The sequence below is a fragment of the Olea europaea genome, chromosome 18, assembly GCF_002742605.1.
Source record: "Olea europaea var. sylvestris chromosome 18, O_europaea_v1, whole genome shotgun sequence".
In the NCBI taxonomy this organism is placed as follows: Eukaryota; Viridiplantae; Streptophyta; class Magnoliopsida; order Lamiales; family Oleaceae; genus Olea; species Olea europaea.
In genome coordinates this window covers 14,769,827-14,841,915 of record NC_036254.1, presented here as the reverse complement: position 1 = coordinate 14,841,915, position 72,089 = coordinate 14,769,827, and the positions used below count along the sequence as shown (strand labels likewise).

At 33.6% G+C, this 72,089-nt stretch overlaps 3 protein-coding genes across 4 annotated transcripts; 1 reads left to right on the top strand and 2 right to left on the bottom strand.

Moving 5' to 3' along the window:
* The first annotated feature begins 28,901 nt into the window (after positions 1-28,901).
* LOC111367580 (L-ascorbate oxidase homolog) lies at positions 28,902-35,726 on the top strand. The gene is made up of 8 exons (XM_022988531.1): positions 28,902-29,179; positions 29,382-29,491; positions 32,786-33,056; positions 33,764-33,866; positions 33,997-34,342; positions 34,450-34,815; positions 34,926-35,004; positions 35,222-35,726. Exons 1-8 carry the CDS (start codon positions 29,057-29,059, stop codon positions 35,432-35,434), a joined length of 1,611 nt encoding a protein of 536 aa, XP_022844299.1. The 5' UTR covers positions 28,902-29,056; the 3' UTR covers positions 35,435-35,726.
* A 7,380-nt stretch (positions 35,727-43,106) lies between these two features.
* LOC111367579 (F-box/kelch-repeat protein At5g42350-like) lies at positions 43,107-45,825 on the bottom strand. Of its 2 annotated transcripts, XM_022988530.1 has the most exons (3): positions 45,782-45,810; positions 45,585-45,640; positions 43,107-45,155 (listed from the first exon to the last, which is right to left on the bottom strand). In XM_022988530.1, exon 3 carries the CDS (start codon positions 45,002-45,004, stop codon positions 43,361-43,363), a length of 1,644 nt encoding a protein of 547 aa, XP_022844298.1. In that variant the 5' UTR covers positions 45,005-45,155; positions 45,585-45,640; positions 45,782-45,810; the 3' UTR covers positions 43,107-43,360. The 2 variants fall into 2 exon arrangements, with proteins under 2 accessions (XP_022844298.1, XP_022844296.1); XM_022988528.1 differs by having other exon boundaries at positions 45,585-45,825.
* Positions 45,826-48,548: 2,723 nt separating this feature from the next.
* Positions 48,549-52,353, bottom strand: LOC111367578 (probable protein phosphatase 2C 27). Its single transcript, XM_022988527.1, has 4 exons — positions 51,381-52,353; positions 50,335-50,529; positions 49,962-50,167; positions 48,549-49,298 (listed from the first exon to the last, which is right to left on the bottom strand). The coding sequence occupies exons 1-4, from the start codon at positions 51,573-51,575 to the stop codon at positions 48,740-48,742; spliced, it is 1,155 nt and encodes a 384-aa protein (XP_022844295.1). The 5' UTR covers positions 51,576-52,353; the 3' UTR covers positions 48,549-48,739.
* Between the last annotated feature and the right edge of the window lie 19,736 nt (positions 52,354-72,089).

Below are 72,089 nucleotides of genomic sequence, written 5' to 3'. Positions count from 1 at the left end.
ACTACAATACAATTAAAGGAATCTGGGATGAGATCAATGCACTAACCGATGCCAACTCCTGCACTTGTGATGCTCGCAAAAAGGCCGAAGACACAGCTAGTACCGAACGACTCTTTCAATTCCTTATGGGCCTCAATGAATCATTCTCCAACATTCGAAGCCAAATTCTCGCCATGGACCCCCTGCCCACAATCTCCAGAGCATATGCCACCATACACCAAGAAGAGACACAGTGCCTCCTACAAATTCCATTGTTACCCAATCCCGAAAACTCGGCCATGGCTGTCTCACGCAACAATTTTTCGGTCAATCACAGCTTCCATTCTCGCAACAGTAGAAAATGCACAAAGTGTGGGAAAGATGGACATCAAGAAGCCTCCTGCTTTGAAATCATTGGCTATCCCTCCTATTGGAACACCAATAAGCCTAGGCAGCCCTTGCGATCCGCATCTGTCAAAAATCGACCACAGGATTCAGGCAGTAATCGGCCACCAACAGCGAACATGGTGTCCCGTACCTCAGCCCCTTCCACGTCGAGTGCAATCCCTGGCTTATCTCATGAGCATTATCGGCAATTGATGGAAATGTTGGAACCCAGCACCGTTGCACACTCAGCCTTCTCTGGTATCTCTCTATGACCTCCCCAAATCGCCCCAGGTCCCTGGATTATAGATAGTGGGGCTTCGACCCACATTTCTTGTGTTTCTAACTTACCCAAAGCCTCACATGTTTGGGCCCATAGTCAATCCCTTACATTACCCATAGGCTTCAAGGCCCAAGTCACACATATGGGCCACATTCATATTTCTCCCCATTTATGTCTACATAATGTTCTTTTTGTTCCCGATTTTAAATATAATTTAAACTCCGTAAGTCAACTCACAAAATCGTCTAATTGTGTAATCATATTTTCCTCTTCTATTTGTTTATTTCAGGACCTACGCACGAGGAAGCTGATTGGGATGGGTGAAGAACGTGAGGGTCTTTACCATTTTAAACCGTTTAATCATGTTGCATTTCAACTCACAGTGAATCCTGCAGCCACACCGAACCTATGACATCTTCGTTTAGGTCATCCTTCAAATTCTTGTATTCCAAAAATTTTATGTGATTCAAATAATGTTAGAAATTGTGATAGTTGTGTTCGCGGTAAACATACGCGTCTTCCCTTCAAACTGGTCGAAAATAAAAGTACTTTTACCTTTAACCGAATTTATTGTGATATTTGGGACGGATATTCCACACCCTCTACAACTGGTTCACACTATTTTCTCACAATTGTTGACGACTTTTCACGTGTTACTTGGGTATATCTCATGCGTTTTAATTCTGATACATTTACTTGCCTAACCACGTTCATTAAAATGATCCACACGCAGTTTAATTGCCCTATCAAATATATTAGGTCTGATAATGATTAAGAATTTCTTTCTCATCGTATGCAACAGTTCTTCCTTGACCATGGGATCATTCATGAGCGCACTTGTGTTGAAACACCCCAACAAAGTGGTGTAGCAGAACGAAAACATCGTCACCTGCTAAATGTAGCTCGATGTCTTCGCTTTCATGCACATTTACCTATTACCTTTTGGGATGAATGCATACTTACTGCCACTTATCTGATTAATTGCATACCAACTCCCACGCTTGGTCACAAAGCGCCTTATGAACTCCTTTTCAACAAACCTCTTACCTATGATCACCTCCGTGTCTTTGGATGTCTTTGTTATGCACACACTTTAAGTGTCCACCGGGACAAGTTCTCTCTTCGTAGCATACCATGCATATTCTTAGGCTACTCTCAAACTCCACATACCTATCGTGTTTATGACTTGCAAACCAAGAAAATTTTCCTCTCTCGTGATGTCTACTTTGTAGAATCTACCTTTCCCTTCGCTCCTACCATGCAACCTTCTCACACATCATCAAATACCAATCAACCCCTTGATGTCCCTTACAGTATCCCATCTCCAACCCACGACACCCCTGACTCATCTCCTTCATCCATGCCAGACATGGAACCAACTATACCAACACCACAAGTTGTTGATGGACCTACCAACTCCCTTGAAATCGTCACCAGCTCAACCCCACCAACTAGACCTCGACGTACGATCACTCGTCCCACATATCTTCAAGACTACATTTGCTCAGATTTATCTCCAAAGGGACCACGTTCATCATCTCATTCCCAATCTTTCTCAGGTACGGTTCACTCTCTACCTAATTTTCTTTCTTATCATTTCTTTAGTCCAAAACATTTTGCTTTCCTCTCTTCTATCTCCAAAAATGTTCAAGACCCCGTGCTTTACTCTCAAGCTATTCTTGAGCCGCATTGGCAACATGCAATGGCTTCTGAAATTCAAGCCCTTGAAACCAATCACACATGGACCCTTGAACATCTTCTCCCTGGTAAGAAGACAATTGGTTGCAAATGGGTTTATAAAACAAAATTGCATGCCGATGGTTCCATTGAACGCCATAAAGCTCGTTTGGTTGCCAAGGGTTTCACTCAGGTTGAAGGTCTTGACTATAATGACACTTTTGCTCCTGTGGCTAAACTTGTTACTGTTCGATGTCTCCTTGCTATAGCTGCAGCTAAACACTGGATTCTTCAACAATTGGATGTTCACAATGCTTTCCTCCATGGTGATCTTGATGAGGAAGTGTATATGCGCCCACCACCAGGATATTGTCGTAAAGGGGAGACTCGCGTTTGCCGTCTCCACAAATCATTATATGGTCTCAAACAAGCCTCACGTCAGTGGTATTCAAAATTATCCCATGTTCTCATCCTTGCAGGTTTTGATCAATCTGCTGCTGATCATAGTCTCTTCACCAAAACTAAAGGTACAACCTTTATTGACGTTCTTGTCTATGTTGATGGTATCATTGTTGCTGGTAATGACAGCTCTGCCATCAGTTCTATCAAACGGCATCTTGCACAGACCTTCAAAATCAAAGATCTTGGTGATCTCAAATATTTCCGAAGGATTGAAGTTGCTCGATCTCCTAAAGGCATCTTTATCAATCAAAGGAAATATACCTTGGACATTCTTACTGATTCAGGGCAACTTGGCTCTCGCCCGGCATATTTTCCCATAGAACAACATTGCAAACTTAATGACTCAGATAGTGATCTTTTGAACAATCCTAGCTCATATCGACGCTTGATTGGTCATTTGATTTATTTGACCATCTCTCGTCCGGATATTACCTTTGCAGTCAACATTTTGAGTCAGTTTATGCACACTCCTCGCCAGCCTCACCAACATGCTGCTATCTGCTTGCTCCGCTATCTGAAAACTACACCTAGTTATGGACTCTTCTTTCCATCCAACTGCAATCTTCAAATATCCGCTTTTTGTGGCTCTGATTGGGCAAGTTGCCCACTCACACGACGCTTCACAACTGGTTTCATCATCAAATTGGGCGATAGCCCCATCTCTTGGTGCACCAAGAAACGAACAACTGTTTCTCGCTCTTCAGCTGAAGCTGAATATCGTGCGATGGCCACTACAACTTGTGAACTTATTTGGCTTCGCCTCTTTCTAAAGGAACTTGCTTTGCCGCATTCACAACCTATTCTGTTTCACTATTACAATCAGGTGGCAATCCACATTGCACGTAATCCGATCTTCCATGAATGTACCACAAACACATTGAATTAGATTGTCATCTTGTTCGTGAAAAAATCAAATCTGGTCTTATTGCTCCCTCCTATGTTTCAAGCTCTCAACAGTTAGCTGATCTTTTTACTAAACCATTGGGTCGTAAATTATTTGTCTTCTTTCGGTCCAAGTTGGGCATTACGGACCTCCATGCTCCAACTTGAGGGGGAGTATTACAGCCAGCTCACCAACAGCAATCAACGGCAATCAACACAAAGAAATTTTCTTTTATAGTTATTTCCATATCATAGTTCTTACCATGTATAGATTGGATTCTCACCTATAAATTTATATAAAATCATTGTAACACATATGGAGGAAATAATATAATCTTCCGTTCTTCCCTTAATCATACCTGTGTGTATCGACATTTATTACAAGTTGTTGGTTTGAATGGAGGATTTTGGCAATAAAGTGATTAAGTTTTCAAGTTTTTCAGATTTAGAATTTTATAAAATTCTAACAAGTGATATTAGAGCCAACTCGATGTTAAACAAGAAGGAATTTTAGAGTTAGAATTCAAATTTTGGATTTCTCAAGTTTGGAGTGTGAATTTTAGTCCTAAAATTCGAATTTTGGATTTTGGGACAGTTTTAGCTAAATTTGATTGTTGATATCGAGTTTTTAATTTAATTATTGTGATTATAATTGAATGGATTAAGCTTCAAAAGTTTGATCTTTATATGAGAATCAATTTGGCAGCCTGTCCATGTCGATAAGTTTAATCCATAATTTCTTTGTTTTTGGCATTATTGACGACGCCCCCTATTGGCTGCTTTTCTGCTTGTATACTTAAATATTATGTATTGCAAAAGGATTGGCCGAATGTGGCCACTTTTCAATTTTTTTTTTATTTTTGAAACAAATAAAATAAATAAAAGAAGGGTAACCAAATTCAAATTTTGGTACTAAATAATTTTTTTTTAATTACTAAATTTTTGAAATATATTAATTGAAACAATATGTTAACAAAGTAATCTTTCTTACATAAATTAATTTATTTAGAATATTAGGATGGTTGTATATCTGTAATTAATGGGGGAATTGACAATATTAATGATGTTTGACGAGATTTATTGTCAATATTTAATTACTACACCGACAACTTATCTTATGAGTTCATATTTCTATCCAAAGACTAAATATCAATGTTGTGTTCGATCTCTTGTGATGAATCCACCATTATTTGAAATTATTAATTGTCTAATATGGATTTCCATGTGAACATATTGTTTAGGTTTAAGTTTTCTATTCAGTTAATCCATCTACTTTTACAATATCTACTAACATCACTTCAATTCCTACATTTGAACCAAATTTTAAGGACTCAAATGAGAACTTCCTATCGTGCTTCATTGCATGGATCTAGACCTTACTTTAAGGATTGAACGACCCACTACAATTACATATAGAAGTTCCATTGTCGAAAAATGGGACTTTGAGAAGTGGGATCTTTCAAATTGCATGAGTCTTATGATCATGAAGCGTGAAATTTCAGTAATATTCAATGCGTTGGGTCTAATAAGGTAACTATCGGCAAGGAATTTTTTAAAGAAATCGAAAAACGCAATGTTAAAAGCGATAAGGCTGAAACTAGTACGCTTCTGGAGAATTTGGTTTTGCTAAAGTATTTGCTAAGGGAAGCATATTGAAGTACATCATGAAGAGTCTCATCTTGCTTGAAAATTGAAGGCATTAAAGCTTGAACTGTCTGATGATTTGCTCATGCATTTAGTTTTGATTTATCTTCCTATACAATTCAGCTAGTTTAAGGCCAGTTACAAATATCAAAAAAGGAATTGAACTCTTAATGAACTCATTTTTCATATTGTGTGTAAAAAGAAGAAAGGAAAAGTTCTTACTTGGCAAGTACATTTAAGGACAAGTTCAAGACAAAAAGAATAAAAAAGAAGCATTTGGTTCAACTCGAAAGAGACAGTATAAGCCTCAAATGGATAAGTCATGTGACTGTTACTTTTGTGAAAATCTGGGTCACATAAAGAGAGACTATACTAAATATCACGCTTGACGTGTAAAGAAAAGAATGTTTCTCACTTTGGTTTGTTCTAAGATTAATTTAGTTTCAGTACCGAGACATACTTGGTGGATATATTTTGGTGCCACTATTCACATAAGTGTGTCTATGTAGGTTACCTAAACGGTCAAAAGTCAATTGATGCCGAAAGATTCACTTGTGTGGCCAATGGTAAATTAGTTAAAGTTGAGGTTATAGGGACTTTTAGGTAATCATTAAAGATTGGTCATTATTTGAATTTGAAAAATGACATTTGCGATACTATTTTTTAGATACATTGAACAAATATGGTTACTCCTGTTTATTTAAAAATAGACATTTTAGTATTTTCTCAATTCAGCTATTGTGGGTACCAAGTTTTATATGGTTAAAACAATCTTTAATTACTTAACATAGCTGCCTCTTATAAAGAAACATTGTATGTGAATTCACGTGGTATTAGACGTAAATTAATCAATGAGAATTTTGTTTTATTATGATATAAGTGTTTAGGTCACATCTTTCAAAAAAGAATAAAAAAGCTTGTGTCAAAGGGAATTTTTAATCCCTTAATTTTTCAAATCTAAGTGTTCATGTTAATTACATTAAGGGGAAACAAGCAAATATAAGTAGATTAGGTGTCAGTAGAACTTCGAATATCTTCAAAATAAATCATACGAATAAATGTGAACCATTTCCTTCAAATTTTTAGAATGGTTTACAATAATTTATTATGTTCATAGACGATTTTTCTAGTTATGGCTACCTGTATCTCATTCATGAGAAATTCCAATTACTGATGTTCAAGGTTTACAAGGTTGAGGTTGAAAATCAAATCAACACAAGAATAAAACACGTCAGATCTTGTCGTGATGATAAAGACTATGAGAGATATGACAGATCAAATGAATAATGTCTAAGGCTGTTTGCTAAATTCCTAGAAAAATGTGGAATTGTCCCATAGTACACCAAGCCAAGCCCTCTGTCATGAATGGTGATGCTAAAACACGAAACATAATACTTAAGGACATGGTAAAGAGTTTGATTTGTCATTTCATCTTGTTAGAATCTCCCTAAGAAGAAGCACTAAAAATCGTAACTTGAATTCTTAATAAAGTTCCAAATAAAATAGTTGTTACAGGGTTACAATTTTTTTTAAGATCCCACTATTAGGTCAACTTTCAAAACAAGAAATGTTTGATTTTTTTGAGGATGAGAGTTTGTGGAGTAAATAAGGTTTAAAGGTTAAGAATTTTATCTTTGAAGAAAAATATATATCCCTTCTATTACAATTGAAAATGATTAGGATCAGAGACAAATTTGTATTCGAAATCTTGTTCAAGAAACAATTTTAAATCAGAACAATATTACAACACTCCCTATACACAATCAAAATATTGTTCCAAAAAATAAACTCAACAACCTCAAATACAAATGTTAGTAAAGAAATCTACTGGAGAAAGGATAAAGGCCATTTCAAATGATTTTATAGTCTTTTTCCAAAAATAGGAGGATGGAATTGAATTGATGGAAAAAAATCTAATCAATCAACTCTTATCAAGCCGTGTAAAAAAATAATTTTCATTAGTGGATTGATGTCATGAATAAAGAGATAAAGTCTACGAAAGACATGTTGACATATGATCGACTTCATTCTCAATGTTTTGATCATAACAAACAAGATTAATATTGTTTCTAACAATTTATTTTGAGTGATGATAGTTCAATGTTAATATCAATCAAGCATTATACATCGGATTTGAAATTAAGATCAAAGTAAAAGTTAAGCATTCAAGTCAAATCATTCGAGATGAGAGCTTAAAAGATAAAGGTCAAGAAATATCAAAATCAAGAGCATGAGAGATGACATCAAAGAAAGATCAAGACGAGAAGTCTAAAACTTTGGAACAAAAACTTAATTTCTTAAATAAAACTAACAGGTACTAACACTTTGATGTTTAGCAATGAATGGTTAAGCTCAAATCTTTCTATGCGTTAAAAACAATTTTTGTGCATTAAAAGTCATTCCAATGCAACGTTTTGATCAAATATGAAAATGACTTTTAAAAATGATATTTGGACTTTAAAAACATTTTTATCTTAAAAATTTAGCTAAAAATACTTTCTAAAAGACTATGCGTTTCAAAACTCTTAAATCGAAACAAACGATGCCAAAATGTAAAAAGACTACACTGTCGAGGTAGTCAACCACCCATAGAGGCGATTGACTGGATCCCCTCCAATGGTCCAAAATTTGACTGTTCTGACTTTTAATTTTTACTGTATAAACGGCTATATTGATCATCCCGACAAGAGGCGGTCGATCAAACATGTCTTCTGCAAATGCAGATTTTTTCGACGTTTTTGAACTCTATAAATATCATCACTTTTTCCATTCTTCATTAGATTTTCAAGTGTATCAAAGAGGAATATTTTTGTTTTAAGAATTTTTTGAGCTTTCCTTTGCATTCATTTTATTTATTTCTTAATATAAAAACTTTTATTAATTTAACCTCTTTAATTATCATCTTCATCAAAGTTTTTCTATCATTCATAGAAGAGAGAAATATTTTGAAGAAAAGCTTTAAATTTACATTGTATCATTTCTATCTCTTCATATTGAAAACTTTAATTGATTGAATCTAATTTTTAATTATCACATTCATCAAAAAATTTCATTTAACACTTGAGCTATCATTTATTACTATTTATTAAAGTGTTAACATCTCTTAGTACTTAATTTGCTTTGTATAATTTATCAAGAGAGGATTTAATTATAAACTCACTTTGATAAAGTGTGGGTCTTGTTGAAGTCCCGTGAAGATCAATATTGTATAGGGATCAGTACTCCTTGTTGTAAATCACCATGTGGGTCATATTGAGATCCCAAAAAGCTCAATAGTGTGGGTTGTTTTGAGGTCCTGTAAAGCTCAACATTGTACAAGGATCGATGCTCCTTGTTTGTAAGTCATTGAAAGTGTTGTAAAGGGTAGGATCGCATCATAAGCCAATCAACATAGTGAAAAGGCCTTGCTCGTGCCGAACAGCTTGGTAACGGAGGATGTAGATTATTTCTTTAGATCTAACCTCCACAATTTTATCGTTTGCATCCTCTCTCCTTTTTACTTATCGCTTTTATATTGAACTTATTGTTTGAATTTACATTTTTAGTCTTTACTTACTTTCGTATTTGTGCATATTTATTTAATTATCTCCTTTGCTATCGTATTAGTTTAAATCTAGAATTAATTTTTGAAAAAGTTTTAAAAACCAATTGACCCCATCTTGGTTAGTCATTCTTAGGCTTTCAATTGGTATCAGAGTAAAGTACTTACTTTGAAATTAAGATTTTACAATCTTAAGCAATGGCTAACCATATTTTTCAAAATCTTGATGAGCATTCTACAAATCATCCTCATTTCTTTGATATTACAAATTATAACTATTGGAGGACTAGAATGACAATATTTATTCAATTAATAGATTATAATATTTGGAAAGTTATTGAATTTGGTCCTTATGTGCCTAAAAAGATTAAAGATGATGGTAAACCGAGTCAAATAATTTCTAAACCTAGAGAAAAATATAGTGAAGATGTTAAAATAAAATTGTCTTTAAATGCTAGGACAAAAAATATACTTTATTGTACTTTAGATAGAAATGAATTTAATCATATTAGTACATGTGATTCTGTTTATGATATTTGGCATGCATTAGAAATTATTCATGTTGAAACTAACAAAGTAAAAGAAACCAAGATAAATCTTTTGGTTAAAGATTTTGAAAATTTCTTTATGAAAGAAAATGAAACGATTGTTGATATGATCACTCATTTTATCGATGTTGTTAATGGCCTCAAAAGCTTTAATTGAAAATTCACTAACTGTGAACTTGTGAGTAAAGTGCTTAGGCCACTCTTGGGAGAATGGAATCCTGTAAGATTGTTGATAGATTCTTTGGAAGAACTCTATGGAACATTAATGACTTATGAGCTTAACAATGACGAAGTCAATGAGAAAACAATGAAAAGCAAAAAAGAGGAAAGACGCCAAATCGCTTTAAAATCCATAGTTGATGAAGGCACTTCAAATGAAAGTATAAATGATAAAGAACTTGATCATCTAGTTCTTCTTGTTAAGAAATGGAAAAGTTTTTCGCAACAGTCGTTGATTCAAAAAGAAAGAAAAAACAATCTTACTACATGTACACTTTTTTTGACAGTAAATTTGACATTGTGCCACTTACCGCACAACGAATGACCAGTTTTAAAATGAAAAACACTTTCCCGCCCATTCATTTTTGAATTTGCAAGCAATGTCAAACTCCATGCACACAATGGAGTATACAAAGAGCATTATTCAAGGAAAAAGGGAGAAGAGAAAAATAGATTTATTAAAGAAAAGCACTCAAAGCGCCAGGGGATGAGAGCGACAGCTAAGAAAATGATGATCAAGAAGAAGTTGCCAACATGTGCTTTATGGCCATTGAAAATGAGGTAAATTCAAATAACAATTCTTTATATGATGAATGATCTATCTTATATGATGAACTTCTTGAAGAATTTGAAAAACTTGCTCTCAAACACTTTACACTCAAAAAGAAAATTTCTTCATTAGAAAAAGAGGTAAAGAAATTTCTGAAAACTCAAAATAATTTTGAAAAAGGAAAACGTCAACTATGATTCTTTAATTAAGGATAATTCCTCGTTACAAGAAAATATTTTAAATTTGACTCAAATTGTTCACAAATTCACTCAAGGCAAGAAAAAATTTAATTTAATACTTAGTGAACAAAAATGTGCTTTTGATAAAGGGGGAATTGGATACAAACCTTTTTTTTAAAACAAAAGTCTCTTGAAAATTTATTTGTTGAACCTTCTACTTCCCCCATTTCAAATGTCACATATAATTTTTGCAATAAAAATGATCGTGAAACTTACAACTGTTCAATCAAAAAGATGTTGCATTTTAAAGGTGACTACAAGTGGATTAAAAAGTCCACTAACACTAACTACCAAGGACCTAAAGTTCTATGGGTACCAAGGAATAGAAACTAAATTATTTCGTAGATAACAAGGAAATAAAGAGCAAATGGTCTTTTGGTAGTGGATGTTTGAGCACATGATGGGGAAACAAGCTCTATTCTCAAAAAGAAAGAATGGAGTTCAAAATGAAAGAATTGAAGCTAATGAACACTCTGAATTGTTCATCAATCAAATTGGATGGTCAATGTATATTCGTGAACATAACAAAATATAGAGGTAGGATCGAATTCCTTTTACTTAACCGCTAGTTGACCTGATGTTTTATTTAGAATGTGCTTATGTGCTATATTTTAATTTAATCATAAAGAATAGTACATTTGTACCGAAAAGTGGTTTTTTAGATATCTTACTAGCACTAAGACGTTAGGTCTTTAACATCCAAAGGTACCTACTTTGATTTACTAGCTATTCGTAAAATCAATTGGCCAATAGTTTTACTAAGCCTCTAACTCTTGATAGATTTTCACATATTCGAAGAGGTTCGAAAATTCTAGATGAAATTGAAATATTTGATTAATATGTTTATGTGTTCTTTGGTTGATAAAACTATTGCATTATGCCTTTATGATCATAAACTCTAAAATTTTATTAAAAATGGGAAAATGGACGTAAGGACTCCATCGTCCGAATCTAGAGAAAGTTGGAACTTTCCTATGCAGATGTCTGGATCTTTCAAGAGGACGTCCAGTTGAGCATAAAGCAAGTTTTATGTATTTGAAATATTCTATGATATATAATGTAATCTATTATGTTTTGATATCAATTGTTCAATCTTAATGACGAGTTTCAAAAAGAAGGATGGTGGTCATGATACTTTTAAAAAAATCCCAAAAGAAAAAAATTTGGAAATATTTGTAATTGCCAATCTTCCGTCATTGAAAAATGTTCTCTTAATAGATAATATTAAACATAATCTATTTAGCTTTTAGTCAACTGTGTGATAAATGTTATCACATAATTTGATTATTCCAAATGCTTTATTGAGGATACTACATCAAAAGAGATTATGTTTCCTGAAAGTCGAAATAAGGATGTTTATATCATAAACATTGAGTTTGAAATTAAAGAAAAGTGTTTATCAAATATAAGATATTGAGTTTGAAATTAAAGAAAAGTGTTTATCAAATATAAGATACTTGATTGTGGGATAGAAGATTAGGTCATGTTTGCATGGACCTACTTTCAAATATTTTCAAAAATTGTTTTGTTAAAGGTATGCCCATATTTGAAATTTGAGAAAGTAAAAGTATGTGATACATGTCAATTTGGAAACAAGTGAAGAGTTCTTTCTAATTTAAGCAATACTCTTTGACTATAAAACATGTTCAATTTCTTCATGTGAATCATTTTGGACCATCTAGAATCATAAGCTCAAATGATAAGTCTTATATTTTTGTCGTTGTTGATGACTTTTCTAGATTCACTTGAGTCCTATTTTTTAACCTAAAGCACGAAACTTTGAATCATTTAAACATCTTTGTAAAAGGTTCAAAATGAAAAGGATACACTATTATATGTTTGAAGTGATCCTGATGGAGAATTTGATAATATTATTTTGGGGATGTTTAAAATTGATGGCTATTTCTTGGCTCCTAGAAAGGAAAAATCGCACATCACAAGAAATGACTTGGACTATGCTAAATGAGAATAGTTTACTTAAAATTGTTTGGTTGCAAATGTTTTATCTTAAACACTAAAGAAAATTTGGGAATTATCAATGAATTTGAAGTATGTGGCTAAATTAAATTCATACTAAATGTCTGATTGATTCTATGTGCATAATTGGGTGGAATGTATATAAATTTTTCCTAAATGAATTATACTTTAGTCATTTCATCGCTCATACTTTGATTAATATTTTTACTATAAAGTAATGATTATCCTCTTATTTAAACTTGTATATATTTGACATCTTGTACTTAATTGAGGGGGAATATATTATTATTTTTTATGGTTGATTTAAAGCATTGATCTTATATGACATACTCTTCCTTTCATATGTTCTACATTTTTTTTTTAGTTCATTCTAAAATGGAAAATTGAGTAAGATAGATTTGAAAAGCATTGAAATGGAAAAATCTTTAATTCTTTTCTATGGTCATGTTTTGATCATAAATGTTAAATCTTTTTGTTTGTGCCAAAAGAGGGGAAATGAAGTGAGATGATTATGCATGCTTGAATTGAAAATATAATATGCTTAGAATATATGAATAAGAGGAAAAGAATGAATGTATGCTTTGAATATATTGTTATTGATTTGTAAAAGAAAGGGGGAATACGAATTACATAATAAATTTATAATGTATATTTCTTTGATATAAATTGTTCAATTTTACCTTGCAATTCATCTTGTTTATCATATGGGAAAATTGTTGACATATGGTTGACTTCATTCTCAATGTTTTTATCATAACAAATAAGATTAATATTGTTTCTAACAATTTATTTTAAGTGATGATAGTTCAATGTTAAAATCAATCAAGCAGTATATATCGGACTTGAAATGGAGATCAAAGTTAAAGTTAATCATTCAAGTCAAATTATTCGAAATGAGAGCTTAGAAGATAAACGCCAAGAAAGATCAAGATCAAGAACATGAGAGACGACATCAAAGAAAGATCAAGATGAGAAGTCTTAAGACTTCAGAGCAAAAAATTGATTTCTTAAATAAAATTAAAAGGTACTAACACTTTGATATTTGGCAACGAATGGTTAAGTTCAAAATCTTTCTATGCGTTAAAAATAATTTTTGTGCATTAAAAGTCATTCCACTGCAATGTTTTGATCAAATATAACACTGATTTTTAAAAATGATATTTGGACATTAAAAACAATTTTTATCTTGAGGTAATATATGTGGCCCAAGTAGGAGATAATTGGGATTTAATATGTTATGTAGACCTACATATGTAATTAATTGTGTATTAAAGGTTATTGTAAGATTGGCCTATTTAAAGTAATCTAATAAAAAAAATCAAAAGTATAGGCTTTAGGCATCTAAAACAAGGTAGGCCTAAATATGTGTAGAGACCTGATCCATTATGATTGTATTTCATAATAAGCGAAGTACTTATGAATATATATATATATATATTGAAGCAATGACGATTGCGAAGCAAGAAGCCAAAGTTAAGAACAAGAATTCAAGAATCAAAAGAGGCAATATTTAAAATCAAAGATTAAGAAGTCAAACATGAAGAGATTGCAATTAATAACTAAGATTCAAGATCTCGAATCAAGATTTAGTAACAAAGAATCATTCTCATTGAATTAAGGCATGTTCCACACTTTATTATTCTTTTCGTGATTTGACTGAAGAATTTTGACAATAAAATAATTAAATTTTCAAGTTTTTGAGATTTAGAGTTTCATTAAGTTCTAATACATGTTGCACATGCATGCCCTCTGAAGATTTGCCTTAAGTGAAAGTTCTTACTATATTATGACTATCATATTTACTACCATTCAATAACTCTCTTATATTGCTTAGAATAAACAGTCTAATTCAATATTGAAAAAATCGAAGTTTGGTCAAAGAATATAATTCGATGAAGTAATTCTATTTATTTAGAGTGATGTTCATCATCTATCCATATGTAACAATGTGATGGTAATAATGATGATTAGTGATCAATTGATTTAAACTCTTGAAATAGATATGACCTCGATCGATTACCTAAGCAAAACAAGACTCGATCGATTGACGGGGAAAGGTGTTTGAGGCAGTTGGTTATTGCTATGTCAAAAGCACCCACCTCAACATTTATAAATACGAAGCTCACCTGCAATCCTGATATTATAACAATCCAATCACCAAAAAAACTCTCTTTCAAAAAGATTCTCTCGCTCTAAAATACCCTCTGTCTTAATGTTCTCTCTCCAAAATCACCACCGAGATTTATAGCAAATATAAAAAAACACAAGAAGATCATCGCAAAGCTCGAGTTAAAAATATTTTATGTTACTCACTAGCATGACTTTCGTTTTGAACCTCTTATGAAATTTGTGACATGGCTGATGAAATGCATAGCGCCCTATCACACTTAAAAGTTAAGATTGTCAAATTTCATTTGCTAAACCTTGAAAAATGTCTTCTATTACTCAATGAACTTTGAGGTGGTCGAATTTTGGCCACTGAATTTCAAAAAACGTTGAACTATGATCATTAAACTTTGAAAAACACTTTCCATTGCTCACTATGAATTTGGATTTAATTACATATCTATACAATAAAATATTTTACACGTAAACTCAAAATTTTTACTAACTTATTAACCACACTTTCTCTAAAAAATCACTATTTAAAAACTCGAACATCTCAAATTTTAACGGCCAAAATTCGAACACCTCAAAGTTCAGAGAGTATGGTCAAGTTTTTGCCATAAAATTTTAAAAAATGTCTTCTATGGCTTACAATAAATTTGGATTTAATTAAAAATCGTTGTTAAGATTTGAATTTAATTTTATTTAACAAAAAACAAATTTATTGTGTGTTTAGTTGCAAAATTCAAATATTATGATGAAAATATATTCAAAATGTTAAAAAAAAAATTATATTTAAATTTAACTACTGTGTAACCGAGTAATCATTTTTAGTAGTGTAGATAGTGTTTGGAAAGTTGTGTAAAGGAAGCGACTACTAATTGTAATGAAACACACAATATATTTTAATATTTATTGTAAATATTAAATTAAATTTGGATTTTAACAACAAATTTTAGCCCTATTTGATGACCACTATTTATTTAAAAAAAAAAGTTCTAAAAGTAGTGATTTATTGGAGAATGTATGGTTAAAGAATTAGAAAAAAAGTGGGTTTACGTGTAAAATATTTTATTGTATAAATATGTGGTTAAATTTAAATTTATAGTGAGCAATAGAATACGTTTTTCAAAGTTTAGAGGCCAGAGTTTGACTTTTTCAAATTTCAGTGGCTAAAATTCAACAATCTCAAAAGTTAAGTGAAAATAGAGGACATTTTCCAAAATTTGACCATCTCAAAATTTATAGGTGTGATGGGGAGCCACGTGTGCATTCCGTTAGCCACACCAAGAATTCCATTAAAAGTTTGAGACGGTAGTTACCCTTCTGTATCTACTCTACAAAAAATATACATCCCTTCTTCTCGAACGTATACTCTTATTTAGTAGAATGAACCATCTCACATTTCTCTACGCTCCTCGGTTCGTCAAGAAGGTTAGAGTAACGTACAATATTTTCAAAGTTCAATGGCAAAAACTCAATATTTTAAACTTTAGTGAATAATTAAAGATATGAACCTAAATTCAGTGAACATTGAAACAATTAACTTGCGAAGCTCCATCCCCGAAACCTAATTCATATCAAAGAGCCTTAGTCAATTCAATGGCTGGTTCAATACGCGAATTCTCGTTGTATTTTTGTTACTAAATTTCTCACATATATTTAGGACCAATATGTAATATTATCTGTCATGTTTTAAGATTGTCTTATTTTTTTTACTAACGTTTACCAATAAAAGTACGTCCAAAAAAATAAAAAATGGAAAATGTGAAATTATGGGTGTATATATGATTTATGAATACAGTGGCCGTATTTGAAGGGTCAAAGAAAATTATGAACAGAAAAAATCATCAATCAGTATACTTAGATTCAATTACTAAACAATTTCTCAATTCTAGAAATAATGGTAAAATTAAGCTCATGAAAATTATGAAAGTTTAGGCTAAACTGAAAATAGATCAAAAGTTGTTTTTAAGTAAATTTCTTACTATTTGAATTATATGAATTTTTTATTTTTATTTTCAACTTTATTGAATAAACAATAATTTATTTAGTTCTTATGTAGTAGTAAACTAACTTTATTTCGGTGAGTGTCCGTTCTCCAATTTTGTTTCATTTTCACAGATTTTCTTCTACTTCTTCTTCTTCTTTATTTCCATTTCCTTCATCACTATTGTCCAAATTATAAAATGCTTATAAATAACCGTCTACTTTGCTTATCTTTCTTATGTGTCTCATCTAGCTAATCTCGTGCAAAAAGTAAATGGTTATGCTTCGTCCCATTTGCTGAGTTACACGAATTCCAACCTCTTTTGATTTGTGATGTGCGAAATCGGCTTACGTATAAGTTCTTGTTTGAGTCTCATTCTTTTACATATACTACATTCTTTTTTTGTGAAATACTCATTTTCAATCATACATTCTCCATCGATCACTATTTCATAATACATTACTTCAAATTATTGAGGCTCAAGCAGGACATAAGATTTATGATCTAAAACTTTTTGAATTAAATATTAAAATATTGTTCACAATAACAAAAATCGGCTTAAATACACGCAACCTAACTCCACATTTCATTGTCTCCAAAAAAGTTTATTTGTCGATAAAAATAACATGAAAGTAAAACTCAAAAAAATAAAATTTCATTTTTAAGAAAAAAAATAACAAATCACGTGCATGTGCAGTACAAAGATTTAAAAAATAAATAAATAAATAAATAATAATAATAATAATAATAATAATAATAATAATAATAATAATAATAATAATAATAATAATTAAGAACATTTTGGGAATTGACGTCAATTCCCTTTAATTTGTCAATAGAATCCTTGTTCAGAGAAGAAATTATGAAACAAGTAATATATAAAAAGATGGAGAAAAATTATGGATGGTCAAGTTTTTATAAGAGCGTCTCCAATAGTAACAGCAAATTTTGTGTAAAATTTGGTAGCTAAATTTGGTGTAACTATTGGAAATGTTTTTAACAATAAATTTTACACAAAAATTAAGGATATAGATGAAACAAGAATTTGGTGTAAAAGAAAAAGGTGGGCAAAATGGGGTGGATTTTTATTTTATTTATTTTTATTTTTTTACACCAAAGTCTCACATTAATCATCATTACACACACTTCACACCAAGATATGATATACTCATATCTTTGCTTTATTGTAGATATTCATTTTTTTTCGACAAATATTTGTTATTACACGTAGAAATGGATCATTTTAGATCAAATGATATGTCTAAGATCAAGAGAGGGGTACTAGCCCCATTTGAAGGCTAGAAATCAAAGACTTCAAAAAAGTGATGTGTTAATATGGAATTTAAAATATGATTTTGTCTTTCTTCTAAATTGGATCCTATATACCAAATAGAAAATCGATACTTAACAAACCAAAGGGACGACCAATTGGAATGTAAGAATTCGATCTCTTCGATTATTTTTCCTTTCTTCGACTACATATTTTGTAATACTGAATCATCTTTCTCAACATATTTTGAAGATCTGTAATATGTGCATTGATCACACTCGTTGGTTTTAAAACTATTTTTAATCGTGCAGTAATCAAATTTCAAAGTTATATAGGGATTTATTCAATTTATAAATTTTTCTTTCTTTTCCAGACTTTACAAAGCTTTCAAGTTGATCCATATAAATTTCCTCTCTAGATCTTCATTCAAAAATGCAAATGCAATTTTTACATCCATTTGATAAATTCTAAGATTATAAATTGCAGCCACAACAATCAACAATCTAATGGATGTTACTCTATTTATTGGAGAAAATTATTGAAAAAATCAAGGTTAGCATTTTATTTAAATCCTCTTACAACAAATCTAGCCTTAAATTTATCAATTGTACAACCCGGTGGTAATTCTACCCATTTTCAAATGTTATTGGAGATTAGAGAATCCATCTCATCATTTACAGCATCTTCCCAAATTCAACATCAGCTAAAGTAAAAGCTTCTTATAAAGAAAGTGGAGTCTCCTCAGTGTTGAAAACACAATAGTCGAGCTCAAAATCCTTTTCAACTCTAGCTTTTTACTCCTCCTAGGCGCAATTTTAAAATTTTCTTGATTTGAAAAAGAAATAGAAGAACTTGGTTGTGACAAAATATTTTTTCTTAATTTTTCGTCCCCAACTATTTTTTATTTTGAAAGGAAATTAATTTTCATGAAAAATAGTATCACTTGACTCAAAAATAATATTATTTTCTATATCTAAGAATCTGTAAATTGTACTATTTACTGTTATATAAGAAAAATACAAGTGATAGTTCTAATACCCTTTTTTGATATTTTAAGATCTGTTAGCCTTACAAAAGCTAAACAACCCCAAGCCCTAAAAATCCCAAACTTGGTTTAGACATTATCCACAGCTCAAAAGGTGTGATTTCTGTTTTCTTGTGGGGGCACACTATTCAACTCATAACATGCACTTACAGATTTTTGCCCTAAAGATTTGAAGAAGCACCTGACTCCATAGGCATGTCATTTGTCAAATTAATTAAAGTTCTATTTTTTTCTTTCAACTGTATCATTAGATGCAGGTGAATATAGTGGAGTAGTCTCGTGAATTATTCTCAAAGACTGAATAAAAGAATTAAAAGTAATAGAATCATACTTTTGGCCTCTATCATTTTTAAGTCTTTTGCATTTTTTTTTACCTAATTGATTTTCAACCTCTTGGAGGAAAACTTTAAATTTATCAAAAGCATCACTTTTATTTTTTAATAAATAAATATAAGTATATTTTGAAATATCATCAATAACAATGATAAAATATCCGTTTCCTCCATGAGTTAAAATTCATTCAAATTCACAAAAATTGTTATGGATTAATTCAAATAATTCAATATTTCCTTCAACACTTATATGAGCCTTCTTTGTAATTTTTGCTTTATTGCAAATTTCATTTTTTTTGAAATCGTTTTTCAGTTATGGGAGTAATTATAAACTACCGATGACTCCCGCATATCTACTGATTTTATGACATAAAAGCATGCCATAGAATAAAGCATGTAAACAAAAGTAGATTTTGCTTTATTACTCTCAATATTCAATTTGAACATTCCATCGCAAGCATATCTTTTACCCATATATTATATTGATTAGATTTCTTAGTCTATTTAAAACAATCATTATTAAGAAGAAAACTTGACATTAAATTCTACCTCACCGAAGGTGCATGTAAAATATCTTTCAAAGTAAGCACACGTCCCAATGTGAATTTCAATTCAACCTCACCACTCTCAAAAATCTTGATTTTGCTAGAATAATCAAGCATGATGTTTTTCTCTTCCTCGAAGGGAGTGTAAATTTTGAATCAATCTTTATCATGGCAGACATGCCTATTGGCATCGTAATCTGTTCACCATCCTTCAACATACTATATATGTTAATGTCTTTTAACATTGCCACAAGTTGCTCTTTGGTTAATTAGCTTGAGAAAAGGCTACTGTTTTCGAAATCTACAATTTCGAGCAGTATGCCCACTTTCGCCACAGAAAAAAGGTACATTATAACTTTGATTTTGAGAAGGAGGGCCTTGGTTCTTATTCTTCTGGTTCAAGTTTCCTAAATTGTGAGGTTTATCATAAATTTTCATTTTTTTCTTTCTTGGCTTCAACTGGCTATTTCCAGAAAACTAGTTATTGGGCAAGTGATTATTTGCAACAAATAAATTTACCTTCGTGCAAGAATGTCCATTGTTTTATTATGTCAACAGTGAATCTTGGCCTTTAGCTTCCTCCTCTACGTGGAAGAAAATAGTCAATGTCTCCAAGGACGTCTCTTTCTACTTAAGGCGCAATGACTTTTGGAACTCTCTCTATAATGGCGGTTGTTTATCAATGATTGTAGCCACAAGGTTGTCCCAAATTTTGATGCCTTCAGATCTAACCTCTGCTACAATCATTTGAAAATCTTGTGCTCGTGCTGCTACAAATTTTTCTTCCACCATTTGATAGCGAAAAAAGCGACTAGTAGTGTATTTCTTCACCTGCTTCCACAATATCATATTTATATGTAAAGCTTTCATATTTTCTTTGCAGATGAGTAAGTAGTATTGTAATAATCGAATTATTCGCTAGGCAATTCAAGATATAACACCGACAATTATACTCATCTCTTTTATATTTTTCTACCTTACTTTGATGAGCTTGAAGTTCCTCTACGTTCATATTTTCTGTAGAGACCTTATTTGGGTTCTTCTCGGTGAGGATGTAAGAGGCTTTGAGAAGACCGAGGTAAAAATGGACTTTGCTCTTCCACCGCTTAAAATGAGTTCCCTTAGAATGAAAGGGCTTGTTGAGATCTCTGACGTTGTCAACAGGCTTCTCAGTTGCTAACTCCATTTATTTGAGTCTCCTTAAAATTGTTGGTAAATTTTCAATAATAAAAAATGGAGTTACAAAATGAATAGGAAGATAATGAAATCAGATGGATTTAGGCGCGGATATCTCACTCTCTTTATGGATATTTCAAGCCTTTATGGTTGGCAAAGCCTAAAACACGATGCAACAGAACTTCTCTATAACTTGTTCCCTCTAGGATACAACAGTCCGACCATTCGTCGTATGGCTCGAACGAACTCTGCACAAGTAGTTGAGATCAAAGCTCCACTAAAAGAAACATCATTCTTTGCTCAATAATCTCTCAAGAAAAATGAGTGAGAATATAAGGAAAAAAGCTAAAAGAAAAATAATTGTTGTGGTGGTGATGATTAATGATCAGGGAATGATCCAATTTATAGGTAAAAATAGATCACCCAAAATAAAGAGGTGTCATAAACATATGAACCCTTTCACCTTTCATAAACGTATAAACATCCAATCTCTTCACTTTTCTAACTCTCAAAACCTATAAACAACTATTGAAAGAAAATATAATGAATGAATTATAATATCAAAATGCACCAACAGTTTTCGTAATTTACTTGGAATTTTTAAATATGAATTTTTCTTTAGGACTTCTACAATGTTTTAAGTAAATTAACGGATGGTCCATTGTTACTATTGAGCATAGCTAATATTTCCGTTTAAGTTGTAGTGAGTTTGAAACCTCTGGGTTTGTATGTGTGTATACAAACATCCCACTATTTGATTCAATGTAAAGGAGTTGCATTTTGTTGACTGGCTGTTACATGAAACCACCGTCTTGTTCCAGGTTTATAATGAGTTTGGTTCGATAATAAGGAAAAACTGGCGGAACGGGTATTGACCACCCCCAATGGACAAATTTCGAAAGGCAATTTATTTTTCACCGTGGCCAGCCGACGATGGTATCGGCGGTGATGGGGTTTGAAGGACAGAAACCTCTTTTTTCTTTTTTCTTTTTTTTTTTCTGATGGGGGTTGGGGTTGTGGGGGGGGCGTGGGGAAGAGGAAGAAGATGAAGTGGGATGAGGTGATGCGAGGTGAGGTGAGTGAGGCGAGTTGGGGTGTGGTGAAAAATAAAGTTTTAAAGTTTTGGAATTGTAGGTGACATATATAAAAAAATCAATAATGCTACACGTATATAAGCTCTATAGAAATTCAAAAAAGGTGATGTGTCGTCGTGTGGGAAAAGGAAAAAGGAAAGGAATTGTTGGCAGAAGGAAAGGACAGCTGCTTGGAGGGAATGGGTAAATGGCACAAAACGTCCCTACCTTTCAAGTCTATTGTGGAAAACGTCCCTACCTTTCATTTTTTGGCATTTTTGCCCTTATTTCAACTTTTCTTTGAGCTGGACGTCCTTCCGTCCATATTCCGTCAGTTTTTCCGTTAAAGATTCGGGTAATTGGCACAAAACGTCCATACCTTTCAAGTCTATTGTGGAAAACGTCCCTATCTTTCATTTTTTGGCATTTTTGCCCTCATTTCAACCTTTCTTTGGGCTGGACGTCCTTCCGTCCATATTCCATCAGTTTTTCCGGTAATTAAATACAAAAATACCTTTTTCTTTCCATAAACAAGGATAAAATTGTTCTCACCCACTTCACCCATTTTTCCCGCCATCAACTTAGTTCAAAACGTCCCTACCTTTCAAGTCTATTGTGGAAAACGTCCCTACCTTTCATTTTTTTGCATTTTTGCCCTTATTTCAACCTTTCTTTGCGCTGGACGTCCTTCCGTCCATATTCCGTCAGTTTTTCCGTTAAAGATTCGGGTAATTGGCACAAAACGTCCCTACCTTTCAAGTCTATTGTGGAAAACGTCTCTATCTTTCATTTTTTGGCATTTTTGCCCTCATTTCAACCTTTCTTTGGGCTGGACGTCCTTCCGTCCATATTCCATCAGTTTTTCCGTTAATTAAATACAAAAATACCTTTTTCTTTCCATAAACAAGGATAAAATTGTTCTCACCCACTTCACCCATTTTTCCCGCCATCAACTTAGTTCATAAATAACAGTAGCAGCAACATGAATTTGAAAATACTTTAAATGATTAAGTTAAATAAAGAAAAAATATCGTGAACACATTATATTTCACAATTCCACAACTACTGTTGCTGTCATCTTGTGTCACTGGAAAAATTTAGAAAGACATATTAAATATTAGTTTGGAACGAGCTACTTTGACGGTCCATGACATTTGCTACGATTGGTCGTTTCGTGCCCCGTTAACGACGTGGAATGCTATGTCATGAGTACTTTAAAATGATATTAAAAATGTAATATTTCAACTTCGTTTAATATTTCGTAATGAGCCCGAAAATTAAAATAAAAACATAAGTAATTTATTGAATTTATAAGCAATTCCCTCCAAACCAGCCGTCCTTTTCTTTTTCAGTTCCTTTCCTTTTTCCTTTTACCACACGGCAACACATCACCTCTTTTTGAATTTTTGTAGAGCTTCTGTGAAGAAGCTTCTGTACGTATAGCTTTATTGTAAAAAAATTGAATTTAATTTGTAAAAAAATAAAAAGATTGGGTACTAAAATTGTAATTATCCCATTTTATTTTTGGCATTTTTTTCCCCTCTTTTTTAACGGTTACCTAACTGATCTTAACAGTAGGATTTTTCATGTTTCAAACAAGGGGTTTTCTATGATTTTTAATAGATATGAGGTATATCGCACATGATAATATTTTTAGGGAGGTTTTCTACTATTAATCCTTAGCACTTGTTTGAGCTCCATTATTTTCATCAAAATACATTATTAACAGTGATTTGACTTCATTTCAATCACACATTCTTCATTAAAATAATATTACACTTAAACCCACAAATTTTCTTTATTTTTTAATCACACATTTTTTATCGATATACTATTAAAAATGTATTTTTTTGATAAGAATGAGGTTCAAATAAAACAAGGGCTTAATTAAATTATCAACATTTCAAATTTAAATTCCCCCACCTTAGTGCAATAATTACATGACACTTTTTTCTATTTTATTATCAAGTGTAAAATTTCCTCAACCGTGCGATCAATTTCTTTCTTTTGATTAGATGTCTCAACTTTATTATTTGAAATCTTGATGTAAAGTTTTGGCGTAACATATTATATATATGCGCACTAATTGAGATTTATTAGGCCCTACATGCCTGGCTTCATCCAATCAATTTTGTAATGGCTTTTAGTCCCTTCTAACAAACCCGAACTACTTCATCCATCTAATTATTTTGAAGCATTTGGCTTTTAAATTTAATAATTCTTTGTCTGCGTTCATACTTAGATATTTTTAACAGTGTAATATAGAGAATATTAAATTCATTTATATTGTATAAGTTAAATTTTAGATTTTGTGGTTTGGTATTTTACCATCAAGTTTTTTTGAAAGTTTCAAAATTCAAGCGATCTTGTCTCTATTAATGTAATACTTTCTATAATCTTAACAGTTTGTTTGGAAGTGATTTTTTCCTCCAAAAAATTAATTTTTTGACCATTATTTCACTATTACAACCGTCATATTTGACTTCTTCTCTTCTAGGTGGATCTCATTTTTCTCCTAACGGTCAAAAAATCAATTCTCAAAATCACTCCTAAACAAGCTCTAAATCAATGTAAAAGTGGAGTAGTCTGTTGAATATTATGACCACCCGTCGAAGGAATGGATTCATGAGTGGATGGCAAATACCTTCTTTTCAAATTTAAAAATAATATCGAAAATCAATTTCAACAAGATTTTGAACTTAATTTCCGATGAATGAATGAATATGATATTAGAAGCGTTTATATATGATCGACGAGTTCATTATTTTATTACGCTATCTTGTAACGCACATTCTCTAAACTGGTGAATTATTCGAATTTTCAATTAGGTGCCATAACCGCGTTTGCACAAGCTGGCCGATCCAATCTCTCCATAATATGAATACTTTGAAAAGGAGCCGCGTTGAAATCATGTACAGTAATGGCTGCAATCACGGCAGACGCAATGCAAAAAAAATGATGGCGGAGGGGACACTGGTTCCTTAGCCTTACCATTTACGTCTACACAAATTCAGCCACATAACACGACCACTTACATTTTATGCTTTTAAGTTTTAAATAAGCAATGCATACTTATCAATTAAGAGACGTTGTTTAGGTACATTTAGAACCAGTGACAGATCCAACTTTGAGTTTTAATACAAGTTACAATACAAATATACATAAATTTATCTTAATTAAAAAAAAATACTAAAAATAAAGTGGACATTTGCATGGGCAGATAAGGGCTATAGTCCAGTCGAGCCCGTGCTTTTATCTAACCCTGATTGGAGCATTAAAATATTTCAGCATTCGCTTTGCAATGTATGAAAAATGTGATAGTCTTAGGGTGTATTTTGAAGATTTAAATTTAACTAGGATAATTAAGGTCGACAAAGGTATTGTCGTTGATTTATTATTATTATTTTTTTTAACAAGCATGAAAGTTATGGAATGTATATGATCTATCAAAAAATAAAATGTATCCATCCATCTAATGACTAATTACACTTTCTTGAATTCTCATTTTAATGGTAGCGATCTAATTTAAACAACATTACTTGGTTGCATACTTTAGAGCTGTTACATAATTGGATTATGCTATTTGCATATAAAAATATTACATAAGGGATTACATAAAAATGATGTGGAGAGAAAAGATTGGATAACAAATAGACTATATTTTAAATTGACAAATGATATAGTGATATGTGACATTATGCAATCTATTATGTAAATCTTGATATATATATATAGTAATGTCCTACATAATTTAAGTACATAGTCAAATTATCTTTATCCAATCTTAAATCGACGTACTTAAATATAACCAATTATGACGTTTATTTAATTTTTCGGCTAGTGGCTATTAAGTGCTTATGTGGAAGAAATTTTTTGAAAAGTGATGTTTGTGTAAAATATGTGTTGATGAAGTGGGGAAAAATAATGTTAAAATGAGAATATATTGTCACAAGTGAATGTAGAGAGAAATGATTTTCAAAAGAAGGTTCTCCCACAACCAAAAGGGCAAAATATTTTTTTGTGTGAGTTTGACTGTGGGCACTTGTGTCTCAATTATAATTAGCTGTCTCCTGAGTTGAACGTGGGATGAGTTGTTCCCAGGTAAATCTCCAATAATGTGTTGACTTTAGTATAATTAGAATCGTATTATTGACCAAAAACCTTATATATGGAAAAGTAGACAACTAAAACAACATATTAAAGTCTATTTTTGTCGTCCAATTTTTAAAATATCATTCTTCTTCAAACTCATTTTCAACAAAATATTTTTCAATAAAATAATTTTACATGTAATCCGTAATTTTTTTTTGTTTTTTATTTTTATTTTTTTAACTACTTGTTCTCTAGAAAATTCATTTTCCACATAATCTATACCAAATATGGGCTAATTTTTGTAATATATTTCATGTGATCTACAACTTTTATCCACTTTTCAATCACATTTTGTTAACTTTTATTAAAATCTATAAAAAGTATACAGTTGTTTCAGGGTAAACAATAACAAGATGCCCAGATCCAACTGAAAAAAGATTGGAATACACTAAAATACTTCATAGCCTTGCCATATTATTAGAGAAAGCAGAACGAATTTTGTTTTTCCCTTCCACTTTTGTGCGCAGGGGTTCTTCCCTAGAGCTTTCCCTCAGTTCGGGACTTTTAGCATCATATCCTAAGGCATTGAGGTAAATCCGCGGAAATTTTTTTAGTAAAATCAAACACGGGGTAAGCTTTATTTGGAGTAAACTTGAGATAATATGAAAAAAAAATATTAAATTTCAGTTTGAATAAATTTGACTATTTGAAATCGTTTACATGAATTCATTTTCACCAAGTTCAATTGATTGAAATTATTGGATGCAACAAAGTTTTGAAATGAATTGTCAATGGGTCGATACCCTTCGATAAGATGCAATAAAATTTATGCTTCTGTCAATCTATTGCACATTTCTTTCTTCGTATGAGACCTTGATAAAAAATTATAGATACTAGATAGAGTTAATAGAAAATATTAAATAAAACTAAGTGATTTTATTTATTTATTTTTTGGGCATGCACCAAAAGGCGGATTTTCAAACTTTAGAGACGAGAAAGGTCAAAAAAAAAAAAAAAAACTAGTAAACCAACAAATGTCAGTATTTTGTCGTTCATGTGATAGACATTTCGTAAGTGTTTAAATAAATGCCCAATTTTGTATTTTAGCTTTCTTCCTATTCGGTAGCTGCAAGGGAAAGACAAATAAAATCCCTTTCACGTGCTTTTTCAGTACGTATCACCGTGTGAAGAGAATAATATGAATAATAATTTTTCAAATTCAAAAGGTTGAACCCCAATCTTGAAAGCTCTCATCGTCTCGTCTTTGGAGTAGCGTGAGGGAGGTAAATCATAGGATGTGTCTCGACAGATTAGGGAACAAGAGTTTGTCCGTACAATTGTGCCTACAAATAGTCCAATTCCATATCTCAGAAATCGAACACTTACACTGCGACTGTCAGTAAGGTTGAGACTACCTCACTCCTGTCATTTGCACCACTGAGTTATGCGCCGGGGGGCGATAAATTTTCAAACTCAGTTCTATGTTATTTAGGTATCCTAATCATCATCATCATCATCTTCTTTTTTCTTATTATTATTATGGAAAATTTGAATTCCTTGGATTCACACCCCATAAAACTTGAGCATGTGCTAAGTTTATGTATGGTACAATTTTTTTATTTTTCGTTAAAATAATTATGTACATATATCTATAATTTTTTCATTTTTTTTAATCATATTTTTCAAAAAAAAAAATCATTATTAACAAAATATATTTTTTTAAAACTGCGTCAACCAAGTCCTAAATGTTTATTTTAAAAAATGGACAAGAAATTAGATCAAGAATGAAGACGATTGATTACTAATTTGAAGATGGACAAATGGTGTTGGTGGGGAAGTGGAAAGGACATGGAAAATGTTTTATGAGGGATATAGGTCCCAACTGGAGGTGTTTACACTACACATGTTTCAATCCATCCCTACCAGTAGAAATTAGAAAATACACATAAAGCATGTGCGGGTTGGCCTCAAGACATCCACACTTAGTTCTCAACTTATTATTCGTAAGAATTATTCTCCGCGTACAAGGCTTTTTCATAGGCACCTGCACTTTTATGGTGCCTTTTTGTGATTTTTAATTTAAGAATCAATGATAATGCGTCAAGTAGGATTCTGTAATAATTCTGCGAGAGTTTTTCTGTACGTGTAGTATAACTCTACTCATAATTTGGCTGTGAACTTTCAAAAGAAGCGGATTGGTTCTTACATAATAGACTATTATAGTTGCACAATTGTTCTTAATGTTATATGTTTAATTTTCATTAGAATATTCTTTGTCGAAAATATTTTCGAACGGGAAGACACATGGTTCGCATTCCTAAATTAAATGGATGAAGAGAGAATTAGGTCTCAACAAGCAAATTGATCCCTATTGTCCACCTTGGTAGAAAAAAGCAACAATCAAGGTATAAGTACAATAGAAAATATGGGCAGCAGATACATTTGTACAGTCCGAACTTGACAGCTCGATTGACACACTTCTCACAAGGGTGAAGGACCAGCAGCCAATAAAATAATGCACGGACCTCTTGTCAAACTCGATGTACTTAAATTTTGATTCAAAAAATATTTACAAATAACATTTGGCATGTATTCACTAGAAGATGGAAAAAATAAAAAAGAAACTAGTGGATCACATTTTGCAAAGTAGCTTCGATAACAAAGCTCTCAAAATTTCCTATACTTGTGGATAAAAAAAATAAAAAACCAGAGAGTATGTGGGGCCCCGTCACAGCAGCACCGACACTTTCATTTTCCTATTGCTTTTCCATTGTTTGAATTTAATTTTCCTCCCAATTTCCTTTTATTCTTTTCCCTCTCTTTTCTTTCTTTTACGGCTATTTACTCTTTCTTCCTTGACTTTTTGTATCTGTACCGCACTTTAAATATGCCATGCCTCATCATTCACTTTCCTTAATCACTATAGCCGCCCACCCTCCAAAACACATTATTCTTTTTAAATCCTCACAAACCCTTCTTCCCACAGCCATATTCTTTTTGCAAATTTAAACAGAAGAAAAAAAGCCGAATTCTTATTTCAAAATGCTGCTAAAATTAGCAGTTATGTTCGTGCTTTTAGCAATTGCTGGAGCTGAAGACCCTTACAGATTTTTTACATGGAATGTTTCATATGGTGACATTTATCCTCTTGGAGTTCGCCAACAGGTTTGTTTCATTGTTACTTATAGTAAAGAAGCTTGATCTCTAATTTGTGGGTTTTCATTTGCAGTCGTTTAAAAAGGATTTTCTCTAAGTCATGTAGAGATATGCTATCGAAAAATGCAGTTAAAAAAAGTTACTTTTAAGCGCGACAAATCAATGCAAATTGCTTATTTGTGTATGATCTGTTTGTTTGTTTGGTTTTTAGGGTATTTTGATCAATGGGCAATTTCCTGGACCTGAAATCTACTCTGTTACAAATGACAATCTCATTATCAATGTGTTTAACAGCTTAGATGAGCCATTTCTTATTTCCTGGTAAGAACAATTCATGGATACGCAGTCATTTTTTTATTTTATTTTTTCCAATCATTAGTCAAAAGAAATTATATGCGCTAGATCTCACAATTGACAATGCTGCCCTTCATTGTCCTCACGCATGTCGTACTATTGCTGGTTTTTCCAATGTGAGTTGAGGGATGTGTTGGTAATTTTCTGAGTTTCCTTCTAGGTTAATGCTTACACTGCTTTGAGACAATGACAATGCTGTCCTTATTTGTCGTCACATATCACTCAGGCTATTGCCAGTTTTGTAATGTCAACATTAGGGTTGTGTAAAGTCTATTTAGAAAATAATTGCAAATCAGCACTTTAATGATTTCAATGCTTTCGCAAAATGACAATGCTGCCCTTCAGGGACTCGTATATCTAAGTCCATTGCTAGTGGTTGCAATAAAAGCAGAGAGCATTTCAGTCTTTTCATATAGATCTCAGATCATTTCTAGTTTTTTGCAATACTAAGTTTAGAATTTTCCAAACTTATCATAACGCTCTCTAGTAGGTTAAATAAGGCAGACCCATAAATACCTCAAGTTAGCCTTTGTTTGAGCCACATTCTTTAGGAAAAAAAAAAAAATCATTTTTAAACAGTGATTTAACATAATTTCAACCATATATTCTTGAATGAAAAAATATTACACCCAAATTCGAAACTTTTCCTTACTTTCTAATCACACATTTCACATCGTAACATTATTCAAAAATGTATTTTCTTGGCAAAAATGGGGCTCAAACAAGAGCTTAAATTTGTCAAGCCTCCGTTTGGCCCTCATTCTTGCCAATTTTTTATGGTTGGAATAATATTTTTTTGAAAAATGTGTAGTTGAAAAAGAAAGAAATTTTTTTTATTTGTGTATAATATTATTTTATGGAAGATTGTGTGGTTAAAAATAAAAGAGAAAAATAATGAGAATGAGAATACGGCCAAACAGGGGCTAAATCTATTGTAACATTTTGCAATCTAAAAATTCCATACGTACTGCTAAAATGTCCGGTCCACCAACAGTACAAGGTGGTACATTCTATATGCAGATGGAAATTGTTAAGAATAATGTGTTATCTAGATACTAGATCATCAGTTATTTAGGTAACTATACTTTATATGCTTAATTAATTAAATGAATTATGAGTCGTTACAAGTGAATCTATTATTTAATGTTGTACAGTTTTCACTTAAACTGATCATTGATATTAGTGGTATTGAATAATATTATTCATTGTCGAAGGCCATAAAGCAATCAATGTGCAGCATTATTTACGCCTACCCATTTTGGTGGCAGCACAGTTATCCATGTGAGCATTAAAAATATTAGGGTCCTGAACTTAACTAGATGCCATGCCAGTGCCATGGTGGTACAGTTTTATTACAAAAATAGATTCAATGATATATTTTTATACACGGATATATTTGGCAATCCTTCATTGACAGTAAAAAAAGTTAAACAAAGAATTGCTAATAAAAACCTGTCAAGTAAGTATACCAAAAAACTATTTGGTCGTTGAACGTGTTCAAACAGCACTATTTTATGTAGTATTCACTTACTCACAATAATTCAATTTTAACCAATACGTATTTCTTGTCAACCATCGTCTAATTCGATTTGATTTGCAGATTGATTTTAGTTCTCATGAAAATTCTACACATAAACTAAGCCCTCGTTTGGTAGGAATTTTTCGCTCCAAAATATTGATTTTTTTATCGTTATTTTACTATTTCAACTATTATTTTTGAATTTTTTACTCACATATAGGATTCATATATTCCTCTAACGATCAAAAAATCAATTTTTAAAATTACTATTCAATCTGTACTAAATTTCGTAATTTTGTAATTTGTATCATGATAAAACTGACGTGATCTATATGAGAGAAGAAATTATTTTTATATTAGACTGAAATTTTTGAACTTTTGTTCCACGATGGAAAGTCTGCCCACAGACACCAGATGGGTCTGTTTCATCAAAAGTTGTGACTTAGCACCGCTTTTCTTGATTGGGATCCGGTTCCCACCTATAATTAAATACACACAATTTCAAAAGAATATGTCACAGGATTGGTGTGATCATCTAAAATTATTTTTTAAGTACTATATATATTTCATGAAATATAACAGCCTGTTTGGGGGATTTTTTATCAAAAAAATTTGATTTTTTTATCGTTATTTTACTATTTCAATTGTGATTTTTGATTTCTTCTCTCACAGGCGGATCCAACTTTTCTTCTAACGGTCAAAAAATCAATTCTTAAAATTCTTCCCAATCGGGACCTAAATAATTAATGAATTTTAGTCATGAATGTCTAATTAGATTTAATATTTAATTTTAAACAAAGAATTATTAGTAATTTTTTAAGAAACATTGACATAGGCTTTATCTGGCCAGCTAATCATTAAACTCGTATAAAAAATTTCTAATTCTTGGATATTTCTAGGTATCTGTTAAGTATTAGGGCCCGATTTTTTCCACCAAAAAAATTGATTTTTTGACCGTTATTTTATTATTTCAGCCGTCATATTTGACTTCTTCTCTCACAGGTGGACCTCACTTTTCTCTTAACGGTCAAAAAATCAATTTTCAAAATCACTCCCAAACAGTTCCTTAATGTTTATTTGGTAGGGATTTTGTTAATTGATTTTTTGATCGTTAGAGATAAAATAGGTCTGACCTGTGAAAGAAGAATTCAAAAATGACCGTTAGAATAGTGAAATAACGGTAAAAAAAAATGATGTTAATTGAATTAAAATCCTTACCAAACATGCTCTTAATGATAAGGAATTTTCTTAAAAATTTTTATACGAAAATGTCTGTCTACGTATATGAGGTCCTAGGAATAAATGATCAGTAATTTATTAAAACAAATTCAAAAAATTCAGACTGGCATTGCATGCACTGCACGTGAAAGACAAGTACTGAAATCAGCGTGTGGCCTCTACCCCACATTAACTTTGGGCGGTCCGGCGCATAAAGCTGGGTTGCATGTTTGGCTAAGCTTAAAAAATTAACTTATTTTAGTTATGTTGAAAATAAGCGGTAACTTTTTTTTTTTTTTAGACTTAAAATTAAAAAAGTGTAAGTTAGCCAAAGCAACTGCAAACAAAAAGTTATCCTGTCATCTCCCCTTTTCTCAGTGTTGAGAACAGATTACTCATTGAATTTCGTCTAAGACAGTAAGACAGCGTTGAGTAAACAAAAACATGATTAGGTGGTTGATTTGAACTGAAATTCCAACGTTTTTTAAATGATTATGAAACGAATATGGTTGGGAAAAATGCAGGAATGGAATCCAAAACAGGAGGAATTCATTTGAAGATGGAGTATATGGAACAACATGTCCAATTCCTCCAGGGAAAAACTTTACATACATTCTACAGGTGAAGGATCAAATCGGAAGCTTTTACTATTTCCCATCGCTCGCATTCCACAAGGCCGCCGGTGGTTTTGGAGGCATCAAAATCCTCAGCCGACCCAGAATTCCTGTTCCGTTCTCGGATCCTGCCGGCGATCACACTCTCTTGATCGGAGATTGGTACAAGAAAAATCACACGGTATTCTTTTCCCCCATTCTTCGGCCACTGCTTTCTGCCTCACTGAAAATGCACAGGGTTAGCTGAAAATTTTCTCAACAATTTAGAGCTTGTTCGGCTAAGGTTAAAAAGTACACTTATATACAATGAGTAATTTTTTTAGAATAATTGACTAGCAATAAAAAGTTAGAAATAATAAGTTATTATTTTCATTTATCCAAACACGTTTGAAATAAATTGTTACAATTTGATTAATTTGTGCCGTTGTGCCAGTAAAGTGGATGCTGCTGCCAATTTTATTTGGGCCATGAGCTTTAATTTTCAGTGTTGGTAATTAAGAGCTTACCACTGTTTAGAAAGTGCGCCATCACAGGTAGATATCTTATGATCCAACTTCTTTAGACGCCCAGATAAAAGTTGGGCTTTGTGAATCACATCTGACTAATTGAGGGCCCACCTTTCTTGTCTAGTTTATCGCTATTTGACTCGGACCAGTTATAAAAAAGTCGAGATATTTCGAATTGTTTGTTGACACGGACCGCACTGGAATGTGCACTAGGCAAGCAAAACTTTAATGGAAATCGTGTCTAATTTAACCTCGAAAACTTGGCATGTTTGATTATAAGCAATTAGTTACTTTCGTGGTCGAATTTGAAAATAAGCTAGTAGATCTCGCATTTAGAATCGATGTTATTAGTTGATGCAAGCTTTGATCTTCATCTGTATAGGCCTTGAAGGCAATTCTCGACAGGGGCAGGAAGTTGCCTTTCCCAGATGGAATTCTCATTAATGGACGTGGTACCAATGGCTTCTCTTTGACCGTCGAACAAGGTTTGTCAACTGTCATCTATAAATACGTGCATTGTTTAAGCAACTTACATTTGCTAAAAGTCGATCAATCTGTTCCAATTTCTCAACTGTTTGCTATGTCTAATCAAAATCAGTGCTATGTGTATAACAGGAAAAACTTACCGGCTTAGGATATCGAATGTTGGATTACGACATTCACTCAATTTCCGCATTGAAGGACACAAGATGACATTGGTCGAAGTGGAAGGAACTCATACTCTTCAAACTAAGTACTCGTCCCTTGACGTTCACGTTGGTCAATCTTACTCTGTGCTTATAACGGCAGATCAAGAAGCTAAGGACCACTACATTGTTGTGTCCTCCCGCTTCACTAGTAAGATACTTACTACGACTGGAGTTCTTCACTACGCGAATTCAAATACTCAAGTCTCTGGCCCACCACCCGGTGGACCAACAATCCAAGTTGATTGGTCGCTAAACCAGGCTCGCTCGATCAGGTAATATCATCTTCTTTTTGTATTTAGCTATACACCGGATTCAGCATTCTAATCCTTTTTTGATTAATCAATAAGTGATTATTTTATGTGAATTGTTCGTATTTTAGGACTAATCTTACTGCAAGTGGACCGAGACCAAATCCACAAGGTTCATACCATTATGGCATGATAAACACTACAAAAACTATTAGACTGTCAAGTTCTGCTGGCCAAGTTAATGGTAAACAGAGATATGCGATCAACAGTGTATCCTTTGTGCCAGCCGACACTCCCCTAAAGATTGCCGACTATTTCAAAATTGGTGGAGTTTTTCGTGTTGGGAGTATCTCTGATGCTCCCACTGGTGGAGGAATATACCTCGACACGTCCGTACTCGGTGCTGATTACAGAGCATTCATTGAAATCGTTTTTGAAAACAATGAGGACATTATACACAGCTATCACCTCAATGGCTACTCCTTCTTTGTAGTTGGGTGAGCACCGGAAAATAAAGTAGTACCCATTCATTTTTCGTATATTTTGAGCTTGTTATCTTTCATTTCTTCTGTACACATATTTAGTAATTGCTTTGTCTCGAATCCAGAATGGACGGAGGACAATGGACTTCCAGTAGTAGAAACCAGTACAATCTCCGTGATGCAGTTTCTCGTTGCACTACTCAGGTGAGATGAAAATTTCTCTAATCTCATAATCTCCTAGCAATACACTGTCATGGCTTGTTCGATAAACGGGACCATACCATACTTTACGATATTAAAGTAAAAAAGAAGAAGCTTAAAACACGATTATTCAACATTGCGTACCAAACACTCATTGAAAAGAAATTCCACGAACGAAAATAACTAGACCTGAAAATTTTCCTATTGTTGGTACTTGCAGGTGTATCCCAAGTCGTGGACGGCAATTTATGTCGCACTTGACAATGTGGGAATGTGGAACCTAAGATCAGAGTTTTGGGCTCGACAGTACCTCGGACAACAGCTCTATTTGAGGGTATATACCGACTCAAATTCATTGAGGGATGAGTTCCCCATTCCCAAGAATGCACATCTCTGTGGCCGGGCAGGCGGCCGACGCACACGTCCTCTTTAACTTGCCAAACAAGAAATCCCACGGCTAGCTGGGAAAAGTTGCCTAGCTTGAGGAAATGAAGAGTAGAATTTGCTATGGAGAAAATTAGATATTTTCCTGAAGTTTATTCTCAGGTACTAAATCAGCACCTATGCAATTATGTTTAGGATCGTGTCTTTCTAGTATTTCAAAGTTAATGACCTTAGCTCAAGGTCACATTCTTTTATCTTCCACCCAAGATTTGTCTGGTTTGTATTGTTTTGGATTCTATACCATTATATTTAATAATAGAAGTAAGTGGTTTTCCCGTCAAGCTTCTGCCTTTTTCCCCCCTCAATATCGCAGAGTTATACAACGAAATAATTTATACTCGTGTTGCATTGTTTTTGAATTGCAGTCTTGGATTATAATTAAGTGGAGAAGAAGTGTTGGATTTTGATAAACTCTTCCTATGAAACAATCGACCCTTTTATTGATGATTAAAGAAAGATTAGTAAATACAACTGTTCAAGGACGGATACAAGCATGGGCTCGACTGTGCTTAGCCCGTGTCCGCCCTGAAAATGTCTACTTTATTCTTAGTAGATTTTATTATTATTATTATTATTATTATTATTATTATTATTATTATTATTATTATTTTAAAGATAAATTCATGTATATTTGTATTGTAGCCTGTGTCCAAATTTAAGGTTGGATCTGCCACTGCAACTTTTACAAGCAAGTACATGTTTGGTACAAAATTTTTTAAAAGATTGAAAAATATAATAAATAAGAATTTCGATTTTTAAAGTGTATGGAACTGTTCCATCTCCTTACAAAACATCGACAAAAGATTCTTTACTAAATCAACAATTTAAAATTTAAAACTACCAATCACAGGAAACTCAAAAGGTGTATCTTCGCCCCTTACAGAGCTTTACTATCAATTCATTTCTTCTTTGCGAACTAAAATTTTTCTCGGGTGCAAATTGGAGTAATTTTCTTTGATTCCCTTCCGTTCTCAGAACTCTCCGTTAAATGAATGGATTTCTGTTGTCACAGGAAAAAAATTGAAAATTTTGCCAAGATTCGATTCTGTACATGAAGCACGGGGGGGCCTTGTTTTTATCTCCACGCTACTGGGTGAATTCTGCACTAAAATCGTGTAAAGGAACTCATTTGCTCATTTTACCTTGTAAATAAATTTATAATTAATTTCTTGTAGTTTATTGATTTATTATTTAGTGATAAGTGTTGTGAAACTGGAAGGCAATATGACGCAATATGAAGTGTATGATCGCACACAGAATATAAGATTAAAAGCAAGAAATAGTTTGGAAAAGAAATTAAGTATTTTATTCAACAACCAATGGAAAAAATGATATTGTTACAGTAATCTCAACAATTTTACTAAATTGAATGAAGAGTCTACATTTATGGGAGACATGTCAAAACCCTGGAAATAACTCAAAATATGGAAACTATGTCAAAATATGTGTGAAACCGACAAAAGGAGGAAATCCCAGACGATGCTGTTGCTCATGCGAGAGCTCCATGATAGGCGGGCGACAGCTCCCAGGTTCAAAAGTTCGCCTCTTGCTCGAGGCCAGTTAACGGTAAGCTAGTAAAAATGCGGTGACTTTTCTTCTCAATTCACAATTTTGATCTTTTCAAGACAACTTCAACAAAACTCTAACACCCACTAGAATTGGGGTCAAACTACAACAGATCTCCACCTTGAACCAAATTTTGGTGTAGTGATGAAACTCCAAAATTTTTCCACCTGAAAAAATAAGCCAAACTACAACGAAACAATTGAACTCTTTAACACAAACCAAAATTTTCCAAACACACAAAAATACTCTTCCTCTTCCACAAAATCTTACAGGGATACACAAACCCAATCATCGGGTTTCCAAAAAAATTCACAAAGAGTTTAGAAATAACCAAACAGGGTTGAAGCATACTATAGCAAAATCAACTTTTAAAGTTTTCACCGAAGGCCCCTTGTTGTCTCGACACCTTCAAAAACCTCAAAAGCATGCTCAACAAAATCATCATCTTTGTACTTATCTCCAATGGGTCTATCCCTAGCAGTTAAATACGATAGAACCGTGAAAAATGATAGCAAAGCGAAACTACCCTATTCTCCAAACTTGACTGAGTAGTATTCTTCAATGTGGACATAGAGCCAAATCCCAAAGGTACGGGTTAGTTCCCCAAATAGTCACTGAACTTTGCCAAAAGTACTGAAAATGTCATCAAACTTCAAAACTTCCTTAAATAGTCACTGAACTTTGCAAAAAGTTCCTAGGAGGTCACTCAACTTTGTAAATTGAGACCCCAAACAGCACTGATTTAGTGACTTCTTAAAAACTTTTTGCAAAGTTCAGTGACCTTCTAGGAACTTTTTACAAAGTTCAGTGATTATTTAGGGATGTTTTAAAATTCAGTGACCTCTTGTGAACTTTTTACAAAATTCAGTGATTATTTAGGAAAGTTTTGAAGTTTCGGTGTCCTTTTGGGTACTTTTTGGCAAAGTTCAGTGACTATTTGGGTATTAACTCCAAAGGTACTGTACCAAAATTAATAGCTACCACGATACTAAACCTGTGCTGCCTTTTCTTTATCGATTCTGCCTGACCATGCAAGATGATAACTGAGACCCCTTCTGTCCCTCCAATACACACCCTTTCGAACCTTCAAGACTCTACCTGCTCCTAAGAACGTGCACCCCTTCGAATCAAGAGTACTCAATGAAATGAGATTCTTCTTCAAAACTGCATATGTCGAACTCAAGTATTCTACATGTTCCATCTACCAACTTAAATCTAACTCTTCCAATACCAGCTGCCCGACAGGATTCGTTGTTACCCATGACAACGACACATTGGATCACCATTTCATATGTTTCAAATAGGTACCGATTGGGACGCATATGGAACGCACAAGCTGTATCCAAAATTCATTCCTCATCAAGTTTGGATTCCATGCAAGAAATTGCCAAAAAGATCTTCATCACTCAAATAGTCCTCAACTATGTTAGCGTCATCCAAAGTGTTTGAATGCTTCCCATAATTTATAGTTGAATTACCTTTGCTCTAACTTTTTTCAATCTCTCTTGATGTGTCATTTCTTCTTGCAATAAAAACAATCCTGATTACTATAACTAGACCTCGACTTAGCCCTTCCCTAATTACCATGAACCACAAGACCATCTCTATCTCCGGACTTAGATCCAACTAGATGCTTCATCTTCTCTTTTAAGAACAGGACATCATACACATTTTCAATGGTGAGAGTATCACGACTAGACAAAATCGTGTCCCTAAACAAAGCAAACAAAGCAGGCAGCTAACACAGCAGTACTAAGGCCAAATCCTCTTCTTCGTATTTTACCTCTAATGCCTCCAAATTAGCGACAATCTCCTTGAACACAGCTAGATAATCTTCTAAAGATCAGCCATCTGCAATGTGATGAGAATACAACCTCTGCTTCAGATGCAATTTGCTCATCTGATTTTTAGTCATGTGCATTTGCTCCAACTTCAACCACAATGCAGCTGCTACCATCTCCTTCAAAATGTCTTGAAGAATATTGTTAGAGAGATGAAGGCAAATATGTGAAAATGCCTTCCAATCTTTCCTTTGTTTCTCCTCTATTGTCCACGTTGTAGGCATCTTGTCAAATTCTAACAACACATCATTCAAATCCATCTACGGCAATATAGCTCCCATCTTTACTTACCACAACGAAAATATTGTATTGTGATCCAAAAGCGAAATTTCATACTTCATGACTACCATCGATAACAAAATCCTTAAACAAAATCGCAATAGTTCTGATACCACTTGTTATGAAACGGAGAGGCGATATGACACAATATGAAGTATATGATCACACACAGAAAACAAGATTGAAATCAAGAAATAGATTGACAGAGGAATCATGTATTTTATTCAACAACCAATGGAGAAAATAATACTGTTACAGCAATCTCAGCAATTCAACTAAACTGAATGAAAAGTCTACATTTATAGGGGACATTTCAAAATCCCAGAAGTAACTTAAAAGATGGAAACTAGGTCAAAATATGTGTGAAATAGATAAAAGGAGGAAATCCCGGATGATGTGTCGCTCGAGCGGCGTTTTGCGTTGGGCGAGCAATCACCCTGTTGCTCAAGTGAGACCTCGACGACAGGCGGGTGACGATTCCCTGCTCCAATAGTTCACCTATTGCTTGAGCAGCGAACTAGTGATAAGCTAGCGAAAATACAGGGAACTTTTCTTCCCAATTCATAATGTTGATCTCTTCAAGACCACTTTAACTAAAATTTCAATACCCACTAGAATTTGGGTCAAATTGCAACAAATCTCCACCATAAACTAAATTCTGGTGCAGTGACAAAACTCTAAAATTTCTCCGCAAGAAAAAATATGTAAGACTGTAACGAAACAACTGAGCTCTTCAACCCGAACCAAACTTCTCCAATCACACAAAAATAATCTTCCTCTTTCACAGTATCCTTCATGGATACATGAACCTAATCATCGGGTTCCCAAAAAATTTCACAAAGAATTTAGAAATTACCAAACGGGGTCGAAGCACACTGTAGCATAATCAACTTTCAATACTTTCACCAAAAGCCCCTTGCTAGTCTCGACACTTTCAAAAATCTCAAAAGCACGTGCAACAAAATTGTTGACCCCCGAACTCCGACCTCATTATAAATTGTCCATAGGCCCACTTTAGTAGATTTCAGTTCGGCATTTCTTCGCCGCCTTTACAAAAGATAGACATTATGATTACCCCTTGTCACATCACATGCCCAATCTCACGCACTTGCCATAAGTGATGTAATCACCGCCCAATGCTACCAATCTAAGGTCTGGAATCTTCAATTCTTCACAGGTTATCATTTCTCAGGGAAATATTGACACATGGTCACCGATCTCATCGTCCAATCACAAAAGAATTTGGTGACCTGACTTTCGAGCTCGACACTGTAGTTGATTTGACTGATTTTACATAATTTCTGCTGGGAACCATGTATAACTAATGAAAGAATAGAAAGAAAAACACAACAAACTCAGTACGCAAAAACAAAGAAAACTTTAAAGGAATTTACCCACTATTATCTTCGAATGGCCCCTCTTTCTTAAAGTTGATTCGAAATTAACTTTTACAAATTTCGACGTCAACAAAAATCATTATCCATGTACTATCTCTAATGGGTCTATCCCTAGCAGTTGAATACTATGAAACCATAACCAATGGTAGCAAAACGAAATTACATATATCCTCCAAACTTAATTGAGTAGTATTCTTCAATATGGACCGACACAGAGCCAAATCCCAAAGGTATTGTACCAAAATTAATATCTACCACAATATTAAATCTGTGCTGACTTTTCCTCACCGATTATGCTCAACCTTGCAAGATGATAACCAGGACCTCTTCTGTCCCTTCAATACAACACGGACGTCCTTCCTAACCTTCAAGACTTCACTTGCTCTGAAGAACGTGTACCCCTTCAGATAAGAGTATTCAATGAAATGAGATTTTTCTTCAAAACTGGAATATGTCAAACGTGATCAAGTGTTTTATATGTTTTATCCACTAGCTTCAATCTAACTCTCCCAAGACCAGCTACTCGATAAGATTCGCTGTCACCCATGACAACGACACTCTACGTCAACGTTTCATATGTTTCAAACAACTTCCAATTGGGACACATATGGAGCGCAAGCTGTATCCAAAATCCATTTTTCATCAGGTTTAGAATTCACGTTAGAAATCACCAAAAGATTTCCATCACTCAAATAGTTCTCAGCTACGTTGGCCTCGTCCAAAGTGTTTGATTGCTCCCAGAATTTGCAGTTGAATTATCTTTGCTCTGTAACTTTTAGCAATCTCTCTTAATGTGTCATTTCTTCTTGCAATAAACAAACTTGATTACTATAACTAGACCTCGACTTACCCCTTATTCGGACACCATGAACCACAAGATCATCTCCATCTCAGGATTTTGATCCAACTAGATACTTCATCTTCTCCTTTGAGAACAAGGCATCATACACTTCTTTAGTAGTGAGAGTATCACGACTATATAAAATCGTGTCCCTAAATGAAGTAAACAAAACGGGCAGCGAATGCAACAAGATTAAGGCCAAATCTTGTTCATCATATTTTACCTCTAATGTCTTCAAATTAGTGACAATCTCCTTGAACACAACTAGATGATCTTCCAGATATCCGCCTTTTGTAATGCGATGAAAATACAACCTCTAGTTCAGATGCAATTTTGCTGACCAGACTTTTAATCATGCACAATTGCAACAACTTCAACCACAACATAGCTGATGTCGTCTCCTTTAAAACATCATGAAGAATATTGTTATAGAGATGATGGTGAATTTGTGAAAGTGCTTTCTGATCCTTCTGTTGTTTCTCTTCTGTTGTCCAAGTTGTGGGCATCTTGTTATATCTTAACAATGCATCATCCAAATTTATCTATGCCAATATAACTCACATCTTCACTTGCTACAACGAAAATCTTGTATTACAATCCAAAAGTGAAATTTCTTATTTCGTGACTACCATCGATAACATAAACATCAAACAAAATCACAACCAATAGTTTTGATACCACTTGTTATGAAAATGGAGAGGCGATATAATACAACATGAAGTATATGATCGCACATAAAAAACAAGATTAAAGGTAAGGAATAGATTGATAGAGGGATCATGTATTTTATTCAACAACCAATGAAAAAAACAATATTGTTACAGCAATCTTAGCAATTCAAATTAAACTGAATGAATGGTCTACTATTTATAGGGGACATGTCAAAACTCTAGAAATAACCTAAAAGAGGAAAACTAACTCAAAATACGCGTCAAACCAACAAAAGGAGAAAATCCTGGACGGCGTTGCCGCTCAAGTGGCTTCTAGCAACAGATGAGCAACAACTCCTTGCTCTAAAAGTCCAACTACTACTCGAGTAGCCAGTTAGAGGTAGACTAGCGAAAATGCTGCGACTTTTCTTTCCGGTTCATAATTTTAATCTCTTCAAAATCACTTTTACTAAAACTCCAATCCCCACTAAAAGTTGGGTCAAACTACAACAATAAGCGACTTAAATTCTTGTGAAAAACACAAATATATTTAACCATATCTTGTTTGAATATTGAGTAAGTTTGAATAAACATTGTACCTAAAATTTGAGACTGTTATTCAAATATAAATTTCTGTATTTTCTTTTTTATGTTAGTTCGTCGAACCTAGTTAAGATCACTTGATTATCACTTGATATGGAAACTCTTGTACAATACAATTGTTAATTTACAAGAACAGTAGCACAAATTATTCAGAATTTATACAAATAGAGAATCATATGAGATTTTCTTTTCCCATTTTTTTTTTTTAAAACTCGAAATGGAGAATTTATGTAAGAAGAAATCGAGAATAAAATAAGTACCATACAGAAGCGGGTTCTTATATTGATTCAGCTATAAAAACGTGGTTCTCTAATCTCTTTCCTTATTCAGACCTCAACTCCCAGTCTCCGGCTCGCTGCATGATATTCTTATACGCTTGTGATCAAGTTGTTGGACCAATAAACACTTATTATCAGAAATAAGAAAAACTGAAGTCTGAAAGTAATGGCATGTCACAATTTTATCAGAAAGAAAGAGTCCCAAGTAATCAAAATGGAAATCAGAATTCAGTACCCCATAAGAAAGATTAAGCATTCCAGTAAACAACACACAGAAAACACATGCTAACGAATATGCAGTGAATCAAATCCACAACTTATTTCTATTCCCGCAAAAAATATTACGGCAGGACCAAATAAACATCCTTAATACAAGAGCCAGAAAGATAAATGTTACAAACTCTACATAAAGAATTCAAGGTCGGTCTTGCCACGATGTTGCAGATGTCGGAGGTCTTAGTTACAAATGCAGCGCTGCCATTGACTTTGTCATGCATGACGAGGTGTCCAGTTCACGTGCAATATGATTCCTCGAAATATGACTCCAGGTTGCACCCGTGTCAGTCACATCACACATAGTCACGAAATCCAAAACCTGTCCGAATATTTTGAACATCTCGACCCCAAATATAAGGTTTTCATCAGTAACAAATGCAGCATTCCAGTCCATTGGGGCATCTGGATGTATCGAAACTTCATTCCAAGTAAGATACATAAGATCAAGCTCCCATAGCTTTCTAACTGCTTTGTTTCTCCTGCCTATACGACCGTCTCCCTCACACCACGAGACGGATAGCATGAACAGCCGACTTTTACAGGATATAAGTTTTGGATAGTAATCGTGAACTCGAGGTGGACATGGAGTCGTTTGAATTCTAACCCAGTATCCCCTCTCTATGTCATATCCAGCGAGCTTGTCGCTCTCTGAGTAAACGTAGAACGTCCCATTACAAACAACACCAGAACAAGCCACCCCAAAATTTAGAGGTAGCCTCTGGATTTCAATCCATTTATTTAATACAGAATCATATATTTCCCCAGAATCTAATGGCTCATCCCAAGATCCAAGGCCTCCCACAGCAATCAATACATATTTTCTACCATATTTGGGGCATGACTTTTCATTTTTTTGCCTTGGCTTGATATTGGGAAATGGTGGAATATCATTTTCATCAAAAGCGTGTCTAGATTGGCGTCTAAGTGAAAGTCTGTGAGGATCCTCGTAGACATCTGATACACCACCAACCCTTGACCTGTTTAAATGTCTGTCCGAACGATCTTGCTGATCTCTGACAATTGAACAATCAGGACTAATCTCGGAAATTCCTAAAATAGGTGATGATCTGGCGTACTTCATGGATGCAGCTCTACTCCACGATGCAGTCGAGGGGCTAAAGACCAAAACTCCTTTGTGCGTCTTGAATGAGTTCCTATCCACCTTTCCAAAAGTAGTCAAGCTAGAACAACCTCCGACTATGTAAACATCATCCCTAATGCTAGCAACAGAAAATAAAAACCTTCCCTTGAGAATTTGACCATCTATTTTGTGCCATTGCTTAAGGGAAACATCCAATGCGTGTATTTCCCCTGAACAATAACCATTTTTAACAACACCAAAGAGAAACAACCATGGACTCCGGAATAAGCCTTCTACTCTCATCTGCATAAATCGAGGGGTTGTGGTCAAGTTCTTCCATTTCCTACAAACAAGACGAGCATTCATGAGACTTCCAAATGGGAGTCTCACCAAGCACATTTCTAGAATGTCATCCGGAAGATGCACGTTCATGCAACTATTTTGTTGTTTTTCTTCACATCCTAAAAGCTTTCTGTTGTTCCTCTTCCAAAATTTCTCTTTCATTCCATAGGAAAAACAATCTATAGTTCCTTCATCTGTTCCACATATGGTTGCACGCCTTTTCACTTCTTTGATTGTACTCGACCTTCTTCTGATGCATGGATCCCCAAACACTTCACTCATATCAGCACTCACTTTGCAACCTCCTCTGCCATAAAGAGTAAGACAATTTAAAGACATTTCCTCAGTATCATCCCCATCATCACCTTCATTTCTGCAATTCTTCTTTTTTGGCTTTTGATTCATAGTCCTGACCAGACTTTTCCGACACGCTCAAGTACTCAAATCCCCACAAATAGGTTCTTTTCCCGTCAACCTTTAAGACTTCATCTTGTATCATAATTTTTCGAATTTGTCGCAAATTCCAGGTGCTGCTATTCTCATGCTCATTATTACCCTACACGGAGCACATAAGAAAGTTTAAGAACTACATATTTCAATAATCAACCTACAAAGGGCTGGTACTATTTCACCGAATACTAAATAAGAAAAAGAAAAAGCACTAAGAACAGTAAAATCCCATAAAAACCCATAAATAATCAAGGTATAAGGGCTCAAAAAGGAATTAGAGTTCCAAAATTTTGAAAAGGCAATTAGGTTCTTCTAAAACTCAAATGAAATCCTCGGATTACTATCTTGCAAGGCTCAAACATATCCTGGGCCTGTTAACATAAAATCACAAGCCTAACAAATAAAATAAAATACATTTTATAACTTGAAAGGAATTTCACACATCAATGGGCACAAGAAATGGAATCGAAGATCCATATAACCATTGAAAAACCAGACCAGTTCAAAAAATAACAAGAAACAAAGAAAGACGAACCTTGGAAGCAAATTCCTTTTTCAAAATCCCACCATCTCCAAATCGAAGATCAATTTCTAGAGAAAAAAAAAATGAGAACTGTCAAATGAGATCCAATCAGCATAAGAAGTCAATTAGTGATCAGACATCCAATCGTCATATAAAAATCGAGTCTTTATGGGATGAAGAACAAAAAAATATACATCACCGAGACTGACATTTTATTTTCTTTTCTTTCGTTCGTTTGTGCACTGTTTGGCACTGTGGGGGAATGAATTTCAGTGAATTGTCACTACCAACCGGCTTAAATAACTTAGGACCTGTTTGGGCCCATTTTTTCACCCAAAAAATTAATTTTTTGACCGTTATTTCACTATTTCAGTCGTCATATTTGACTTCTTCTCTTACAGGTGAATCCCACTTTTCTCCTAACGGTCAAAAAATTAATTCTCAAAATCACTCCCAAACAGACCCTTAATAAAGAAATTTCATTAGAGGTCACCTACCTCAGAGGTTATTTCATGTTAGTCACTCGATTTTAATTTGTTTTAATTTGATCACTTTTCTTATATTTTGTTTAAATTTACCTATCGTATGATTCTATTTTTAACCGTCACAAAAACTTATGGAATTTGTGACCTACTTATATTTTTGGCAACACAATTTCTTTTGGTACTAGAAAAATTGTATTTCTAAATTTCATATTTATCTTAGAATAATAAGTCTATTATAATGTCAAATGACATACACTACATTGATCAGTCACGCACAAAATTCTTATTCAAATTAAAAACTTAATTGGTCATATCATGAATTCTATCAATTTTGGTAACGATTTGATGAAAATGATTACATTAAAATATAAATATAAGTTGGATGATTTCATCAAATAAAACTTCTGTGATTCATTATATCTAAAAATTCAAAAAAAAAAAATCATTTAAAATGAGTCAAAAATCAATTGGCTCACTTCAAAAATCTGTTTTACTCTCGATTCGATGATTTGATCATCAAACCTTTATTTTTCTGAGTTGATGCTCAAATTGATTTTCAAAATACGGATTGAAATAAATAAATAAAAGAAGGTTGGATTATCGAGGTTAAATAAATAAGAATTAGATAAACAATTGAAATAACCCTGCAAATTGGATGGCCTTAGATGAAATTTTCCCAATATAATAACGCCCTTCAAAGTTCAAACATCAACACCTTAAAAAAAAAAAAAAAAAAGGTTGAACCCCAACCTTGAGGATGCTCATCGTCCCGTCTCTAGAGTTTTGTGATGGAAGTAAATTCCAGCAGGTCAGGGAATAAAAGCTGTCTGTACACTATGCCTACAAAGAGTCCAATTTCATGTCTCAGGAATCGAACCCCCACACTGCGATTGTTAGCAAGATGTGAGATAACCTCACTCCTATCCTTTGCACCACTGAGCTATGCCCCGAGGGGCTTCAAACATCAACATCTTCAACTCATTCAAGTAGGATTTTGTTTTGTTTTTGTCAGATTTGCTGTTTCTTTCCTTTCGCATTTTCCTTTTTTTTTTCTTTTTAATTAATGGGTTTCATCATTGTTGCATAGCCTTTTCATGTTATTTTACACAATTGAATCAACCTTTCCCCACATATTTAGGCAATTTTTTAGTTGTAAATTTGTGGGCTCGATACAATTTAAAAAAAAAAATGATGTTCTAGGCTGAAATTAAAGGTTTTTATTTTTTGTTAAAAAAATAATAAGACTTAATTACTATTGTAGTAATTGAAAATCATTACGTTCTATCATTTAACAAAAGAAACTACTAATTAAATGAAGATTTCTATTAATGCAATGTCCAACTAATAATAATACGAGTAATTCTCATTTGCGTTATGGAATAAAAGAACTATCCATCGTAAAGAAAAAAAATGTGAGCGAGCATTGTGAGAGATGCATTGGTAGCATTGCCTATTTATTTATTTCTTTTTTTTTTTTTTTAATATTGATCAATTTAATAATATTGAAAAGTTATTTATAAAAATAAAAATATTCGGGGGGCTTTAATTACGACAGCTAGCATCCACGTGTAGGGTACCATAGAATATAATATAATGAATATTGATGAGTTTGGTGGACTAAAGTTGGACGGACCCATAACTTGCTCTTATGGTCAATACTATAATTGATTAAAAGTTATTCCAACTACCTCCAAATTAATGTGGTAGATGTTGTTTGTGTATTTTTTTTATTTTTGCATATAGAGCATGAGATTAGTAATTTCTTTTTTTCATGAAATAAGATTTTTTTTTTATTTCATTATATATTTGATTTTAGTTTTTCAAAAAGAAACTAAATGAAATGTGAAGTTGAAAAGCAAGGATGGATTTTGTACTCGTGAGCGTGTTTGGAAGGGTTAGATTTTAATATATAATAAGAGACGCTACAAATTTTGAAAAAAGTAATTACTAAAATTCTATTAACGCCCACATAGCATTTGATATTAGTCAATTTAGTGAGCCCGATATAATTGGACGAAATGACCAAATGAAAACAACATTAAAGTATAATGATCAAATTGACAAAATTTGAGGAATACAGACCCAATTAAAATTTGGGTGAAAATATAATGATTGCTGGGATAATTAATATTATTGAGGTTGTCCCTGCATCGGTCTTTGAAGGGGTTGGTGGTCATTTTATAAATGTAAGGGAAGGTCTCACCTCTTGAACTAGCTTTTGGGGTTGAAAATGCCCAATATCACCAAACTCTCACATCAGAGCTTAGATTATTAACAAATCTTAGGCTCAATAATCACATGAGATGCAAGTTTGTATGAGGGGGAGACCGATTTGGTCTCCCACAAGACTCAATGCGTGAGAAAGAGGTTGTTCCATATCTGCTGTGGAAGAGGCTGGTGGTTAATTTATAAGTGTGAGGTCTGACTTTTTCATCGCGAAAAAGGAAAAAAACTTGCACAATCCAAAATTTTTAAGAGTCGAAGATATATATTGGACTCTGAAATGGTTCTGAAATTCTATGCATTAGTAGAAATGCATTCTACACTAGCAGAGCTAAATGTTTTGTTCATCCAATTGGTACAATACCACCCCTCTCAAATATACACATGATTCAAAAGATACAAATTACAGACTACGAGACCACTGGAAATAAAAGGGACCCAGTGTCAATTTCCATCGTCTCATGAGTTACTTTCAAGTGCACCTTTAAGAAGATTCAACCCTTCAGCAGATATACTCCTCCTTACTCGACTCTGCATTATTTCTATACGCGGTGGAGGATCTGGGGAGAAACAAATTATAATAACAGTTAAGTTGTCACATGTATTGCGCTTCAGCGCTTCCCGAACCAGCTCTCTTGAGCATCTTTCTGGATCATTGTGCAGCATCAGTTCTTTCCTAGCCATTGTAACAGCAAACTGACTGCTCATAACATCCCAAAGCCCGTCACAGCCCATAATCAAGAACTCATCGTCCTCGGTCAATAGTGTTTCTTGCAACTCGGGCTCAGAGCTTAAAGGGCAAGCAGAACCTTTCGGGCCCTTCATGTGCCAATCTCCAAGGGCTCGTGCTACAGACAATTGGCCATTAAGGTAACCATCGTATATGGCTCCTCCAAGTTTTTCTATCCTAAGTCTTTCAGACGTGCAATTAGGCTTGTGATCTTTAGACAGCTCGATTGCTCTACCCCGTTTCCCCAGCACAGCTCGACAGTCACCTGCATTGGCCACCACCATTGTTCTGCAGAACGTAAAATTATGTTAGACACAATCCAGAACGAGTTCTTTCAATAGACACTCAGAAGAAAGTAAGAGGCTCCACCGAACCACAGATTAAGGTCCCAACTAAGCAAAAACTTTGCAGGATGACATTGGTTATCACACCATTCTTGTCAAAATTGATACTATTTACATTTTTGGTCTTCTAAAAATGATACAAGAACATTTGGAGCATTTTAGCATATTTATTTACATATGTCGTACTGCAATAACCAATTTTAAAGACATTTTGACCCATCACATAGTTTGGATATACACTTGAACGTGCATACCCTAGTCTTAGATAATTTACATACTTCCTTTGGTCAAAGAAACTGGAAGCACTTTCAGAACTCAAGGTAGAACTGGGCTGAAACCTAAAAAGTTGACACCAAAGCAAATACGAACTGCAACAGACAAAGGCTTCCCATCTATTTCTTTTCTCATCCCCACACTCTTGAAACTCATAATTATATCAGTTTCAGGTTTTCCTTTCTTTTATTTACATAATTCTTCCTTCTGATTAATATAAATTGCTAGCAGAAATTGGTTACATGCCATGTATGAATCTTGATATTCAACATGCACATCTTTTGATAATTCACAGGTAAGGCATTAACATCAGAAAAACATTTTGATATCTTACCTTCCAGATATGAGAGCAGTCAGGGCCGTGGTGCCAGAAGATATGTCGAGGGAACTATCATCAGCAAATGCATAATCAGCTTTCAGAAATGCATTCTTAATTGCCTTTTCCATACAAGCAGGGAAACACGAATCCTCAACTATAAACTTGAGAATGTTATTCCTAACGAATGATGCTGCATCTGTACCTCCATGACCATCAAACACCTGCCAATATAGTGTGTCAATTAATGAAAAGTATGGTGAAGACAATTAGGGTAAACATTGAGAGCCAGAAGCAAGATAGAAGTTTTACGAGATTTTATGGTTGCCATTCAATAACTAATAAATTTGTACTATATTTGCTACATGTTAGTAGCATTTGACTTACACACCCCGTAGAAAGCACCAAGCGAAGGAGAACTTGTAATCTCGCCTAAATGTTGAGGCAAATTATTTATGCATATGTGGTAGTCCTCCATGTATGGTTTTGGTCCTTTCTCAGCACAGCTTCCAGATCGAAAAACTGGTATAAAGCTTGACTTTACATCTGAAGGTGACTTGATTTCAATCACCTCAAGATCAGAATCCTAGCCAATATGAGTCAAAACATTAGCCAGGATATTAGTAGTTTATCATACAAAAAGGGTAACAAGAAACAGATAAACTCTAATTCCATAACAAAAATAACACAGAGAAAGAACTTGAATCCTTGTGACTTTTTGAAGTTTGAAAGGTCAGAAGGTTCTGAAGATTGGTATCCTTCTGTACGTGGTTAAAACAGATTCAAGAAGGACTCCACTCTTATTCCTACTTTCAGATTCTCTCCATCTAGGAAAGAAAGCTTAACATAATTAAGGCCCTTTCTAAGAGTGAAAAACAGAGGAAAGGCAACCACAAAGTAGCGATTGGAATCCCTCTGTTTTCACAAGACGTCCACAAAAAACTTAAATACAGTAGTAACAGGACAAAGCTAGCCGGCCTTGCGGCAAAAGAGAACAAGCCAGTAGCATGAAAATGGAAAATAAAGAACAACATAAAGCTTAGTGGGTGGGTCTATGACACAAACCAGCTGACATCCCTAATTAAACAAATTTGCAACTGAAAACAGCTATTGCTAACATTGAAAACTTCATTTTTCAAATAATGAATTTTGATATAGGAATATCATCGAAGTTACGAATGCATGAGTAATTACATAATATACAACAGAAACTGCAATGCATTAAAAGGGACATATCCTTCAACATACCTTTGAAACTACATAACTTCAATTGAATCAAGTACTTCAACTCACATATTATACTAAAGTAAGAATTTGAAACAAAAATTATCTAACAGCAATAAAAAAAAAACTATATACTAGTAATCAGGGAACTTTAAGGTAGATTAACGGAACTAGACAATATTGAAGCTTAATTAGTGAAAAGAATTTATTTACCAAATCTGAGGGTGAGACTAGAGTTGTAGTGCTTATAGAATGCCGTACAATAGAAAGATTCCTTGGGGGTCTACCATTCAAGGATTTCCTCAAATCATCCATACCATCTTTCCCAGAAGGAGCGACATTATCATCACTATTATAATCACCTTCTATGGGAGTGAACAAAGGGGGAAAATCAGTCCCGGCAGCCATATTGCTTCCGAAAACATCAACTTACGTTCCACACAAAATAAATTACTAAAAAGATCCCTTCCTGACAAAAATGCAATTACCCCAGGCAAATTTCGAACCCTCAAAGCTCAGATTTCCCAATCCCCAAGTGCTTTGTAACTTAAATGAGTCAACTAAAAGAAGCTCCGAGAGAATTACCAAAGAAACCTTAATCTTAATCAAGTTCACTTCTTTTCTCAGCAGAGGCTAAAAGATATAAGACATCAATCTTGTATTACTCAACACCCTGAAAATCAAATAAACTCTTCGACCTTACAGATAATTCAAAACCAAGATCAGAATTCAAAAATTTCACCAAATTCACTCAGTTCTTCTTAAAAGATAATTCTTGACAAGCAACAACCTACTTAAGCTACAGGAATCTTATGAAAACCAACTCCAGGAACCAACTAATTACTCCTAAAATATAATCGAACAAACTAAAGAATCATCACAATAAAAATCCAATATCTATGACGACAAAAATAAAAAATAAATTGAACTTAACCCAAAAATACACAGATAATTCTCATAGATTCTTTTGCCCTCTTTCCGTTGTTCTTCTCAGCCAATCAATAAATCCCAGAAATAAAAAATGGAGAGAAATTTCAATCAAGAAGAAAATAAAACGAAAAAAAGTTCGGAAGTTGAAAAAGAAAAAGAAATTTATGGATGCTTTTGTTTTTCTTTTCAATGTGGTTGCCGGTTCGTGACCGGCGACTACAGGTAATCAACACTATCCTCGCAACATGGCGGACAGTAATTGGTTAATATTGATTACACCGGTAGTCTGACAAATTCATCCGAGCCGTTCGATCATGTCCTTTGGAAGATGGGCGGTGATAGATGGCAGAACTTGTTTGCTTTATCAATTAGAGAGAGGTAGGTCCGTTAACGACGGTAGAGACAATAGCACTGATTCTAAACACGTGGCACATGCTCATTGATTGATAGTGGGCTTTTTTCGGCAAAGGTAAAACAGCTTTCTCCACCTTTTTCTCACTTTCTGAAAGTTGGAGAAATGTGGGAATAATTGAGCAGAGTTTGTCCATCTGAATTGTGGGGCTAGATATGGGCCGTTAGATTCGAAATTGAATAAAGCCAGTTAGCCATGGTTAAAAGTTGGAAAGTGAGGAAATAGACTAATATGTAAGAAAATGATTAGATGCTTTTGTTTTAATTTTTCAAGCTATCTAATTATGCATTGACACGTGTCTCATCTAAATTTGAGTATGAATGTGTAATATGATTGTTCGAAATTAGATGGTGATAAATGAGTCATGAATGTGAAGAAACTCATCAACTTCCACTTTTGGCATAATTTATTTGGAGAACTAAATTTGCAATTTTAGCTTAATTATACAAAATGATTGGATCATTGAAAATAATTTGTTGGGTTTAAGTTATTTATCATTGTACATGATAAATATGAACCTAAGATCCCATTCATTTAGCACAAACTTCTAAGTCTCAGATCTACTCCACTTACTAGGAAAGTTTATGATGTGAAATTCTCTAATCCAACTCTCATTGGGAGGTTCCAATTTGGATTCTTATATAAAACTAGCACCAGTCATTTTCCAGAATGGATGTGATTAGGGTTCTTTTATTATGGTTACGTTGCTTTCAAATTGGATGAATGCAAATGTTTCTTCAAGACCAGGCGTTGTAAAAGTCGATGCTATTTTCACTCTCAAATCTACAATCAGAAGAGTTGCTGTTAATGGTTTTAGGTTGCCTCACTTTTTCTTGGCCTGCTTAAGCCAATGCAGAATTGGGCTGGTTTAATTCGGGTTAATGCCAACCAAAAGAAATGTGTTTTGAGCGTTACACGCCTTTTGCCTCTTTGAGGGTTGAGAAGCAGCCACCCATATGGTTGAATGCTAAGCCTTGGATCGCGACCATTGACTTGACCAAATATTTAACTTGGTTCTTGCCTTCTCTTATTCCAGATGGTTCGACACAGTCTCTTCATCTCTTTCCCTTTCTCTGAGTGATAGTTAGAGTTTTCTCTTTTGTAAATTTGTAATTAATCTTTGTGTTTTTCAATCTCTTTTCTTATAAGGTTGATTGTTTAGTACAGTCATTTAAAATTGAGAATAGTGTGATACCAGTTGTAAAGATGCAAGAAAGAATTCGAAGAAACTTATGGTTTCTTCGTCCATTTTGTAACGATTTCTTGGTTATTGTTAGTGGACCTAGAGCTATATTTCATGGCAGATGCTCAATGGATGATTAGGTCGTAAGACTAAACATTTGGGCCCTTTTAGGGTGAAACATATCTTGTGTTCTGGTTTCTTTAATTTTCCACAGTTTTTGATGAGTGGCTGAATAGTTCAATCCATAAAATAAGTAGTCTCTGGGCCTAACAAGGGGTATCAGAACTGTTTATTACTAGAAAATTCTTTTGGTGAGTGCTACTATGTTGATCTTGTTGAAGATCATATATAGTTTGTGAGATAAATTTGTTTTTCTCATAACTCGCTATTGACTCTGTTTAATTTATTGTTTCTACTGAGTTTTTTGGTGATTCGAGATATTGACTCTTTTTGTATTCTACTGGTTCTTTAACTCGTATTGAGTTTTGATGAGTTGAGTTGACTCTCTCCAATTCCTGCGGAGTTCATACTGAGTCTTCGTGACTCGTTGATTTCTTGCATTTGTATTGCAAATCTTGGTCCAATTCTGGTATTCTCCTAATGCTTCCCTTATTCTGAAACATTAAGGTTTCAAACTTTAGTAGTTCTAAAACCCCCTTCTTAATTTTACTAATTTCAGTTGAGCTTGGAATTGGTTATTAAGGTAAGTAATCCTCCATTACTTTCCTTTGTCTAAGACCTCGTGCCAGGATCTGGGAATCTGAGGGAATAGTGGAACCAAAGGTTACCATTCCTTAAACCTTTTCAAATCAACAATATACTATTTGAATTGCAACATAAATTGATCCTGTGAATTGCATAATAAGCAGGCATAATTACAATACCCTATTTTATTTAGCTATTCATATTTTTTGTCAATTCAATAAGTTGCCTAAATCATTATACTCTGTGTGTTGTATAATTATTGCTTCATGCTTATATCTGTCATCATGTCTACCACACATAAATTTGAAGTTGAAACATGGAATAGCAATGGAGACTTCAATCTATAGTACCAGAAAATGAGGGTTCTATTATTACAACAAAGATGCGTTGTTGTCCTTGATGGAAACTGGGTTGCAGAAACTAGTGTCTACAGGAGACAAGAGTTAGATGATACTGCATAGAGTTCAATTTTCTTACATTTGTCTGATAAGGTAATTAGAAAAGTAGGTGAAACTACGTCTACTGAGGCTCTGTGGACTAAGTTAGAAACACTATATCTGACTAAAACCATGCCAAACAAATGCCATCTCCTAAGGCAATTTTATAACTTTAGTTTGATCCCTCAACCAACTTAGAAGAAAATCTTGACACATTCACAAAACTGATTCATGACTTAGCAAATTAGAAATAACGTAGTTTGACCTAATCAACACCTAAAGGGGGATGAATAGGTGTTTGTACGAAATTTTAAACAATCAATTCATAATTGCAACAATTCACAGTTATTAATTTTGTATAAATTGATTCATATACATTACTACCCTATGTTGAACTGCTGCAAAATAGTAAATTGCAGAAACATAAATAGCACAACAATTTGATGATAGAGAAAACCCCTTGTCGGATTAAAAACTCCAGGACCAAGTCAGTATGAATCCACTATAAATGAAAAATCAACTTACAATCCACCAAGCAGAAACAACACTCATTTTTAGGGTTGGTAACAGTTTAGTTCAAGGTCGGTTCAGCCAAAACCATTACCAAACCACCAGTTTTTTGGCCTACCATAACCGTACCATAACCATGTAAGTCGGTTCGGTTCGGTTCGGTTTAGTTCCTATCTCGGTTTGGCTCGATTCGGGCGATTAATAACCACAAACAGAGGCAAATCCAAGATTTCAACCCAACTAGGACGGTCGTTGATCATTAACCGTCAGCAGTCAACGGTCGTATAACAATGTCATTTATAAATATGAAATTAAATAATATTAAAATTATTCGATCTATATATAAATAAACTAAAACGTAAAAATCATATATTTATATCAAATTACTGTACAATACAATTCGAAATAATATAAAATAAATTATACATGAGACTTTTTTTTTATTATCGATGCTTAATAAATCGTTTGCTCGATTAGAAGTAGTTACAGGATTAGATGCACCACTACAAGAACTAGGTTGCGACATCGATTGAAAAAATAATTGCACATTCTATATTATAAATAAAAGTAATTTTAAAATATAATTAAAGTTTCAATTTTCAATTCCCAACACTAATTTATAACAGATTATAAATTCCCCAATTTCTACATTTCACAGTACGCAAATTAATTTTTAATATCACAACTCACAGTTGAGGTATTCTCATATAACCAAAAAAAAAAATACTAAATCAATTTAGTAAATAATATCTCAAATGAGAATGCAAACAATATCTCAATTCCCAAATGCAGAATTCAAATTTAACAAACGATATTATCAACATAACAATACTAAACAATATCCTTGTCCCTTGATTTTTATGCATCGAACTTGATTCCTACTCAATAACTCAAAAGTTCCAACCTCAATTTATATTCAATCTTCATTCATAGAAAGAATAATGGAAAGTTCAATTGCTCAATTATTATTTTTTAACGAGTACTTATAAAAAAATAAAAAAATTAACGGGTAATCGGTTCGGGGCGAGTCAAAAGCATAAATACCATACCCGCTCCTCAAGGAATCGGGTCATTAAAATCAAATATCATACCTGTCCTATTGCACAATCGGTTCGATTTTTTCGCCCCGTTCGATTTCATTAACCACGATTTTTGTTTTTGACAGTTCAAATTGCCATCCTCACTCATTTTTCCTGACCTTTTGCCTATAATTTCGCAAAGCCTCCTGGAATGCGTGCTCCTGCATCAACTCACGGTTCTTGATTTCGTCCATCTCTTGTGAATTCCCGAAAACTCCCTGTTCTCTAACGATCGGAACTTTGATCTCATTCTATGATCTTTAACTCTTGACAGATGCTCTGGAAGTACAGGTTTTGGTATTTGATGAATATGGATTTGATGTTTTTGAGTGAGTACACTAAAAAGATAATGGGATTGAATCAATGTAACAAAGTGTAGGATGTGTTCTTCAAAATCAATCATCTAAAAAAAATGAAAGAATACGATGCACTAGAATATATAGGACATGTTTTGGGTAGTGTAGGCCGGGTCAAACTCTCAAAAATCACAAAATAGGGTTTCTCCAGCATGTACTATCACTCAAGCAAAAAGCGAGCGACTCTGTTTCGCTCGAGTAAGGCAGTAGTGATAAGCTAGCGACGAGGTCTCTGTTTTTTACGCTCGAGCAATCTTCTGGCAAGCAGCTAGTGAAATTTCTACGAATTTCTTCTCTTTTTCCAAAACTCAAACCCTACATACTTTTACAAAATTGCAACATAGTCCATGACTTTTAAACATAGACAATATGACCCTTAAATTTTGACAATATACAATTTGAACCCTTTGTTCACAGAATTGCCAACTCAAAACCTAACAAACTCTCCCCTTTGGCATTATGTGACAAAACGTAGATTACATCAATGACTACAATGACTACCCAAAACAATTGACTTAACTGACTATAGCTTCGTCTTCGTTAGACCTATTTCCTGAAACCACAACTCACATACCAAGCGTAAAAACACAAGAAACGATAATATAAGTAAAAATAGTAAAGACAAACAGTCATCAATAACCACAATATCATACGAATAAGCTAGATTATAACATAATATCAATTTAAGTCAAAACACCAAAAAAAATCAATATTGCAAAACATCAAAACTTAATCTAGCAAAAAATAATGTCAAACGTAATGTATGATGTCAATCGTCACAAGTCACAAGTTCTAATACAATAAAACTACTTCCTCTTTCTCGTCACAAATGACAAGGGGATCCTTAACAACTAAGACGCTCCACCATCTCTATTGTCCTCCTCATCAGACTTATCATCATCACCATCATAATCCCAGTGCTCACGCATCCATCAGATCCCGTGCTGGACATATGCAATAGCTCCTCTCAATGTAGCAAACTCCACAGTATGGCGCTCTAAGTAGTCAATAGTTGAGTAATCTCTACCATCATGTGAGCTTGCTGTTCAATCGATATCAATATCTGACCCATAAGAGCAACCAAAGGGTTAACGAGAGCGATAGCTGAAGCAGGCTGAGTGAGTAGAGAAATCGAAGCAGAAAATGATGGAATATCACTAGCGGACGGAGGAATATCATGATGAGACGGAGGTATATTAAAAGGGATCAGCACAGATAAGGCCACCAATAGGATCAACAGACACTGTCAGGTCAACAGGCTTACAAAAAGAAGAAACATGGTATCGACTCTGCGAAAAAGTAGTATAACCAGTGGGATCAAAGGTCCGATGAGAGGCCCGATCAGGAAACGAAGCTTCAAGGGATGTCATTAGACGGTGAATCAGGCAAGCATAGGGGAGACAAATCCTATGACCTAAAATCCTAAAGGCTCTCAATATATGGTAACAATTGAAAGCAGGCATATCTATGGAGTCACCATGCAAAAGAGCATAAATGAATCTCACCTTCTATATAGGCAATGAAGAAGTATGAGAAACTGGCCACAGATTTGTGCACACAATGCGTAACGAAATCTGTTGATCAGTAGGAAGTGATCTAATGCGAATTGCATGCAGGCCCCTCCCAATGGACTGTTAAAAGGAGTCGACTTAACCAGAGAATCGGTCAGGATAGTCTCCATCGAAAGATACAGAAAAACTGGATGAATGACACGTGTAATATGAATAGTGTTCGAAATAACGTCACAGGTGATCTTATTCGTTTGACCCCGAAGGAAGACCCTAAAGGATGACCTGCTAACATCATGGATATTTGCATAGAACTCGTGGACTATGAGACTAGGTGAGGGGTTCAACCCAACCAATAAAGGTTCCCAATCCTGGAGTTGAATATGGCTACTACGTCAGGTGAAAGGTCAAAAAGAGTGACTTCACACTCAACTAAAAAGGGGCGTAATGAGAACTGAGTCCCAAACACATCCTGAGTTGTAGAGGAAATAAACCTAGAACGGCTATATAATGTCGACCCACCGGTAGGCATAACAATAGATCGTGTCCTCTTAGGTGCCATCTGGAACATAGAAGTAAGACAAGATGTCAAGACTCGTAGGCCACCGAAAATGAGATATGCATGGGTACACGTGAATCTAGATAAAGTGGGTGCAAAATGATGCAAAATCATGAAAAGCACACAAAATGTGTAAAAGCATGCAAAACTATGCAACCGGGTGCAAAAATATGCAAAACGATCCCCAGTGATATTGACCTTAGGATTGATTTGATTTAACCTTGGATGACGGTTCTCTATGAGGCTTAGATTTGTTACTAGTTGGTTGATTTTTGTCTGGAGTGTCTATGCCTTTAGGAGAGCATGGAGAATTGGAAATTAGATGTTCTTTAGGTACAATAGTTGTTCCTTGATCATCACGAAAATTTACTAAACCAACTAAATTTTCCACACCCTCCCCCTCAGTGAAAGCATCATCAATCACAACCTTTACGGACTCCACGACACTTTGAGTACTTGTATTGTGTACCCTATAAACTCTACTGTTCTTAGAATATCCCAAAAAAAATTCCTTTATCACTCTTGGAATCGAACTTGCCTAAATTTACTATCTCGCAGAATGTAACACTTGTTGCCAACTACACGAAAGTATTTGACTGTAGGCTTCTTACCCTTCTAAATCTCATATCAAGTCTTATCAATATTCAATCTGAGGTATACTCTATTCACTATGTGGCATGCAATATTTATGGCTTCACCCTAAAAATGCATTGCAAGATCGCCGTGAAGCATGACTCTAGCCATTTATTGAAGCACTCTATTTTTCCTCTCAACTACCATATTTTGTTGTGGAGTGATTGGTGAGGAGAACTCTTGCTGAATTCCCTCCTCTAAATAGAAGTTTTCAAGGTTAGAGTTTTCATACTCTTTTCCATGATCACTTCGAACTCTAGATATGGAAAGATTTTGTTCGGTCCTAAGCCTTTTACACAGGGATTTAACAAGATCAAATGCTTTAAATTTTTCTCTTAACAGTTCAATCTAGGTATATCTAGAGAAGTTATCTACCATAATAAGAATATAGCACTTTCCTTCTAGGCTTTCAGTCCTAGATAGTCCCACTAAGTCCATATGGAGAAGTTCTAAGGGTCAGTTTGTCAAAATATTATAAGTTTGTTTGTGATTTATCTTAAGTTGTTTTCCTAGCTTACAGAGTTTACATACAACATTTTCATGTTGTTCAATTTTAAGCAAACCTCAACAATTTCTTTTTTGCCAATTTTGACAAACTTTTATACTTCACATGATCGAGTCTTTGATGCCAAAGCTCAGTCACGTCAATTTTAGCACTGATATACACATAGTTGGAGTTGGAGAGAACTCCATAATAGTTATCAAAAGTCCTAACACCTTCGAGGACAATTCCACCTTGAATGGTCATAAACAGTACACATCTTTTGGACGAAACTCACTTCATATTCAGCATCACAAATATGATTTACGCTCAACAAATTAGATTTTAGACCTTCCACATAAAGCACATTAGATAAAGTAGGTAGTCCAGATATGTGACGGTACATTTACCAAGGATAGGTGTCATAGCCCCATCTCTAAAGGTAACCATACCACCATTACAATCATCAAGGGTAGAGAACAAAGCCTTATTTCCACATATGTGTCTTGAGCAAGCACCATCAAGATACCACATACAAGTATTTTGAGCCTTAAATGCAACATGAGCTACAAAGTAGTTTAGATTCTCAGCATGTCTAGCCAACTAACTTTTCTTGACCTAAACTTTTCTAGTGGTCGAGGTAATCCTAGTCAATTTTGTCATCATCTTAGTTAAGTAACTGACCTGATTTGAAAGAACGCTAATCTGACAAGGGATATCCTAACTTCTATTCCTATTTCCAAGTTTACGACACCTAGGTCTCGTGTTTCCTAGAGCTCCACAATGGTAACAAGTAGGTATAAACCTAGGCTCAAAGGTGCGTGATTGTTGATACTAATTTTTAGGTATGGGGATCTTATGTGCTCTAGTGCGTGATTGTTGATACTGATTTTTAGGTATGGGGATCTTATGTGCTCTAGTGGTCTTTTGTTCTAGGACACTTTTCCCTTTTGGTTTGAGATTAGCCATGTTACTAGATTTGTTGGAAGCGGGGACGAATGTGGTCTTAGATGAACTGGCCATGTTACTATCACTCTTAACAAATCCTAGACATTGCCTATTTCCAGCTGGTTTGTTCATTCTTAACAGGTCATCTAGTTTTTTAGTCCCACTCATGAATGACTAGAGTTGGGTATTTGATTTTTCTAAGTTACTAGTCAATGTCTTAACCTTGTCTTCTAACTTCTCATTGACACACATCAATTCACTAAGGCTTTTGGATGAGTCATATAGATCACTTGTGAGCCTCACTTTCTCTCTCTCAAGTTTGTCCACCTTCATAAACAGGACTTTATTTATCTTCTTGATTTTAAGACTCTTCTTAAACAGAAGTTGGTAAGCCTCATGAATATCGGTCTCATCCTAAGTATCTTCTCCAGAATTCTCACTGTGTACATCTTCCTCAACCTTGTCACTCTTCTTATCGAACTCGCTCTTAATTGTAGACACGAAAGCAATATAACCCCTTTCATCTTCACTACTAGAGGAGTCACTTTGATCACTTGAGTTTGTTTCATCATCTGTCAATGACATGGCTAATGTCTTACTCATTACCTTTTTCAAATTTTTCTTAAAACTAGGGCATTCATTCCTATAATGTCCAAACCCCTAACACTCATGGTATCTAACAGGTTGAGATTTCTTACTAGAGTTCCTAGCATTTGGTTTATCTCTTTTATCATTCTGGAATTTACTAGGACCTCACTTTTTTTCTCTTTTGAGGCATTTTCTTATTCTTTAGAGCTTTTTGGAATTTCTTCACAAAGTATGCCATCTCTTCATCTCTAAAGGTCTCTGTGTCAGATGATTCAGACTTTTTTTCCTTAACAGTACTTAGTGTGGACTTATTTTTCTTTAGCTGTGAAATCGTAAGCTCATAGTTTTGAAGGAATCCTACAAGTTCTTCTATCTTAACCGTGACTAGGTCCTTGCTCTCTTCTATTGTAGTAACCTTGGGTTTAAATCTCTCGGGTAGAGACCTAAGGACCTTTCTAACAATTTTGGACTCGGGAATCCTCTCACCTAGGTATGTCATTTAGTTTAGCATAAAATTCATCAAACGATTCATCTTCCTTTATGTTAATTTCTTCAAACCTAGAGGCTAACATTTACAATTTGGATTTTTTCACAGTTTTGGTTCTCTCGTCTGTAGTCTCTAGAATGTCCCATACCTCTTGAGTTCGCACATTGACACTCTCCTAAACTCTTAGAGAAACAGCCATAAACAATACATAGATTTCTTTGTTATTCCAGTTACAGTCAGCTAATTCTTCCTTGGTCCGAGTGAAATGTCAGTGGGAGTGACTACACCTAACACAGTATTAGATAGGACTTTCCAACCATTTTTCTCACTAACCCAAACACATTTATCTAAGGACTTAAGAAATGCGCGCAACCTAACTTCCAGTAGACATAGTGTCTCCTGTCAAAATACGGAGGCACCGACAAAAATTGACACATCTAGACAACAATTTGAGTCAGGACTTGAGGTTTGGCTCTTACCACTTGAAATAAAATTTGATCCAATTAACACCTAGAGAAGGATAAATAGGCGTTTGTACGAAATTTTAAATAATTGCAACAAGTCACAATTATTAATTTTAAATAACTGATTAATAATTACAACAGGTTCTGGCTCTTGATTTCGTCTATCACTTGTGGATTCTCGAGAACTCCTCGTTCTCCAACGATTGAAACTCTGATCTCCTTCTTTAATTTTCAACTCTTAATAGATGCTCTGGAAGGACAAGTTTTGGTGTTTGATGGATGTGGATTTGATGTTTTTGAGTGAGTACACCAACAAGATAGTGGGATTGAAATTATGTAAGAAAGTATATGATGTTCTCTTCAAGATCAGTCCTCTAAAAATGAAAGAATACGGTGCACTAGAATATATAGGACATGTTTTGAATAGTCTGGGCCAAGTCAAAATTTTGAAAATCACAAAATAGGGTTTCTCCAGTATGCACCATCGCTCGAACGAAAAGCGAGCGACGCTATTTCACTCGAGCAAGGCAGTGGCGATAAGCTGGTGACGAGGTCTTTTTTTATTTTTACGCTCGAGCAATCTCCTGACGAGCAAAACTCTGACGACACTTCTTCCCTTTTTCCAAAACTCAAAGCCTAACATACTTTTACAAAATTATAACATAGTCTCTGACATTTAAACATGTACAAATTAACCCTTGACTTTTAAACATATACTATTTGACCTTAATTTTTGACCATTTACAATTGTGATGAGAAACTCTCTGATGATCAACAAGTTGTTGCTTTATTGAATTCTCTAAGTGATAATATATATGGACATCTTAAATGCATTAGAATATGGGAATCAAGATCTTATAATTGAAAAAATGGCCTCATCCTTGAGAAACAAAGAACTTGAATTAAAAGCTAAGTCAAAAAACTCTAAATTTGGTAAATGATTGCACATAAAAGAGAAATTGAATCAAAAGAAGAAACAAAACTTACACAATTTCAATTCAAACAAAAGATGGAAATCTCAAAATCTCAAATCCGAAGAAAGAAGCAAGAATAATGTGAAAACTAAGAACCACATCAGAAAATGTTATTATTGTGGGAAGACAGGACTAATAATAAAGGATTTCTTCAAGAAAATCTCTTATTTGAAAGAGAGGAACAACTCTCATGGTTCCGCAACTATGGCCTATAAAGATGAACCTGATATATAGGGTGTGGTCTTTGTGAGCACCACCAGAAGAGACTCAAAAGAATGGGTCCTTGAATCTGGTTATACCTTTCACATGTGTTCCATAAAAGAATGTTTCTCTGAATTTGTAGATATCAATGGAGGACAAATTCAAATGGAAAATGACATGAGTTGTCAAATAAAGGAAACTGGCAATGTCAAAATGAAGTTAGACAATAACTATACTCTTGAACTTGAGAATATTAGATATGTACCTGATCTTAAAAGAAATCTTATTTTCTTGGGAGAGCTAGATGATAAATATAGCATCATTATTCACAAAGGCCACTTAAGACTCCAACAAGGAAATAAAAGTGTGATATCCTCTGCTAAATAAATGGTATATACATTGTCTTTGCTGAACCTAAAGTAAGTCATTATTCTACAGCCTTAAACTCTGACTTAAATAAGTCTTTAATTTGTCATAAAAGACTTGGTCATATTTCAGAAAAGGACTAATTATTTTAAAAAGAATTGAATGCTTTGGAAATGATAAAATTGAAGGTTTGGATTTCTTTGAAAACTGTATAATTGGAAAACAGAATAGGTTGCCTTTTAAAATTGGAATCCATAAATCCACTTCCATTTTGGAATATCTACATGCTGATCCGTGGGGTCTAGCATCAGAAAATACCCTTTGTAGATTTAGATTCTACTTGCTTATTGTAGATGATTTTTCAAGAAAAATATGGACATTTCTTTTAAAACAAAAGTCTAATACTTTTCAAACCTTCAAGTAATGGAAATTTATGATTGAAAATCAAAGCCTTAAGAATTGATAATAGACTTGAATTCTGCAATTATGAATTTGATTCATTCTATAAAGAATTTGGTATTTTAAGACTCAGAAATGTAACATACACTACTCAACAAAATGGTGTTGCTGAGTGAATGAATAGGCATCTACTGGAAAAGGTAATATGTATGTTATACAGTTCTGATCTCCCTAAGTTTTTTAGGGATAAAGCCCTAAAAATAGCTACTTACCTCAAAATAAAAGTCCATCCAGTGCTATTAATTTTCAAGTCCCTGAAAAATTGTGGCCTGGAAATACACCTGACTATAAGAAACTCAAAGTTTTTTGCTGCACTACCTATTCACATCAAAGTGAAAGCAAACTTGAACATAGGTCCTTAAAATGTGTTTTTATGGGCTATGGAGAGGAAACTAAAGGATACAGACTGCGGGTCAATGTCAAAATGGTTTGAAAGTAATTATTAGTAGGAATGTCATCTCCAATGAAAAATGGCATGCCTTGTAATGAGTCTTCGGATGTTAAAGTCTCTGAATCTGCACATATAGGGAAAACCATCCTAGAAAATCAAACTGAAAATGTTGTTAATCAAGATGATCTAACTGAGGTCGAGGCCACCCAACCTGAAACAAATCATTAACAAAATGAATCTGTGAATTCGACTCTTATTGATTATCAATTAACTAGGGATAGAGATAAGAAAATCATAAGATCTTGTACCAGATTGAACGGTGAAGAACTTGATAATTTATTTTCTGCTCGACTCCTTAAATTCTGAACTTACTACTTATGATGAAGCCATTAAATATTCTGACTCAAAGTTGTGGAAAGAGGACATGAATGAAAAAATGAACTCTTTAATTAAAAATAAAACCTAGACTCTGGTTGATAAATCTAAAAATCATAAGATAGTAGATTGTAAGTAGATTTTTAAAATTAAACAAGGAGACATGATCCAGGAAATAAAAGATATAAAGCTAGATTAGTGGCTAAGGTGTTCACACAAAGAGAAGGTGTAGACTATAATAAAATATTTTCTCCCGTGGCCAAATATACTTAAATCTGAATGCTGTTAGCACTTACTGCCCATTTTAACTGCGAATTGGATCAACCTGATGTTAAAACAGCTTTTCTAAATGGTGATCTTGATAAGATTATATAAATGAATCAACCTTTGGGGTTTGAAGTTAAGTCTAAAACTGAAAAGGTCTACCTATTGAAAAAATCTCTTTATGGGCTGAAACAAGCCTTTAGGCAATGGTACATAAAATTTAATTCCTATGTGCAGATATTGGGCTTTGTAAAAAACAATTATGATTCGTGTTTCTTCTATAAAGGTTCAGGAATGTCTGAATCCATTTACTTGCCTGCCATGATAGATCTGAAATTGATATTATTAAGTCAAAATTAAAATCTGAATTTAAAATGAAAAACTTGGGGCAAGCTAAAATGATTCTTGGAATGAAGATAGAAAGATATAGGAATAATTGTATATTAATGTTGAAACAAGGCTCCCATGTGAAGAAAATAATTGAAAATTTTTCTATGCTTGAGTGTAATCCTATTACTTTACCCATTGCAAATTATTTTAAACTATCAAATGAAAACTCACCAAAAACAGATGATGAATTCAAGAGGATGGAAAAAAAATCCTTATGCTAATGTTGTGTGTTCAATTATGTATCTTATGGTTTGTACTAGACTTGAAGTAGCACATGGAATTAGTATCCTTAGTAAGTTTATGGCCAATCCAGCTAAAACTCACTAGCTAGCCATGAAATGGATGTTAAGATACTTAAAAGGTTCCTCTGATTTGGGTTTAATGTTTAAAAGAAGCAAGGAACAGTTAAAATTGAAAGGTTACACTGATTCTAACTTTGCTGGTAACTTAGATAAAATGAGATCCACATCTGCTTATATTTTTACTTTATGCGATGGGTATATTAGTTGGAGATCACAGTTACAAAAATTGATTGCTTTGTCCTCTACTGAAACTGAATATATCACACTGCATGTGATGCTGTAAAGGAGAGTACTGGCTAAAAGGCTTATTAAATGAAATTGGTTTTATAAATGATTTTGTTAGGATAGACACTGATAATCAAAGTGCCATTCATTTGAGTAGAAATCCTGTGTACCATGATGGAACTATACATATAGATATAAAATTTCATTTTGTAAGAAATATGGCAAAAAAAGTTTGATTAACTTGGTTAAAATACCTACGGAATTTAATCTTTCAAATTTGGGGACTAAGGTATTGACTTTGAATAAATTTAAAAATTGCTTGAAGATTCTGAATATCACTTGAGTCAATGATAATCAAAACTTCAAGTATTTTTTAAAGGATGTGTACTAACTATTTTTTTCTTTTACAGGTATTTAGAGAAAGTGAAGCCATTTGATGTAGATGACTAGATCCATTAATAAACGCCAAGAAATAGTTCATCAAGGTAGAGATTGTTAAAGGTTTTAGGCTGCCTTGCTTTTTCTTGTTCTGCTTGGGCCAATGCAGAATTGGGCTCGTTTAATTTAGGTTAATGCCAACTAAAAGAAACGTGTTTTGAGGGTTACAGGCCTTTTGCCTATTTGAGGGTTGAGAATCATTCGTCTACGTGGCTGAATGCTAACCCTTGGATCGTGACTATTGACTTGACTGGATATTTAACTTGATTCTGGCCTTTTCTTATTCCAAATAGTTTGACACGGTCTCTTTGTTTCTTTCCCTTTTTTTTTTGAGAGATAGTTAGTGTTTTCTCTTCTGTGAATTTGTAATCAATCTTTGTGTTTTTCAATTTCTTTTCTTGTAAGGTTGATTATTTAGTACAGTCATTTGAGATTGAGAGTAGCGTGATTACGAGTTGTAAAGAGGTAAGAAAGAACTCGAAGAAATTTATGGTTTCTTTGTACATTTTGTAACAATTTCTTGGTTATTGTTAGTGGATCTAGAGCTATATTTCATGACAGATACTCAACGAGTGATTAGGTCGTAAGACTGAACATCCGGGCCCTTTTAAGTCAAAACATATCTTGTATTCTGATTTCTTTAATTTTTTGCAATTTTTGATGAGTGATTAAATAGTTCAATCCATAAAATAAGTAATCTCTGGGCCTAACAAGTGCCATTGCTATAGAGGAGGCCGTCCTTGCCTCCTTGGAACTAAACTTATGGTGAAAATTCATAATTCCGATTGCAATGGATTTCTTGGAATGGTTGGAGGTGACAGGCATCTAGAATTATCTAATTTGGCTACTGTGAAAATTTAGTGAGAGAAGAAAACTGGAGATGAGAAATAACATAATGAATATTTCAATATCAAGAAGAGAAAAATAGATTAAACAAAAGATGGTAACATATTTGAGTTCTTTAACAGGGACATTTATTTAATTGACAAAACATAGATTAAACAGAAGATGGTAACATATTTGAGTTCTTTAACAGGGACATTTATTTAATTGACAAAACATAGATTAAACAGAAGATGGTAACATATAATGAATATTACAGTATCAAGAAGAGAAAGACATTTACTTTGTGATTGCGCAGATTCCATACTTGTATAAAATCTCCGAAAAGTCCACAAAGAACTGGTACATTAATATCAATAATCCAAATTTGACTTCTTTAATTTCTCTCATATTAATAGACAAAACAAACAAATGATTTATGCATTGAAATGCTATATATAAATGTTGATTGTTCTGTTACACCCATGGAGGCAAGAACCCAACTTCGCCTGCCAATACTTTCCTCACATTTCTTCTCGCGCAGACGACTCTACACGTGCTCTTGCATTCGCTGTGCGTGAATATCTGAATTTTTGTGCATTCCCAATAGCATTCTACCGTGCAAAGTACATTTTTAATTCTTTCCTCTCCTTCTGCATGGCCATTAGAGCTAGTGCACACATTAAAAGGGCGACAATTAGAATCCTATTATTTGCGGCCATTGTGGTGAAGATGCTGAAGAAAATATATTTTTAATTGATTTGATTCAAATGCACTGATGTAAAAGGCCAAATATTCTCAACTATTTATAAAAGATGAAAGAGTGTGTCATTCAGTATTTGTATCTGTTCAGAAAAAATGCCTCTGTTCATAAATAACTCGCCATTAAATTTATGTCTTTTTTAAGAGACGAAAGAAAAAATAAAGAAAGAAAGAACTTTTCAAGTTTTACACAATTTCTTAATTTGTCTTGCGCCAGCAAGAATTTCCCTCTAATTTTGGCACTAGGATATATTTGAAAAGAGTACGAAAATCCATAGGTTGAATTTTATTTAACAATTTGCGTCAAGACTCAAAAGAGACGATGCCATGGTGCGAATGTAAATTGACGTCAACGTAATACGTTGTAAATTCTTTTTTTGAATATGTTTTCGAGACATTTAAAGAAGTCAAGTTACAATTATTGATACTAAAGCAGAATTTTGTCGAGAATGGTAAATACATTAACAAATTGGATGCACATCTTTCCTTGATGATGTCAAGGGACTCAGAGTGAAATATCGTGGACTTAAAATCAGGTCTCAATCATTATTCTTATTGAAAGATAAAATTCTAAGTGAAAAAAATGAATTTAATTGATGATTCTGTCCGCAAGCAAATTTGCACTCTAGCTGACATTCGCTGTGTGTAAAATTGATATACAAGTATAGTTGGATGACAAAATTGAAATTTAATGAAAGATGAAGGGTGAAATTGAAGTTAAAATATAGTTGGATGACCAAATTTGTATTTCCTAAAAGTTGGAGGATGAAGTTGAAGTTAAAAAATAGTTGGATGACCAAATAAAAAAATTGAATAAAAGTTTAAGGATGAAATTGAATTTAAATTATAGTTGAATGGCCAAATTCAAAATTCCAAATAGTTAAAGTATGAAATTGAAGTTAAATTTTAGTTGGTTGATCAAATTAGAATTTCCTAAAAATTGAAAGATGAAATTGAATTTAAAGTATGTGGATGACCAAATTCGAATTTCAAAATAACTGTAGGATGAAATTGATATTTAAATTTCGAAATAGATATAGGATGAAATTGATACTTGAGTATTAAGGATGACCAAATTCAGTTTAATAAATTTTAAGGATAAAATAGTTGAAAGATGAAATTGATGTTTAAAATTAGTTGGATGACCAAGTTCGTATTTCTTAAATGTTGGAGGGTGAAATTGAAGTTAAAAAATAGCTGGATGACAAAATTTGAGTTTAGTAAAAGTTTAAGCTTGAGATTGAATATAAATTATATTTGGATGACCAAATTTGATTTTCCAAACATTTGAAGGATAAAATTGAAGTTAAAGTATAGTTGGATGATCAAAATGAATTTCAACCATAATTGGATGACGAAATTCGATTTCCATAAAGTTAATGGATAAAATTAATATTCAAGTTTTTTTTTTTTTTTGACATAAATGAATTCTGTTTTGGATTTTTTTCTTTAATTGCAGTAGATAAACATTCTGTGGGTTATTTAATTCCATCCAATTTTGAAAAAGTCAAAGGATGAAATTGCATTTGACTAATAGATGGATGAATTTGCTTTTACATAAAAGGCGGTTGACCAAATTGAACCTTTTGAAAAGTTGGAAGGATGAAATTAGTTTTATATAAAAGTTGGATGACCAAATCGAAATTACCTAAAAGTTGAAGGATGAAAATGCTTTTTTATACAAATTGAATGACGAAATTGAACTTTTGGAAAAGTTGAGGGCTAAAATTACTTTTGTATGATAGTTTAATGACCACATAGAACTTTTATAAAAGTTGAAGGGTGAAAATGCTGTTATATAAAAGAAGGATGACCAAATTGAACTTTTCAAAAAGCTGAAGGATGAAATTGCTATATATATGGACGTTGGATGATCAAATCAAAACTCTTGGAAAAGTTGAAGGACGAAATTACTTTTATATATAAGTGGGATGACGGAATTCAATTCTTTAAAAAGATGAAGGACAAAATTGCTTTGATGTAGTAGTTGGAGGATTGAATTGAACTTTTGGAAAAGTTAAAGGATGAAATTGCTCTTACACAAAAGTTGGATGACCAAATGTATCTTTACGGAAACTTGAAGGATGAAATTGCTTTTCTATCATAGTTGGATGGCCAAATTAAACTTCTTGAAAAGTTGAAGGATGAAATTGCTGTAGTATAAAAGTTGGAATACCGAATTGAACTTTTCATAAAATTGAAGGATGAAATTGCTATTAAATAACAGTAGGATGCCCTAATTAGACTCTTTAAAAAGATAAGGATTAAATTGCTTTTCAATAATAGTAGGTTGACCAAATTGAACGTTTCAAAAAGTTGAAGGATGAAATTACTGTTATGTAAAAGTTGGATGATCAAATTGTGCCTTTCGAAAAGTTGAAGGATGTAATTGATGTTATATAAAAGTGGGATGACCAACTTGCACCGTTTGAAAAGTTGAAGCATGAAATTGTTGTTATATATTAGTTGGATGACCAAATTGAGCTTTTTGAAAAGTTGAAGGATGAAATCCCTTTTGTAGAAAATGTGGATGACCAAATTGAGCTTTCCCTAAAGTTGAAGGATTAAATTGCTTTTAAAAAAATGTAGGATGACCAAATTGAACGCTTCAAAAGGTTGGAGGACGAAATTTCTCTTAAACTATAGTGGGATGACCAAATTGATCTATTCGAGAATTTGAAGGACGAAAATGTTGTTATATAAAAGTCGAATGACCGAATTGAACTTTTCAAAAAGTTGAAGGTTGAATTGCTGTTATATAATAATTGAATGACCCAATTGAACTTTTCTTAAAGTTGAAGGATGAAATTGCTTTTATATAAAAGTTTGATAACCGAATTGAACTGTTCGAAAAGTTTATGGATGAAATTGCTTCTCTAGAAAAGGTGGATGACCAAATTCAACTCTTGAGAAAGTTGAAGGATGAAATCTCTTTTAAATAATACTTTGGTGATCAAATTGAGCTTTCGGGTAAGTTGAAGGATTAAATTGCTTTTAAATGATAGTTGGATTACCAAATTGAACTTTTCGAAACGTTTAAGGATTATATTGGTATTAGATGAAAGTTGGATGAACAAAGTGAACTTTTTTGAAAGTTGAAGGATGAAATTTCTATTTTATAAAAGTTGGATGACCAAACTCCTCCTTCTGAAAAGTTGAAGAATCAAATTGTTGTTACAAAAAGATGGATGACCGAATTGAGCTTTCCAAAAAGTTGAGGATGAAATTGATCTTATATCAAAGTTAGATGACCCAATTGAACTTTTCGAGAAGTTGAAGGATGAAATTGCTCTACAGAAAAGTTGGATGACCAAATTCATCATTTCGAAAAATTGAAGGATGGAATCGCTCTTACAGAAAATATGGATGACCGAATTGAAATTTCCAAAAGTTGGAGGAAAAAATTGCTCTTACACAAAGGTCGGAAGACCGAATTGAACTTTTGGGAAAGTTGAAGGATGAAATTGATCTTATATCAAAGTGAGATGACCCAATTGAACTTTTCGAGAAGTTGAAGGATGAAATTTCTATTACATAAAAGATGGATGACGAAATTGAACTTTTGGAAAAGTTGAAGGACTAAATTGCCACTTTCTATAGATAACCCACCAGAGAGGCGCTTGTTCAAGCTTCACAAATCATGCTTTCATACTTCTTCATAGAAAATATTTCA

Excerpts from the sequence above, each read along its gene's own strand:
- LOC111367579 (XM_022988528.1), bottom strand. The coding sequence starts at position 45,004 with ATGAATCAAAAGCCAAAAAAGAAGAATTGCAGAAATGAAGGTGATGAT.
- LOC111367580 (XM_022988531.1), top strand. The coding sequence starts at position 29,057 with ATGCTGCTAAAATTAGCAGTTATGTTCGTGCTTTTAGCAATTGCTGGA. Across the intron at positions 29,180-29,381 it reads CTCTTGGAGTTCGCCAACAG|GGTATTTTGATCAATGGGCA; the intron begins GTTTGTTTCATT and ends TTTGGTTTTTAG. Across the intron at positions 33,867-33,996 it reads CTCTTTGACCGTCGAACAAG|GAAAAACTTACCGGCTTAGG; the intron begins GTTTGTCAACTG and ends TGTGTATAACAG.
- LOC111367578 (XM_022988527.1), bottom strand. The coding sequence starts at position 51,575 with ATGGCTGCCGGGACTGATTTTCCCCCTTTGTTCACTCCCATAGAAGGT. Across the intron at positions 50,168-50,334 it reads CGCTTGGTGCTTTCTACGGG|GTGTTTGATGGTCATGGAGG; the intron begins GTGTGTAAGTCA and ends CTATATTGGCAG. Across the intron at positions 49,299-49,961 it reads ACTGCTCTCATATCTGGAAG|AACAATGGTGGTGGCCAATG; the intron begins GTAAGATATCAA and ends TACGTTCTGCAG.